Genomic DNA, 72,089 nt, shown 5'->3' with positions numbered 1-72,089 from the left:
AACGGTAATGTTAGCTTCGTGACATTGTTTGTCACTTGATGATTGTTTCATTCAGCGTATTAGGTTCTCAGTACTCTGGAATGAGACGTATGCTTCTCCACGTTTTGAATGATTCAAATGGCTCTGAGCGCTATGGGACTTAATTTCTGAGGTCATCAGTCCCCTAGAATTTAGAACTACTTAAACCTACCTAACCTAAGGACATCACACACATCCATGCCCGAGGCAGGATTCGAACCTGCGACCGTATCGGTCGCGCAGTTCCGGACTGTAGCGCCTAGAACCGCTCGGCCACCCCGGCCGGCCCACGTTTAGAAGCACAAGTGGAATAAGCAGTATTAATTTCTTATCCATGTGGCAGCTAATGTCTCAGTGAGCACAGTCACACCTACCTTCGTTTCTCGAATCATGTTTGTTGATTAATACAGCTTCTGAATGCAGTATTGTGGTTCAGAGGTTATAACACGGAGAGGAGGACGAGAAATAGGGAATATCTTCCGAAAGGTTTTGCTGTGACATGAATTTCCAAGCGCCGAGGATAATTGAATCCATCATTATAGAACGAGCTTTATTCCAAAATTGGCGAAAATGAGATCTCACCCTAGAAATTGTTCTGTTTTATATTTGCATGCTTCTGTATAGAGTGGACTCCATTAAAGCCATCTTAATGGACACTGTGGCCACATTGTTTCATACGCTATTTCAGAAAGGTCTCCACTCCTGAGATAAAGGCTTTCCTATAATTACGCTCCTAGTGTTAGTTCGTTTAACTACAGTTTGTCAAAATGGAGAGATTGTCAATAAAAGTAATGCATACGTTCCTGTAGAAGCAAACAGAATTAAGAATTACCTACAAATATTACGCTAAATACTTCACTGAAAACTTCAGTCTTGCCTCTGGCCATCCCCAGGCGGACGCTTGTGTAAAATTTGAAGGGTTGAAAGTGAAGACAAAGAGTTCTTCTCTTGATGAAACTGGAAAACGAGTGGCAGAAAGACAACAGTGTCTTACGCCTGTGTTTTGATCTGATGCAGAATTTGCCATTACCACAAATTTCTGTCCAGGATATTTTATCTCAGGCTTGTAAGGTGTGTATGGCATGAGAGAACAGCAAGAAAGGAGGCAAATGTGTTATGTTCACTCTTGTTAAGCTATATAGAAGCAAATGCACCCAAAAATATTATTAAGGAGTTGAGATTGTTGTCAGATGGAAGTATGGGACAAAACATGAAGCGTTGGAGGATTAGCGCGTGTGCTGCACTAGTGGATACAGGGAAATTTCAGAGGGTGAAACAGTTCCTTTCTATCAGGGGCCACCCTTTTAATGCTTGTGATGGAGATTTTTCTCTTACAAAATGTGCAGTACCAAGCATTAATCGTATGTATTCTGTGAAGGAATAGTGTGAATTGATTGTACACGCAGCAAAAAGCTGTCACTTCACAGAGGAACTCGTTAAAATTGATGATGTCTCTCGTTTTTTTTTTTTTTTTCAAATGGTGACCAAATACTATATGAAAGGAGAATTGTCTCTTCACTTACGTAGTAGAAGTGTTCCGCCAAAAGATAAAGCATCCTTTCACCAACAGCTTTCACGTATTTTGAGCACTGTTCTACAAGGCATCAGCTTACAGCATTTCCTTTCATTGGAGAAGTTGTAAGGCATACTTTTGATTTGCGATTCCCTCCATCTCTAGTTCTGTTCTCATCAAGTAGGGCATATCATGACGGGGTTCCTATCGATATGTTGGAAATTAATTACATGCCTGGCCTAATTAGAAACACCCCTGAAGAATATGAAGCTTTGTATGATACAGTACTCTACTGGCCAGCTTCTGAAAAAGGAATTTATAATGAATTATAAATTTCGTTTAAATTTCGCAAATATGTGAATAACTTTACACTCTAAATCGTAATATTTTTTGTGGTGTCACCGCTAGACACCACACTTGCTAGGTGGTAACTTAAATCGGCCGCGGTCCTGTAGTACATTCGGACCCGCGTGTCGCCACTGTGGGATCGCAAACCTAGCGCCACCACAAGGCAGGTCTCGAGAGACTGAGGAGACCTCGCCCCCAGTTGTACGGACAACATAGCTAGCGATTGGACGTGCTAAGCCTTGCTCTCATTTGCCGAGAGATAGACAGTAGAATAGCCCTCTGCTAAGTTAAATGGCGACCACCTAGCAAGGCGCCATTTGTATCAGTGCCAATAGCTTACGAGTATGCAGGAGAGATGTATTCCAACAAGAGAATAAAGTTAAGTATTAAAAAGGCTCCGTATTTTTCTTTAGTGCATTTATAAGTCTCATGTTCCAGACTTCACGCCCGTCTGCGTTAGCCTTGCGTGCCCTATCGGCTACAGCATTGTGTCTGGGCTGTATGGTCTAGACACAACATTTTTTCACTATCTGTGTAGATAAGTGTTCCCCTTGTAAATTCAACAAAAGACAAACAACCGTGTATACTGGAAGCAAAGCGTCTCACATTTTAGTTATACAGGGTGAGTCACCTAACGTTACCGCTGGATGTATTTCTTAAACCACATCAAATACTGACGAATCGATTCCACAGACCGAACCTGAGGAGAGGGGCTAGTGTAGTTGGTTAATACAAACCATACAAAAATGCACGGAAGTATGTTTTTTAACACAAACCTACGTTTTTTAAATGGAACCCCGTTAGTTTTGTTAGCACATCTGAACATGTAAACAAATACGTAATCAGTGCCGTTTGTTGCATTGTAAAATGTTAATTACATCCGGAGATATTGTAACCAAAAAGTTGACGCTTGAGTACCACTCCTCCGCTGTTCGATCGTGTGTATCGGAGAGCACCGAATTACGTAGGGATCCAAAGGGAACTGTGATGGACCTTAGGTACAGAAGAGACTGGAACAGCACATTATGTCCACATGCTAACGCTTTTTTATTGGTCTTTTTCACGGACGCACATGTACATTACCATGAGGGGTGAGGTAAACGTCCACACGTGGTTTCCGTTTTCAATTACGAAGTGGAATTGAGTGTGTCCCACTGGAAACGCGTCGACGTATGTGGTACCAGCATGATGGTGCACCTGCACATTCCGCAATTAACACTAGGCTGACCCTTGACAGGATGTTCGACGGGCGTTTCATAGGACGTGGAGGACGCATAAATTGGCCAGCCCGTTCTGCTGATCTTACACCTCTGGACTTCTTTCTGTGGGGTACGTTAAAGGAGAATGTGTACCGTGATGTGCCTACAGCCCCAGAGGATATGAAACAACGTATTGTGGCAGCCTGCGGCGACATTACACCAGATCTACTGCGGCGTGTACGACATTCATAACGCCAGAGATCGCAATTCTGTGCAGCAAATGATGGCCACCACATTGAACATCTATTGGCATGACATGTCGGGACACACTCTATTCCACTCCGTAATTGAAAACGGAAACCACGTGTGTACGTGTACCTCACCCCTCATGGTAATGTACATGTGCGTCAGTGAAAAAGACCAATGAAAAGGTGTTAGCATGTGGACGTAATGTGCTGTTCCAGTCTCTTCTGTACATAAGGTCCATCACCGTTCCCTTTGGATCCCTACGTAATTCGGTGCTCTCCGATACACACGATCGAACAGCGGAGGAGTGGTACTCAAGCGTCAACATTTTGGTTACAATATCTCCGGATGTAATTAACGTTTTACAATGCAACAAACGGCACTGATTACGTATTTGTTTATATGTTCAGATGTGCTAACAAAACTAACGGGGTTCCATTTAAAAAAAACGTATGTTTGTGTTAAAAAACATACTTCCGTGCATTTTTGTATGGTTTGTATTAAGCAATTACACTAGCCCCTCTCCTCACGTTCGGTCTGTGGAATCGGTTCGTCAGTATTTGATGTGGTTTACGAAATATATCCAGCGGTAATGTTAGGTGACTCACCCTGTATTATTCATTTCACTGAAGGAAGGGCTTTATCCCAAGTTTCGAATGACCAATTTTAAGTAGGAATGCATATGGGCAAAGGTTAATGTATTCTCTAACACTTTCCTTACTATCAACTTCTTTTTGGTAGTACTGAAAACTGTTCAAATTATTACACATATAAGATGAAATGTTTCTTTCGATTTCTGAAAAATGATAATTTCTGAGCAAGGTCCCGTGTAAAATGACTGATTCAATTTTTTGTATCAGTCCCTTTCGAAAACAATGCTCATATTATTGCGGAAGAGGTGCGCGTAGCTTGGAAGACAATGGTTTTCATACTGACCTTGGCGTACGGGCAACACGGTACGTCCTTCCTTCCGTAGTTGATAAACAGAGAATAGGTTTCTTTGATAATAGAAAAAATTATTAATGCCTTTGGTAGTCGCAAAACATGGAATTTGTCCTACCGGAAATTGGTACTTTAGATCAATGCTAGCTTTCTCCCTCTCTCTCTCTCTCTCTCTCTCTCTCTCTCTCTCTCTTTCTCTCTCTTTCACACACACACACACACACACACACACACACCCGCATACACACACACACATTTTAAGGAATACACAAAAAGAGAACATTGCTTGCAACAGCTAGGACATAAGACATAAAGAGAATTCAGAGAATGGAGTTTCACTAAGAAAGCTATGGGAAGATGATCTCATCTCATGAGGAAAATCTGTTCACACTGCGAACTTCCAGTGGCGACGATCGAAGTGGGCCGAGAACTGAGCAGCTGGCGGTTTTGTGGTTTCGCCGTTCAAATTTGTCTGCCGAGCGTATTTCTCACCACCTGCCTCTGCCTGTCAACCCCAGCAAGGGTGTCCCGAAGGAACACTCCCGACTGTTAGGCCGCACAAGCCAAGGCTATGCTCCTGTCACAACTGGCAAGACGTGGCCACGTGCTACAAAAATCCGCACACGTGCCCTGGATTGCGTTCCAATGGCGTCAGACTGTCCGTACGCTCAATATTCTTCCACCTAACGGCCCAAATTGCAGCACTTTTTCTCGCACCAAACTTACAATGTAGCTATCCTGTACTAACTTATAAAATTAATATTTACTTGAATGTGCAATCACTGTCACACTTAACGGGGGAAATTTAGATAACTGACTAACTGGTCTGGCAATTTACATTTATCGTGCCAAATTGTTGGATTAATCAAAAATGGTTCAAATGGCTCTGAGCACTATGGGACTCAACTGCTGAGGTCATTAGTCCCCTAGAACTTAGAACTAGTTAAACCTAACTAACCTAAGGACATCACAAACATCCATGCCCGAGGCAGGATTCGAACCTGTGACCGTAGCGGTCTTGCGGTTCCAGACTGCAGCGCCTTTAACCGCACGGCCACTTCGGCCGGCTTGGATTAATCACTTGAAAAGATTACTCATACATCACCAGTCCATTTCTCCAAGTGGCAATTTCCTACTAATTTGAATATTTTAGTTAATTTTAAAGAAAGCAGAGCAACTGAAATCCCTCTTCTTCCGCCTTACAAGCAAGGCGCTACAAATGCACTGGGTTAATTTCCAAATCCGGTACCTCTCCCGAGTGTCTCGTGGAGTGCGGGCATGTGACACTGAATAATGGCAAACAATACGTGAGATGTGAAACTTAAGTTTCTCCTGCCGTATAGCCGGCTGCTGTGAAGAGCGGTTCTAGGTTCTTTAGTCCGGAACCGCGCTGCTGCTACGGTTACAGGTTCAAGTCCTGCCTCGGGCATGGATGTGCGTGATGTCCTTAGATTAGTTAGGGTAAATAGTTCTAAGTCTAGGGGACTGATGACCTCGGATGTTAAGTCCCATAGTGGTTAGAGCCATTTGACCATTTGAACCATCTGCCGTATAAAATGTCCAAGTAACTTACGAGAATACCGCCAGGTGACACCTTCGACAACTGCCGATATTTCTGGAGCTGTACATCCCGTCAGTTTCAAGTCACACACATACACACACACACACACACACACACACACATACACACACACACTGTAATCGATGAAAAACATCACGGGTTATTGATAGTGAATATTGAGAGAGAAGAAGGTTTTTGCTTAAATTCTGCAAATTCTGCATGGAATCCGTGGAGGGACAGAAATAATGCACCTCTCCAGTGGGTTATGGACATGGAGGTATAGTAAGGGGAGATGAGGCCACAGACTTATGCTGTATACCGTTTTGAAGCTAGCGACACCATGTTAGTACCCCCTAAATTGTAGCAGGCTACCGTTTACAATTGATTCTTGTTTTTAATTTACGCCGCGTGCACTCAACTGTTGTTTTATATAACAAATATTACAGTACTGTCGTCAATAACACAGTGTCAGCAAGGCATTTTCGAACGTTTTTCTGGTCTCAAAGCTTACTGGATCCAGTAATACGACGCATTTATCCTTGTTAATGTAACTTTCTTTTTGTTACACGTTTCGACAAACCGAGAAGCGAAGCACTCGACATGAAAAGGCTGTTGCCGTAATTCAGAATTTTCCTTACACGAAATGACGAAACTGATATTCCACGTAACTCATCTTCCCGCAAATGCTGAGAACATATTTTGCTACGAATGGTTTGCAATATTTCCCTCTCACAGCATTCGCGCTGAATTCGTAGGAAATCTAAGGTCAACCTGTAGAAATAGATCCACTACAGTAAAAGTAACCAATGCACCTACAACTCATGTATATAAAGGAGAATATTGATTGAACTAGTCCACTTACGAATGAAATGTGATTGGTTTACACTTCGGACTATAATCGGAACGGCTAGTACACCAGTAAGTTACGCAAGCTGGGATGTTTCATCAAAACATATCCACCAAAATCTAATGTTTGTGGCTACTAATATGGTGGACGTCGGCTTCAAGTTTGCGACGTCATGACAACTCATCGTATTGTACCTCTCTGGTTATGAATATCCAATATCGGTAACTTCCGGTGTTGGTCAGCTTTTTATGTGTGGTGGCAGCTAGTATTAACAGTGTGTGTGTATGTGTGTGTGTGTTGTGTGTGTGTGTGTGTGTGTGTGTGTGGTCTGTAAATGTGTGTTGTCTTTCGGCATGTTCCCCGCATACCGAGGTCTTAAATTTCCTTGCACAGTGCTCTGTCGCTGCAATTGTGTCTTGAAAATGACAGGGTGTTTACCTGTCGAAATATCGGCGGTTTCGAAAACACCACCCGGCTGCATTTCCGTAAGTTATTGGAACAATAGTCAGATGATAGCCTTTTTCTCGGCGGCTATGTTGTTATCATTCAAGAGAGATAGGAACTGTAATAACATCTAGTTTTACTCTATATGTTTGCTGCTCAGAACAGAATTGCAACGATATACTGAAATTAGACACATGTAAGATACAGTTGATGGTGTTGGGACAGCAACCAGCCAAAAATTTACTTTCAATTCCTTTATTCAAAGTTTACCGTTACCGGTTTCGAATCGTTGTGATTCATCTTCAGACGGTTTACACGCTTTCCTTATGACATGTGGTGTGTTTTTTACAGATTAACTGTCGTGAAATGTCAGTTTGGAGTGTTTGTTTTCATAACATTCGTCCAATAGATGTGAATACATTCCCACTCATTCTTATTGTTGCACACGTAAATTTTTCTCACTGAACACTTTAGATTTCTATGTATTAAAACATGTGGTGCGTGGTAGAAATCTTCTCAGTGACAAATCTGTGTTCAGTGAGAAAAGTTTGCGTGTGCAACAATAAGAATGCAGTGGGAATGTATTCACATCTGTTGGACGAATGTTATGAAAACAAACACTCCAAACCGACATTTCACGACAGTTAATCTGTAAAAAACCACCACATGTCATAAGGAAAGCGTGTAAACCGTCTGTAGATGAATCACAACGATTCGAAACGGATAACGGTAAACTTTGAATAAAGGAACTGAAAGTAAATTAGTGGCTGGTTGCTGTCCCAACACCATCAACATATGTCTTCAAATAACAGCCACGGCCTCCATCATGTCATCATATGACAAAATTGCATTAAGATACAGTTGTTTTACCTTGCGAAGAGACGGCTCCGTTGTACGCAAAGGATGCAGTCGTTTCCTATTAGGATGTGCAATTTTAAGTGGTAAACACGTTGAGCAAAATCGGCCGTATCTCATATTTATTTCTGGACATAAAATTCTTGTTTTGTTTTGAACAATAATGAGTCCTGTTGGAATTATTTTTAAAAACCCTGTGATCTTCATTATTATCATCAGCGTTGTGTGTGTGTGAAATCTTATGGGACTTAACTGCTCAGGTCATCAGTCCCTAAGCTTACACACTACTTAACCTAAATTATCCTGAGGACAAACACACACACCCATGCCCGAGGGAGGACTCGAACCTCCGCCTGGACTCATCAGCGTTGTGCTATGTTAGGTTGTCCATTGCGTCTCCATTTCTCGCAGTCCATCGCTTCCTTCTTAATGTTACTGAATGTGCTGTCATCAATCGCATCATGCAGAATTTGAAATTTTGTTAATTTGTGGCAAGTACCTATGGGACCAATCTGCTGAGGTCATCGGTCCGTAGGCTTACACACTACTTAATGTAACATAGACTAGCTTACGCTAAAGACAACACACACACCCATGCCCGAGGGAGGACTCGAACATCCGACGGGGGCAACCGCGCGAACCGTGGTAAGGCCCCCGAGACCGCGCGGCTACCCCGCGCGGCAAATCTGAAATCTGTTCCTCCCCCGCGCCTTCTTAATTTCCATATACGCTTCCAAGACATTTATAAATCCCTCCTTCTTTCTTGATATGCGTCCTATCCAGTTTCTTCTTTTGGTTTTTATTAGATTAAGTAATTCCCTCTGCTCTGACACTCTCACAGAAAACCCCTCATTTTTCACTATATCCGTCCAACTGTTTTTTAATCCTCAGTCTTGCTCACATCTCAAAATTTCCTAGCTTTCACCCTATCTTCCTTCCTCGTTGTCCGCATTTCAGTACCACTCAGGACGATATTCCAAATCTCTGTGCATACTGTTGCAGAAAACGTTCTGTATATTTGTCCAGCTGTCCTTCTGGAAAGATTAAAGAGCGACTAACATGTATAGCCAAATGCCAATGCTAAAAGATATCTGCAATGAACTTGACGTGACATTAAATGTCAATGAAACGGGGAAAGAACAAGGGGCCTCACCCAGTTTCCGGGTCACTGGTAGCGGCAGCCTCGCTAGTGAATGACGTCGTCCTCAGGGCGACCAGAGGAGTCACGGCCAGGGATGCGAAGCGCGCGTGCGGCCTTGGCCATGAACGATCCGCGATAAGTTGCATGGCCCGGCTGTGCTAACGTTAGCCGCGACCTGCTGCCAATACAAGCTCGCAGCTTATTGCCAACTCTGCGCTTACGCAATGTTCCGCACAACAGCACTGTGGAAAGCGTTGTGGCAGCAACAGCCTTCATAAGTCTCCGCAGAGCTTAATCCTTGCCGCCATAATTTCTTCAGCGTACGAATACGCGCGTGCAATTACAAGAATGCACATTTCGTCATTAAAAACACCACGAAAGGTAGAAAATAAGGAAAAGTCATGGGGTACCTCCTAATATCGTGTCGGACCTCCGTTTGCCTGGTGTAGTGCAGTAACCCAACGCGGCACGGACTCAAAAAGTCATTAGAAGTCCCTTGCAGAAATAATGTGCCATTCTGCTCTGTAGCCGTCCATAAAAGCGAAAGTGTTGCCGCTGCAGGATTTTGTGCCTGAACTGACCTCTCGATTGTTGTTGTTGTTGTTGTTGTGGTGGTGGTGGTGGTATACTGGTTTGATGCAGCTCTCCATCCTACTCTTTCCTGTGCAAGCTTCTTCATCTCCCAGTACCTACTGCAACCTACATCCTTCTGAATCTGCTTAGCGTGTTCATCTCTTGGTCTCCCTCTACGATTTTTACCCTCCACGCTGCCCTCCAATACTAAATTGGTGGTCCCTTGATGCCTCAGAACATGTCTTACGAACCGATCCCTTCTTCTAGTCAAACTTCTCTTCTCCCCAATCCTATTCAATACCTCCTCATTAGTTATGTGATCTACCCATCTAATCTTCAACATTCTTCTGTAGCACCACATTTCGAAAGCTTCTATTTGTCCAAACTATTTATCGTCCATGTTTCACTTCCATACATGGCTACACTCCATACAAATACTTTCAGAAACTTCCTGACACTTAAATCTATACTCGATGTTAACAAATTTCTCTTCTTCAGAAACGATTTCCTTGCCATTGCCAGTCTACATTTTATATCCTCTCTACTTCGACCATCATCAGTTATTTTACTCCCTAAATAGCAAAACTCCTTTACTACTTTAAGTGTCTCATTTCCTAATCTAATTCCCTCAGCATCACCCGACTTAATTCGACTACATTCCATTATCCTCGTTTTGCTTTTGTTGATGTTCATCTTATATCCTCCTTTCAAGACACTATCCATTCCGTTCAACTGCTCTTCCAAGTCCTTTGCTGTCTCTGACAGAATTACAATGTCATCGGCGAACCTCTCCATGGATTTTAATTACTCCGAATTGTTCGACCTCTCAATTATTTGCCATAAATGTTCGAAGGGATTAAGGTCGGCCGATCTGGGTGGCAATATCATTCGCACGAACAGTCCAGAATGTTCATCGAACCGATCACAAACAACTGTGACCCGGTGACATGACGCATGCGTGGCAACATCTAGCCGGACATAACGATTTTCAGTCAATGTTCGGTTCAGTTGGACCATAGTACCCAGCCCATTTTTGTAAACACAGCCCACACCATTATGGAACCACCACCAACTTGCACAGTGCCTTGTTGGCAACTTGGGTCCGTGGCTTTGTCGAGTCTGCGCCACACTGGAACCCTACCATCCGCTCTTACCATCTGAAATCGGGACTGATCTGACCAAGCTATGGTTTTCGAGTCGTCTAGGGTCCAACCAATATGGCCACGAGCCGACGACAGGCGCTGCGGGTGATGTCGTGCTGTTAGCAAAGACGCTAACGTCGGTAGTATGCTACCACAGCCTATTAATGCCAAATTTCACCGCTCTGTCCTAACGGATACGTTCGTCGTACGCCCCACATTCATTTCTGCTGTTTTTTCACGCAGTGTTGCTTGTCTGTTATCACTGACAACTCTAAGCAAACGCCGCTGCTCTTTGTATTTAAAAAAATCTTTATTCGAATCATTATAATTATACAAATTAACCTGCTACATAAGTATATTAGTAGGTCCTATTTCTAACTATTACAATTGACAATATTCAGCTTTTACTTTCTAACACTACAGGTTAATACTATAATGCCTTCACCACTATGGGGACTATTCTGCTGTTATTTACTACGCATGTTGTTATGATGGATTGAATTTTCTACTACTGTTAGACATAGATACTACTTTTAACAAGTTACTATGACTACTCTGCCTGCAGCGTCACAGGTGTGCCAGAAGATACAAACCTAATTTTGCTGGCCTTTCCCAGTGGGAGTTCCCCTGGCACTGGGCTGGCCGATGACTTTGTCGCTGCAGTTCTATGCTAATCTAATTATCCTAGTTCTGAGCCTATAACTAATCTATATCTATATCTACTGCCATGATCGGTGCGTTGTCAAGTCAGGTGATGATGTACTACCCCCCCCCCCCCCCAACCTAGTCCTAAACATGGCGGTTTCCAGCCGTGAGGCGGCTGGCCAAGTCCATGTCCTGGCGGAACAGGGAGGGTGTACGGAGTCTAAGTCTGGTGTTTATTCACTAGTTGTTTCTCAGGTATTCTTTGAGGACTTTGCTTGAGATCGCATCTGCTAGTTTATTCAGGACATTAAATGCGTCCTCTTGTCTGAGCAGGTGGTGCATGTCGTTGTTTGGTAGTTGTTCCCTAAATTGTTGTGCAACATCGTCGAAGAGGGTGCACTCGTACACCACATGGACTGGGGTGCCCTGCACTGCTCCACAGTCACACGCTGGTGTGGCCCTCTTCCCAAACCGACACAGATATGTCGGCTAGGGTCCATGTCCAGTAAGAAAGTGCAGCAAGCCTCTAGTTGGTTTGATATATGTAAGTTTTAAGCGTTCCTCTATGTTTGGAAGCAGCTCATGTGTTCTTCGTCCTGTCTCATCGTTATTCCAAAGATCCTGCCATAATTCAGTCCCCCTTATTTTAATGCTTGGTTTATCTCCTACGTATACCCCCGTAATTTCTTCAATTTTTTCTCTTCTGTCCTTATTTATCCAGTACCAGGTGGCCTGTTCCCTGCAGAGCGCGCGCGTCGTAGGTAAATAGCCATCCGCCAAAGATGCGAAGAAGACAAGCAGACGTCGAAAGTCGACTCAGCGATCGGGATGACAATCGATGGAGACTGGTGCCAGCAGCCCACTAGCTCAGAGGGGTTGAACGTTCCACAGAGAATGTTGGAGGACGGAGGACTGTCCGCACTAAAGCGGGGTAGACGATCTGTGTCTGATATGATGGCAGAGTACAGTTCTGGTGCCGGAGCAGGTGTATCGGAGCACACCAATTAGCACAAATTGCTGAACACGTGCTTCCTCTGGAGGCGACCCCTACGTGTTCCCTCCCATGTTGACATAACGACATGGTCAACTACGATTGTCGTGGACACAGGAACGTCGAGATTGGACCGTGGATGAATGGAATCGTGTCGCCTGGCCTAATGAATCACGATTCTTATTACAACAGGTCGATGAACGTCTCCTGATACGCCGTCAGCGAGGTAAACGGCGGCTGCAGACACGCACTTTGCCACGGAAGGTCGATGGAGCCAGGTATTATGCTATGGGAGACATGCACCGCGGCTTCCGTGGGACCTTCGGTAGCTATCGAAGGCATCATGGTTCAAATGGCTCTGAGCACTATGGGACTTAACATCTTAGGTCATCAGTCCCCTAGAACTTAGAACTACTTAAACTTAACTAACCTAAGGACATCACACACATCCATGCCCGAGGCAGGATTCGAACCTGCGACCGTTGCGGTCGCGTGGTTCCAAACTGAAGCGCCTAGAACCACTCGGCCACACTGGCCGGCGAAGGCATCATAACTGCTGTGGACTTCGTGAACGTTATTGCTGCCGACCTGGTTCCATTCAGGTTTGATGTCTTCCCCGGCGACGGTTACATCTTCCGTCAGGCCAGCTGCCCGCGCCGCAACGCAGATTGGTGCTACAGTGGTCTGAGGAGCATGATGGTGATGAATTTTTTTATTTATTTACTCTTCATAATTACAGGGCATTATCTGAAAAGCTAAAATAGGCCATACAAATCTCATTTCCTTGGCTAGCAATAAATTATGTATTAATTATTTCTGATAATTATATGTACACACACACAGAACTATTGCAAAACAACATTAACCCTTAACCAATTACGCGACTACTAATCTATTACAAACGCTACAGAATTTGCTCTGTGTCTGTCCATTTTTTTTTTTTTTTGGTGCATTTAGATCATGGGTTCCCAAACTGGGGGGCGCGCCCCCCTGGGGGGGTGTGATGATGTTGCAAGGGGGGCGCGGGTGGAGTCAGCGGTATAAACCTAATATTTCTTTTTAATATCGATATTTTAATGAAAATGAATGTGCAGGTATTAATGATAGATTATGGTGCTAAATGCAATCGTTTGGCGTCCCACTTCCCGCAATCCTATCTCCTAGAACATACAGCTTTTGAAGATCACGTTTAGAATGTCACGTTTAGAATGTCACACACGGAAACTCTCAAAATTACGAAGGCGATATGCGTTAATTCTAATTTATTAGATTTGTAAACAACTTACTTCTGACAATTGGAAAACAGAAAAGTCAGGTATCAACTATTCTGTACATTTGTACACATGAACTGAACGTAATCATGTTATAACTTTTAGTCGTAGTAGGCTATGTTCATCAGAGTAATAATCACTTATACTGCGTAACTGCAAAAAGGCCGTTTTATCACCCCGTCAACCCGAGGATCCACATGTGATGCGATTACAGTGACTTTAATAGACTGTATACACTTCAAACGAACTGGCGGGTTCGTAATTTGGACGCCAGGGTTATGCCCTTTGTCACCAGAAAAATGTGCACGACGTGAATGCGAAACTAGTACAAGTGTTCGTTCTGAGCAGAGTACTTCACGCTGTTCTGGAAACATTGTCGTGAGTACTAACAATGAAACATAACCCAGCTAGGTAGACAGTGAAGTCCATTGGTGAGGCTATTTTTTTTTTTTTCGAACGGTCAGTACTACAGCTCTTTCATTCGGATTACTTATCTGACAAAACAGTTATTTTTCTTCTGCCTTTTTGAAATACTGCATAATTTTGTTTGAAATTAGTGTACGTTCTTTGCTGCGACAATGGCTTCTTTTGGTACGAGTACAGAGATAACTGCTTGGCACTGTGCACATTTTCCAACGATGTATGAGGTGTATCCATGACCTTACTTAATTACTGTGCAATTTGGCAACCAATTCATTGATGTTATCTCAAAACTTATAACGTTTCGTTTATAACGAAAGATAGGGGCACGAAAAAGATTTTCGCATAAAACCCCAGGCTGCACTGCTCAGAACAGCACCGCAGAACAGGTAGCAAATTCTTAGGGTGCCTGTAGGCTGTTTCCGCCCTAATCCGGGAAAAGCGCGTTTCTCCCAGCAAGGGCCCTGCTCGGCCACCAGGTCGCAGACAGACAGTGCACTGACTACCTGCGCTGCGACTGGGCTTCCCCGTTCTTCGCCCCACTCCTCACAGGCAGTCACCTGAGGTGCCGACAGACGACAGTAGCTTTCCTTTATTTCAGTTGGTTGCTTGCAGTTGTCGACACATCTGATGTATTGGATTTTGCTGAAATCGCGTTGAATCTTTCACAATTGTGCCTCAGTAAAATCAGTGTTAGTGCGAAATTATACTGTTAACTACTTGTTTTCTTTTTACTTCACCATGAGTGTCGTGAAAAAAAACTAAATATAATGATGAGTATATCAAATACGGTTTTGCTTCTATACAAAAAATGGTGTTGACCAGCCGCAATGTGTTATTTGCTATGAGGTATTGAGCAATGATTCCATGAGACCATTTGTGTGCAAAGCATGGTGCATTGAAAGAGAAGCCGAAGGAATTTTTTGCTGCAAAATGTGATAATTTGAAACGAATGAAGTTGGACGCTGCTGGATCCTTCGCTCAGACATCAGAAAAGGTACTGGAAGCCTCGTATGAGTTATCGCTACTTATTTCAAGGACCAAGAAAAGTCATATTATCGGAGAGACACTAGTCAAACCCTGTTTGTTGAAAGCTGCTGATATTGTTCTTGGGTCAGAAAGTAAACAAAAACTTTCACAAATACCGCTTTCTGACAATACTGTGAAACGTCGGATTGATGATATGGGCGAAGACATACAAAATCAATTAGTTATGGCCGTCAAACAATCGCAGTTTTTCGCAATACAATTAGGCGAGAGTACCGATGTTGCGAATTGTTGCTAATTGTTGCCAACTACTAGCTTTCGTTCGCTATATAGAAAATGAAGCAATTAAAGAAGAGTTCCAGTTTTCTACAGAGTTAAAGTCAACTTTAAAAGCAATTCATATAATGGAAGCTGTCTGTGAATTCTTTTGTAAAAATGAGTTATGATGGCAGAAACTGATAGGCGTATGAACAGACGGCGCCCCATCAATGCTTGGATGTCGCTCAGGATTCGTGCAGATGGTCAGAGAAAAAAAACCCTAGTGTTACTGCTGTCCACTGTGTAACACACCGTCAAGCATTGGCAGCTAAGACACTTCCAAAGGAACTCAATGATGTCTTGAAATTGTGCATCAAAATCGTGAATCATATTAAAAAGAGTGCGTTAAATTCCAGGTTATTTACGGCTCTTTGTGAAAACTTGGGAGCAGAGTATAAAACACTTTTATTTCATACAGAAGTACGCTGGCTCGGCAGCGAAGTATGACTTTGAGAAGATGGAGAAGCCTTTATTTTGGGTGAAATATCTCACAGTGTATCCCAGCACAGCAGAACAAGCACTGAAACTGTGTTTATCACTTTCAAGCACTTATTTGTGCGAAAGAGCATTTTCAGCGGTAGTGGCGATAAAAAATAAGCTTAGAAGAAAACTCAGTATTGCCAATGATTTACGTTGCGCAGTTACTACTATTCAGCCAAGGATTCAAAATCTTGTAAAAAATATGCAAGCTCATCCTTCACATTGATTTATTTGATTGTTTCTTGCCATATGTGTGTGGAAATAATATTTTTATAATAAATACGTCACATTATAAGAGAACTTGTTATTTTCCTCCTAACTATCCTTACATATAGGTAATACTGTAAAATTACAAAAAACTATTTCGAAGAAACAATATAAAATAAACATAGTGAATCTGATTTAAATATAAATACTGCGTGTGATCCTTATGGATTCTGATGTTACGTGTGGTATGTTATTTCAACTAATAGTAGTATTTCTTCTGGATGAAGACACAGCGAAAGTTTATCGTAGATACGTCAAGCGAAGAGTAGTCCTAAAATCGTATACTGGTGAAGAAATGGTGTGCAGCAAGGGAATGTAATCAAGGTAAGGAAGTTGTTTTAGTCATATTTTTTTAAAGTTCTGTGTAGTCTGCAAAATTATTTCGTAAAACTTATTTTTTTATTTTTTGTCTGGTTCTACGAACTGGGTCTTTGTCGCCGTTCGGTAACTGTCGTCGTTGACATAAATGCCAACCTATGCGCAATGAGAATGGGGAGCGCTGTAGGCGTACAAATCAGTGATGTTCGTTAACACCGTGACTGAGTGACTATTTTTGATAATGAGTGAAAGTAATAAGCTACACTCAACTTAAAATAATGGCCTGTATCCACTAATCTGCAAAGGTCGCAACTATTTATCCTTGTTTACCAAGGACTTTCTTTACTTTAGGAGTGACTTATAATCACTAGACTAGACTGATGACGTAATAACTGCGACTCGATACATTAATAGCCCACCATGTTACATGACGTCACCATCAAAAATTTTTCAATAGTTTCTTGATAATTAATAAAAATCTCTATATTTTTTAGGGGGCTGGGGGGGGGGGGGGGCACGGAAGTTTTCTTTTCGGCAGAAGGGGGGCGTGACAAACAAGTTTGGCAACCTCTGATTTAGATGGTTGTTTCGCTACTGGATCCTCCCTCATACTTCCCTGGTCAACAGACAAAGTCTGCTGGATTCCTTGGGCGTCGGGCAGCACGTGAGCAGCGTTTCCACTACAGCAAATACTTCCACTCATCACTGTTACCTTTGAAGTCCACACTTCCATGATCACTTGCAGTGACGCAGTTAGATTCTTGGGACAACCTCGCCAACTTCAGTCATCTTCTCTCCATCTGCAAAGTATGTTGTCCAGCCTGGATGGCAGCATGATGACTTATGCCTGAATGCCTCGTGAAGTCGTCCTTGCTCTTCCTTGATACTGCGGCTGCAGTATCTTCCGAGATGCGCCAGGTTGATTCACTCCTTACTGCTACTTTGGGATCCAACATCCTCAATACCTGGCGTCCATTTTGCGCTGCATAATCATAGAGCGTGCGGCCCTTCAATTCGTCTTCTGGTGTGCCCACACTGCCGAGGGCGCAGCTGTCGTTCATCTGTTCTGATTTTGTGTAGAAAAGTGACATAAGGGCCATGGCCACTCGATGGGTTAAGAAATCTCGTTTCAAATCCCTCCCTGATTTTAGGGAGAAATTCGTATGTTTTCCTATCTGTGCCATTCATTTTGCCACAGTTGTAACACTCGATATTTTATTGCCTTGACCTCAGTTCCAACTACCCTTCGTACTTCCACTTGATCGCCTTTTTTAACGAATAAAAGGCTTCCCTTTTCCTGATTTCCTATTCCAGTGGGCATATGTCTAGAATTACTGAAAACGTGATCACAGTCTGATATCGTGGCCATCAAATTCGCCTGATCTGAACGCAACACTTCTGGATTGCTATTGGGCGCTAGTTATCTGGCCACAAAGCAGGAGCACGTAATTTGCGGGTATTTTTTGACCTGTGCCTAGACATTTGGTGCAGCACATTTCCGGAAACCTAACAAGTTCAAATGGCTCTGAGCACTATGGGACTTAACATCTGAGGTCATCAGTCCTCAAGAACTTAGAACTACTTAAACCTAACAAACCCAAGGACATCACACACATCCATGCCCGAGGCAGGATTCGAACCTGCGACCGTAGCAGTCGCGTGGTTCCGGACTGAAGCGCCTAGAACCGCTCGGCCACCGCGACCGGCTACCTAACAAGTACCTGTATCCATACCAAATAGAATCGATGGTGTATTGCCTTTCAAAGGTGGACCAAAATGCTACAAAGCAGGTGGTTATAATGTTTTCGCTCATCAGTATATACTGGGTGGTCAGAAACAGACTTTTAAGCTAGTAAGAGTGTTGCAGGGGAGGCTGTGCTGAGAAATAAATGTTAAGAAAAAAATTCAATTCGTTGCGTACTTTCCGAGTCATTTAGCACTGAAGTTATCAGCTTAGGTCGTCACGCGCGCTCATTCAATCAGCCTGATAGAATCGGTGTCGACAAACGTGTTTGGTTTCCTCAATCCGGACAAACGTAGCTTTTGCTCACCTAACTTACATGCATCACTTCCAAAAAACACACATTTTAACTGACGATGAGTATTTCAGTAAGTGGTAACTCACGTACCCACAGTTGCCAGTGCATTACCGCATTTTAGCGTGTGCAAATGCTTCAGTTTCCGCACGCAATGACCTTATTGGCTAATTTAAATGCTAAATAAATCGTAATCTGTGCAAGTTATCGATTTTCTTCTTAACATTTGTTTCTCAGCACAACCTCCCCTGCAACACTCTTACAAGCTTCTGAGACTGTTTCAGACGATCCTGTACACAGCCTCTACGATGTGGCCACTGAGTTGTGATGGCCGCGTTGCAGAGCTGCTCTTCCAGAGAGAAGCGCCCTGTAGCCAGTACCCATTGATATCAGGCGGGCCGTATATCCGTGCTGGCTCAGCCTGCTGCTCCACGGACAGGGGCGGCAACAGCCTGCGAGCAACAGGTAGGCCTGCCGTCACATCCATTCAGGCCGCGAGTGCCGGCACGTCTGCGATGTGCGAGTCAGCGGGCTTTGTAGCTGGCAGCTCGCTCCCTCCCTCTTGCTGGCGAGTGCATCGACTACCAATATCGCAGTTGTGGAATACTTCCCATCAACGTAACTTCTAATTTGGACCAGTCGCGGATCGTGATTTCGATACTGGTAAAGACTTCAGATTCTGCTACCATTTCGATCAATTTCTCAAGTTAATAATTGTTGAAGTCATGTTGGGAACAGCAGCAATCCATGTAATTCTAATCAATAATTACTCGTGATCGCACATGATGTTTTGTTTCATTACTGGTGACCGGTTTCACTCTTATTAGACTATCTTCAGACCAGTGGGAGTCAGTGAAATTTTGTAAAATTTTTGCGACAGAGGTCGGGAATTATACATTTTCTCATCTTATACAGCAATCAGATGTAGAGAGATAAAGGGACGGGGATTCTAAAAAGAAGGTTCTAACACATTGTCATTTTTTTTTCTTTTTAATCAGCAGAACGTGAACATTATGTAGCAGTTAGTACGACTTCCTTAGACTAAGCTAGATGAGGCTTCTACAAGCCTATAAGAGCTGTACTCCACGGAAGTCACACCCCCAAGCCTCTGTTACATAGAGCTAACTAGGATTTCAAGGCGCAGCCTTAAGGTTAGCTAATATCTCTCTCTTTTCTTTTTTTTTTTTAAAAAAAAAGAAGAAGAAGAAAAAGAAACACCAATGAGTCTCAACAGTTCTAAATAAGTTGGTTGTCATTATTTAATCCCATATGAAAAATTTTCAAAATATTCCTGACATTTAAATTCCTTAATACGTTATTGAAATATAGGCTGGCAATTATTGAACTATATGAAAAAAACGTATTTCAGTTACGAACTACGGCGTACATACACTTTATTCAACATATAAGGAAGACTACAGATATTCGGATTTAGGTTATGACATGTTCGATGTGTCTGCTAACATTGGGGATGATGCGGCGCTGACGAACAGCGGAATTCTGCATGACTCGCTGAAGTGTCCGAACATCGACGCTGTCAATGACATCCTGAATGGCTGTTTTCAGCTCAGCAATTGTTTTGGGGTTATTGTTGTTCACCTTGTCTTCAATTTAGCCCCACAAAAGGAGTGGCTGACAATCGAGGCCAATGCCAGTAGCCTCTGGGTACCCCAGAGCCAGAATACGGTCCCCAAAGTGCTCCTCCGTGACTGGACGTTGCACAGCATACAGTCACCCGTTGAGGGTGAAGAGATTTCTCGATCGCGAAATGCAGATTCTCAGCCCCCCAAATGCGTCAATTTTGTTTATTGACGAACCCATCCAAATGAAAATGGGCTTCGTCGCTCAACCGAACCACATCCACGTCGATGTCCTGTTCTTCAATTCTGTGTTGCCGAAACATAATCTGTTTTCCTTGGCGTGAGACACAATGGCTGATGGGTTTGAATTTTGTGTGGGAAGAGATGCAGGTCTTCAACAACAATTTCAAGCAGTGTCTCCCGGTTGACTCTCACCGGTTGTGCAGCTCGTCTGATCGATTTTCTGGGGCTGTTTGAAACACAGCGCGTATCTTCTCGGTGTTTTCAGACGATTTCACCCATTTTGGACGAGCGACATTGCCAACACTGCCATCACGAACACTACCCCTTCTCTCAAACTTTCGAATCAAATTCTTGATTGTTAGCACACTTGGACCGGTTGTTTTCAGCTTGAACTCAGTCGCAAACTTCCTTTGACCCTCAGCTGGGCTGTTATTGCTCCCATAGTAGGCCTTCTCTAGCGCTATACGCTCAGGCACGCTGCACCGTGACATTTTCACGTGCAAGTGTCCGACAACAACAGGACGCGTGCTCATACACATACTAATTTTCATAATGCCCCGCGGCCAACCGTGCAGTTCGAATATCCTAACGCAAAGAGTTCAGAAGTTATGACGATTTTATTTCATATAGTTCAATGATCGTCACCGTGTACATGTTTCTTTAACCCCGCCTGGTTTTGAATCATATCAACAGTGAGTGACTTTCAGTTAAGATTGTTCAAACGAGGAAAAGCGACAGGAGGTGATGTTATGCCCTTACGGTTGACTTTAGGAAAAGATGGCTTCTTTCCTGGCAGCAGTCCACCGCAAGTCGCTGTAGGACGAAGCGTTCCAAGTAACGGTCAGATTATTCCTGTTTTCAAGAAGGATCATCGAACATATGCATACGACTGTAGGCCTATATAGATGACGTCAGTCTATTACAGAATTTAGAAACATTTATACTAGCGTATTATCAGCACTCTGGGGACCGAAAATCTTCTCAGTAGGAATCGACATGGATTTCTCAAAACCCAGCTCTCTCTGTTCCTGCACGAGAGACAGAAGGTAGTAGACACCGACGCCCAGGTTCACATCGTGCCTCGTGACCTCCGGAAGGTGTTCTGTACAGTTCTGTACTATCGCCCAACGAACCAAGTAGGAGCGTACGGAATATCGGACCATCTTTGTGGTTGGATTAAAGAGTTTTTGACCAATAGAATACAGTGTTCCTAAGTCAGTGGAGTTTCGTGACTGATGGCACTCAAAGTAAAATCTCGGTTGTTAGGCCACGTAATAATTAAATGAAACAACAACTTTACTGTTACCAGTCACCGTTTTATTAAATAAATGTCATTTAATGTCAATAACAGCCACGGTAAAGCCTAACCTAAAATGTCCACGTAATAATCCTATTCAAATTTCTGCTTCACATTCTGCGTTTCGAGCCCTCTGCTGGGATCTTATTCAGGATCTTCTGGCGTAGCGGTTAGCTAAACACTGTCCACCCACTGTCCACTGTCGACAGTATTCATCTAACCAGAGACTCCAGAAGATAATGAAGAAATACAAGCAGAGGGGTCGAAACATAAAATCTGAAGTAGAAATTTGAGCAGGATCAGCCCCTGTCTAATATCTTAGATATTACCTGCTTTTCTAAGCGGGGAGACATCTTCAGTGAAATCAATGAGGTCGTCGGTGAAACTAAAAGCAAGTGTATCAACATTAAGAGTGCAATGGGAATCCCACTGTTAAGCGCAGAGGAGAGAGCGCATAGGTGGAAAAAGTAAATTGAAGGCCTCTACGACTAATTGGGCGAGAAGAGGTAAGGGGGTAACGGGAGGGGAGTGGGACTTGTTTGATGACGTGATTTAAGAATAAATGAGAATCAGTATGGAAAGACAAGGAGAAATAGGTGATCCGGTATTAGAGTCAGAGGTTAATAGATATTTGAAAGACTTGCGAACACACAAGGCAGAAGGCACAGATAACATTCTTTCGGAATATCTGAAGTCGTTGGGGGAAATGGAGCTGGAGACATACCATCAGATTTTCGACTTATTAACATTTCCAGTGATGGAAAAGCTTGTTTCATCAGACATCAGCATTTGTTGTGGAAGCAGTGTTTCTCGGTTGATGATTTCATTGTGCTAGTGCAATTGGCGAGGATGTTTTGCCTATTAATACTTCTCCACTCTCTAAGCTTCTGCGGTTTATACGGATGATGCTTCAAATCAGCCAGCAAGAGCCCGAATGAACGTCGCAACAGCTGTAATGTTTGTTCATGTTGCCCAACTGAAAATACTGGGCCTCTCGTTTAGTACAGCCAAATAGAGGTCATTACTGTTCCGTCACAACGACCACTGAGACTCCGTGACAGAACCGTCTGGGATGAAAGCTTATACCGCCGCACGGCTCCATAGCACATTACTTGCCTGGTTTCCACTGTACGCATGCGCAGTATTCAACGTGTATTTGTTGAGGTCTGTCAAGTGCTGTTTGTGGATACAATACGCGCCACGCTGCTCTATATCCTCCGCAAGAAATGGCGAAATTTCAAGCGTAAAGATTCTCATGTAAATGCTTTGTAGAGAGAAATCGAGTTTAGCACTGATTTTACTGCCCCGTCATTCATGGAGAAATACGTGTCACTGTTTTGCATTTGCAGCACTTTATGAAGGCGTGAGAAAACAACCAGAACAGTCTTACACTCCCGTTTCATTCCGAATCCACCTTACCGAGCAAACTGATCCAACTGTAAAACTCTGGACTCATATTCAGGAGGAAAGATTTATATCTCATCAAGATATACAGTTTCTGTCGCTTCCGTAAATTGCTTAAGATAAAAGTCTGTATGGTTGTTTTGAATAGAGCGGGGCAGAAATCCTTCCTCATCCTTCTCCTCTCTGAGGCTGTGCTCCATCCCTAACGATCTTGAGATCGACGGTGTTTTCAACCCCATCTTTCCTTTCTTCAGAATCCTGCTGCATCCATATCAGTGCAACGAAATAGGTTTGCGGCAAACTGTATACCACACGCATTACATTGCTTTCTGACCGGTTGTCGCTATGTCAGGGGCAAACACGCATAAATGACAAATGTTAACAGGCCTGTCGGTAAACTGTTCCGGCATAATTAAGCATAATTGTACAAACATAAAGCGAAAATGTGAACTATTAAGAGAACGTTAAAAGCGTATCAAAATTATAGAACCTGTACAGAGAAAGAAGTAAATTTTTGATATAAAAACATTTAAAAGCTGATTTTGAAAGCAATGCAAAACATTTTTCACTTGTAGCTAGTTTCGATTATAGAACCACCTCCTAACGAAAGTATCCATAGTTCGGTGGCATCACTGGCTCCAGTGATGAAGTAATACCTTATACTAGATGTCAGTCAACTGTATAAAGTAAACAACTTTGACAAGTAGATTAACGGTACTTTAACCCGGTTAATTGGTACCTTCATCAATGCTGTCAATGTAGTTACCTCAGCATGAACATCTTGTACTGAAGAAGCTGACTTCCGCCATTGAGTCTCTCCACACTTCACAGGAGCCCTCCTGCACACCTACCTATCCTAGCAAACCTGAAAGAAAGGATATTCCTGGGAAACAGCTTAGCGCCAGGGCCACAGACTAGGGGAGCGTGCGAAGATTGGAAAGTAAAAAAGAGATATTCGCAGATGTAAAGCAGTGAAGACGAGTCAAGGATCATGACTGGATAGATCAGTGAGTAAGAGCAGCATGGGCTTGAGTCCTGGTCCATCACACAGTTTCAGCCTGTGAGGATGTTTCACAACAGTGAACTCTTAGATGCAGAGAAAATCGAAGCCAAAGTAGATCACGAAAAGACCTGGTCTTGGCTGGTCAATCCTAAAGAAGGAAACTGAAGATCTGATTTTTGATGCTCAGAAATAAGTTGCCAGAATTAACCCCATCAAAGCTAGAACTGAGATCGTCAGCGGAAGACTCAAAATTTAGACACTGCAAAGCAGCTGAGGAAATAATCAGTTACTCAGACTGATTACAAGCAGAAACGCAATGCAGTGGTACACAAGATCCACTGTAACGGAGGCCACAATTATCATCCGCCGGTGGCGAAGAACGTGGGGAATCGCTGAAAGTGGCAAGTGCCACTGTGGACACCAGCAAGAAACAATCACCACATAGTCACAGAATGTGCTCTTCAGAAATATCCGGGAACTCTATCCAACATACGTGTGGCCTCATAAGATGCAATCTTCTGGTTGGAAATTTTAGATATCCACCTACAACCAACTGTTTGAACATATTTAAAGAACTTTCGTATCTATTACAGTCTTAAACTAAGAACATCTATTCTGTTTATGAAAACTGCCTTTTTTATGTATAATTTATCCAAGTATTTTATTTTTAATTTACACTATTCATATGGGTAATATTGACTTATCCACTTAATCTAAGACTTTTCTGATCACGAATGCATGTCATTTACTTCGTGTGTACGTTTTGTATAGTGTGTTACCATTGCTGTTTAATCTAACTAATACAGGGCTTCACAACATACGTGCTCGCGGAGCAAGCTGTGAGCAACAAGGCGCGAGCACCGAGCAGCGCGAGCACGCTACCCCCACTACCGGACCAGAGCGGAGAGTGGGGAGAGTCGCGTGGGGCACACAACAGCTGCCGCCAGTCAATGTAAATCCGCGGCCACCTGCAGGGATATCGCTCACGAATTATTACTGCGACAAATGAAACAAATAAAGGAGAATGTACACGTGCCACATAATTTTATTAGCTTAGTGTATGCCTCTACATTCGCATTAATTTGTGAACTGTTACACAATAAAAGGTGTCACTGAAGTGTGGGATTCTCGGTTATCTTGTACTTTTTGTCCTTTACAATTGCGTCTATGTTCGGAGTAATTGTTCTTGTGCATTTTAGGCGCAGCGTGCAGTTTAAATTTCGATCAGACAGTGCGTTTCTCAGGCGCGTCTTGTTACACTTCATTGCAGAGAACAGTTGTTCACAAACATACGTGGAACCGAACATTGATATTATTGTAGCCGCCAGTTTGTGCAAACGAGGAAATCTATCCTGAGGGAAGTGTCTGTAGAATTCCAAAATGTTTTTCTTGTTCTGAAATTTGTCTCTGTATTCTCTGTCACACTGCAGGTCAATAATTTCTTGCTGCAGCTCAGGACGAATCTATTAAATATTCGCTGAATGTGGAGAGAACAGATCAAAATCATTGTCTAGTGCTGTCAGATCTTGAAAGCGCTGATCAACTAAACTATGTGAATAACGTTCACAGTCTTTGTGAACATCTTGCATGAACGATAATTTAGGAAAATGAACTAGGTTTCCTGTTTCCAGCTGACTCACCCAAAGTGTCAATTTTATTTTAAAAGCTCGTATTCGATCTATGAAATGAGTAATTAGCAGATCTTTACCTTGTAGTAAAATGTTCAAAGCATTCAGATGGCTAGTTAAATATGCTAAGAACGCGAGATCACATTCAAACGTGCGCGCGCATTTCCCCTCCCTCCCCTCCCTCCCTACTGCGCGACCTTGCACTTGCTCGCGAGCACGTGCCTGAGCAGACGCGAGTACTCGCGCTCAAAACCGGCCAGTTGTTAAGCCCTGAACTAATATATCCTTGATGTCAAAAGAAATAAGAATAAAACAATGCTGATAATGAATAGATTATGACAGCGTTTAAAATATTTGAGTTTGGTTAATAACCGAGGGAAATAATGAAAAACAAATTTTTCTCGGACTACATTCATTCACAATATTAGTGTCCTGCTTGTAAGTTTGTGCCAGTGTTCCCTGGAGTGGGGTGAGGGCGAGGCAGAGTTGGCAGAATCTCTCCGCATTCTGTGTCGCGCCGATGCGACCCCTTCACGTGAACGCGGGCTGCCTGGCGGCAGCTGCAGGCGCAGCGCAGTGTTCCGGGCGCGTGCGGAGGTCAAGGTCACGGCGGTATCGACCCCTGGCGGCGAGGCGCGGTGGCCAGCCAGGGTAGGGCACGGAGCATGCGCAGTGCAGCGGTCACGGCCAAGGCCGGCGCCGCCGCAGCCGTGCAGAGCGCGGCCCGTCTGGGGCTGCCGGAACGGCTCGCCGCGGGGGCGGTTTTACTTTCTGGCGTGGGCGGCTGCCGCACAGGGGTCACCGCGCCCGTCCACGCCCCTGGCCGGGGGTAGCGAAGCGGGAGCCCGGTTTCACTGCCGCCTCTCTCATGTGGCTGACGCATGAAGTGACTACTTACTGTGCACGTGCCATACCAGAATCACTCTCTACCTTCCCTACTCTTCGAGATACATTTGCACGTGGTGGGTAACTATCTGGTCCGCAGCTGTAGAAACACTCCTGCGATTGCAGTTGCTGCAGTTGTATCATTCAATACAGTCGCAGCAAGAACTCTACTATCTCAACCTGGTCATTCGATACACTTCTCATCTATGGTTATTGGCCTAATGTTTGACCGGCTTTAAGGGGCTCCGGAAAGGCTCAAAATCATGAAAAGTTCAATTTTTACTCTTTTGCGTTTTCTGAATCTGCAGACTATTACCTTTTAATAGATACATAATTTATTCAATTCCGAAGACTACAACTATTTTTAAATTTTTTTTGAAATGTGTTCTACATGGGCGTGACCCACTGTGGCGCTGTTAAACTGCTGTCAAATGGTGTTATTATTAACGTCCGTGTTCATTAGGTACATTTTTGTGATGTGAGATAAAGTATAAAACCTATTTTCAGAGACTTAGCAGCACCTGAACTGTTGAAAAAGTGTATTCACGGAAAAACTCAAAACCCCAATGAAAGTGTAAATAGTGTTATATGGTCGAGAATCCCCAAGACTGTATTTGTTGGAATAGAAACACTTCACTTTGGTGTGTATGATGCTGTTGCGACTTTCAATGATGGCAACATTGTAAGGTGCAAGGTATTTAGAAATATGGGAATGAAGATAGGTTCTAACATGGTACGAGCGATGCTTGCTTTAGACAAGGAACGCCTTCGGGCTGCAGACAGGGCTGTAAAGAGTCTAGAAATACAAGCAAGAGTAAATAGGAGGAGGAACAAGAGGAAGCTGGAGGAGGAGTTTGCAGAGGATGAAGATAATCCATCCTATGGACCTGGAATGCACTAAAAAGTTAATCCAATCTGTGTCGCTCGATTCCAAAAACTTTTATTTTCTCATACTAATTACATGTTTTCTAAGGATCTTCCAAACATATTTGTTTCAAACTTTCAGTAAATGTTACACAGTACCTTCTGCATAATTTAACACAGCCTTTTTCCAAAAAACTGTATATTTTTGAATATATAAATAAAAAATTGCAAAAAAATGTGAATTTTCATTACAATTGAAAAAAAATCATCTTTAATAACTGAACTAAAATTTTGTAAAATCCCTGTGTTAAGGTGTAGCCCATATTCCAATAAATAATCTGTAAAAAGTTCAACTTCCTACCTCAAATACTTTGTGAGGAAAGATGTAATTTATAAGCGTTATTTTAACATTGCAAGTATAGGGCGTTCCGGAGCCCCTTAACTAACTAAATTTCTCTCCATTTGAACACGGGAAAGAGTGGTTTATTAATTTCACTTGTTGAGCTACGCGGCTGTGGATTACACACGGAGGTGACAAAAGCCATGACGTACCTCTTGTGTCGGACCTTCTTTTGCCCGGCATATTGCAGCAAGTCGCCGTGACTTGGACTCAACGAATCGTTGGAAGCCCTCTGCAGAAATATTGACACATGGTGCCTCTACAGCTGTCCGTACTTGCAAAAGTGTTGCCGGTGCAGGACTATGTGCACGAACTGACCTCTCGATTATGTCCCATAAATGTTCGATGGGATTCGTGTCGGGCGATCTGGGTGGGCAAATCATTCGCTCGAACTGTCCAGAATCTTCTTCAAACCAATCGCCAACAACTGTGGCCCGCTGACTTCGTGCATTGTGATCCATAAAAATTAAGACGTTGTTCGGGAACATCAAGTCCATGAGTTGCTAAAAATGACTCCAAGTAGCCAAACATAGCGATTTCCAGGCAATGATCGGTACAGTCGGACCAGAGGACGCCGTCCATTCCACCTAAACACAGACCACGCCATTATGGAGCCTCCACCAGCACGCACAGTTCGTTGTTGACAACTTGGGTCCATGGCTTCTTGGGGTCTGCGCCACACTCGAACCCAGCTCGGGACTCATCTGACAATATCACGGGATTCCAGTCGTCTAGCGTCTAACCGATATTGCCACGATCCCAGGTGAGGCGCCTTAGGCGATGTTGTGCTGTTAAAGGCACTCGCGTCGATCGTCTGTTACCATAGCCTTACATCACCAAATTTCGCCGTACTGACCTAACGGACAAGTTCGTCGTAATTCCCACGCTGATTTCACGCATTGTTGCTTATTTGTCGCCGACGGCAGTGGCCGAGCGGTTCTAGGCGCTTCAGTCGGGAACCGCGCTGCTGCTACGGTCACAGGTTCGAATCCTGCCTCGGGCATGGATGTGTGTGATGTCCTTACGTTACTTAGGTTTAAGTAGTTCTATGTCGAGGCGACTGATGACCTCAGATGCTAAGTCACATAGTGCTTACAGCCATTTGAGCTTGTTTGTTAGCACGGACAAATCTATCCAAACGCCACTGCTCTCGATCGTTAAGTAAAGGCCATCGTAAGAGGTAATGCTTGTAATTTGTTATTCTCGGCACACTCATGGCACTGTGGATCTCGGAATACTGGATTCCCTAACGATTTCCGAAATGGAATTTCCCTTGCGTCTGTCTCCAGCTACCACTCCGCATTCAAAGTCAATTAGACCTCCACGTCGGAAACTTTCTCACATGAATCACATGAGCAAAAATGACTACTCTGTCAATGCACTGCCGTTCCGTGCCTTGTGTACGTGAAAGTACCGCCATTCGTATATGTGCATATCGCTGTCCTCTGAGTCTCCACATTGTATATTACTTGAAGAAATACTGCAACCAGTCACTTTGTTATGTGTTTTTATTTATATCGATACGGGTTTTGGACTTTCGCCCATCTTACGTAATACATATTAAAATCTCCAAGTAGCACATCGATAAAAACGTAAATTGTAATCTGGATGCTGTAGCTGCCTTTATATTCTACTTGTTGCTGCTCCAATATTCCGCATTCATAAGGGTGGGGCGAAAAAGTATTTGTGTCACGGCAAGTAGTCCGCTTTTATCTGCAACATACAAATAAAACGGCCGTCCTGTGTGGCCGAGCGGTTCTAGGCGCTTCAGTCTGGAACCGCGCGACTGCTACGGTCGCAGGTTCGAATCCTGTCTCGGGCATGGATGTGTTTGATGTCTTTAGGTTAGTTAGGTTTACATAGTTCTAAGTTCTAGGGGGCCGATGACGTAGATGTTAAGTCCCATAGTGCTCAGAGCCATTTGAACCATTTGAACAAAGAAAATGCGTTTGTGCTACGTTTATAATTGCGGAACAGACAGCCATACGGTTCAGATGGCTCTAAGCACCATGAGACTAAACATCTGAGGTCATCAGTCCCCTAGACTTAGAACTACTTAAACCTAACTAACCTAACGACATCACATACAGCCATGGCCGTGGCAGGATGCGAATCTGCGACCGTAGCAGCAGCTCGGTTCCGGACTGAAGGGCCTAGAATCGCTCGGCGACAGCGACTGCCATATGCAGCGTCAAAATTACTGTCAATCTTCTAACGATGTGCTAATTGAAGATTTAAATATGTATTATGCCAGCTGTAGCTGGACGAAACACAGAAACGCGCACTGGTACAAATAAAAATACATACATGGGTGGCTGGTTGCTGTACTTCTTCAACAACAAAAGAAAAAAAAATCGATCCAGAATTTCTAGAAATATGCTGCTGGAGAAAAAATTAGTACACCCGGAACGGCGACGTCTATTTTGAGCCGATGACGGCATATGCCTCTTCCAGGATAGTAGATGTTCTGATAATGGTTTCAACGTCGTCCGCCAACAGATGGAGTAGCGGCACAGCTACTAGAGCGCCATCTGTGTCTGCCCTTAAATACGGAACGCTCACGACCAAAAGGCTCAGTGTGGCGTAAACGTGTGAAGCGAGGAGGCAACCATGTCACGGAGACGCACTCGTGCGGGTTTGAAAGGGATCAAATTGTGACCTTCCGAGTGGTGGGATGGTCCTTTCGAAGAACTGCCACACAAGTTGGACGAGTTGCGTCAGTCATGCAACGATGCTGGTACCAGTGGTCACGTGATCGTTCTCACACCTGTAAACGAGGTTCTGGAGTCCACGTAGCACAAACGCTCGCCAAGATCGTCGAACTGAAACGGCAACAGTGGCAGATAGTGCAGCCCAGACGTGTCAATACGAACTGTTGCAGACTACTTATTAGCAATGGTACTGCGTGCACACACACCTCTGGCCCTTTTCCACTGACGCCACAGCATCGACGTGCACAGCTCGCCTGGTGACATCGCAGGTTTAGTTGGACGATGGAAGAGCGCGCCGTGGTGTTCGGCGATGAAAACAGATTCTGCCTGCGCGCATGTGATGGTCGTTTGCGCATACGACGTAGACCTGGTGAGCACTGGCCTGTAGAGTGCATTAATCCAAGACACCTCAGGTCTTATGGTCTACAACTGTCGTTCACCTTTGGTGTTTCTAGAGGGGACGCAAATCAGCGCTCGGTACGTGCAGAATGTTGTTAGATCCGTTCTTTGGCCGTTCTTGCAACAGGAAGGTGATGTGTTGTTCCAACAGGATAATGCTCGCCCACACACTGCCCGTGAAACTCAACGTGCTTTGTAAGACGTGCAGCAACTTGCCTGGACAGCACGATACTAACTGATCTAATCTAATGGATAGAATGCGTGGCAACAGGAGATTCCAAGTATTTCTTGGAAAAACAGTGGCGTGGAAGATGGGCTACCTCAGGGCTCTGGATTATCACGGCCACTGGGTGATTACTTTAAGAAGTGTAAATTGAAGCGAAAGCCATCTAAAACAAAGGTAAATGCTTACCATCTTCCCACCTGCATAACCGTGAGTCGAACTGATAATTAAATGCGGTCCAGGAAAATGTTCCTCTGGAACATGTTGTTGTTGTTGTGGTCTTCAGTCCTGAGACTGGTTTGATGCAGCTCTCCATGCTACTCTATCCTGTGCAAGCTTCTTCATGTCCCAGTACTTACTGCAACCTACATCCTTCGGAATCTGCTTAGTGTATTCATCTCTTGGTCTCCCTCTACGATTTTTACCCTCCACGCTGCTCTCCAATGCTAAATTTGTGATCCCTTGATGCTTCAAAACATGTCCTACCAACCGATCCCTTCTTCTGGTCAAGTTGTGCCACAAACTTCTCTTCTCCCCACTCCGATTCAATACCTCCTCATTAGTTACGTGATCTACCCACCTTATCTTCAGCATTCTTCTGTAGCACCACATTTCGAAAGCTTCTATTCTCTTCTTGTCCAAACTGGTTATCGTCCATGTTTCACTTCCATACATGGCTACACTCCATACAAATACTTTCAGAAACGACTTCCTGACACTTAAATCTATACTCGATGTTAACAAATTTCTCTTCTTCAGAAACGCTTTCCTTGCCATTGCCAGTCTACATTTTATATCCTCTCTACTTCGACCATCATCAGTTATTTTACTCCCTAAATAGCAAAACTCTGGAACATAACCCGTACGAAAAGTATAGTAAAAAAAAGACCGAGACACTGCGAAGGAATTACCCAAATGGGACGGAAATCGGTAGATGTGCTGTACTTGTACAGACAAACAGATGATTACAATTCCAGAAAAATTTGATGATTTATTCAAGAGAAAGAGTGATCCCCGGCGACCTTGCTGTTCAAGGTGGGGTTTGGCAAGCATGAAGAAATTGGTAGAAACTCCCGACGTGTGCAGGAGGACATTATCTTGCTGAAATGTAAGTCCAGGATGGCTTGTCATGAAGGGGAACGAAACGCTGTTAGAATATCGCCGTCGTTCCGCTGTGTTGTAAGGGTGCTTCGTATGAGAACAAAAGGGGTCCTGCTACGAAGTGAAATGGCACCCCAGACCATCTCTGAACGTCACAGTGAGCTTGGTATCCCACCGTTGTCCGAGGCGCCTCCAGACACGTCCGCTGATCATCGGTCCTTAGTTTAAGTGGGACTCGCCACTGTAGACAGTTCTGCTGTGGTCAAAACATGGCTCTGAGCACTATGGGACTTAACATCTGAGGTCATCAGTCCCCTAGACGTAGAACTACTTAAACCTAACTAACCTAAGGATATCACACACATCCATGGCCGGGGCAGGATTCGAACCTGCAACCGTAGCAGCAGCGCGGTTCCAGACTGAAGCGCCTAGAACCGCTCGGCCACAGCAGCCGGCAACTGTTGGGTAGCTACGCAATGTTCTGGAAGACTCAGTGACCTGCATTTAGTATTTTTGGACTGGTTATAAATGGAAGAGTAGTCGCTGGCACATCCATTTCTGAACTAGCACAATTTTTTTGCATGTAATTACTTACCACAATATCACTGAAAGTGTTCATAGCCATGTCAGCCAATGTGATTACGCTTGCTAAGTGTCTTTTACGCATGACATTAGAAACAAAAAATTAATTTAGGCTGTTTCGGAGCGACTGAGTGTAAAAAAGTATGCAATTTATGCGAAATTTAAAACTTTCCCGGCTTACAGTATGTACCATCAAATCTTTGGCGAACTGCCGGATGTCTGTAACTTGCTGCCACTATAGTTCGGCCGAGAGTTTTCTGGCCATCTTCCGAAGAATATTGACGATAATGTAAAACGTACATTTTACTATAGAGTTGGAGAAAGAACGTTCTTTACTGTTCGCAGACGTCTTGGAGTGACGTAAGAGCGATGACACTTGCATATTCGGTGTTTGGAAAGCCCACCCATACAGACCTTAATTTATACAAGGAAGCCTTTCACGACCGGATGTTTCAGCTGTTGAGAATTCTTCCGGGTTGTGTGGCCGTGGTCCATGGAACTCTTCTATCCCAGACCTTTCGTCCGTGGCTGCGTTGGACATCTTCAGAAGTACTCCTGGTTGTGCTGAGTCAGCCGTGGCGGAACATGCTCTTCAGTCAGGTGATCACGTAGTGAAATTTTCGGAAACTGAAGTTTTATGTACTATGACGAACTATTTTCCACGGCAATAGGGAGAAGCCATCGAAATATATAAACATGGGTATAATTTTAACAGAAAATAAGAAGCCATGAAACTCAGCGATATATGGACACTGGAGCTACAGAATCGATGAGAAGTTTTTATCTTTAACGTACTATGATCGATACTTATATTTTATCTTTGACAAGGTTTATCTCTGCTATCAGGTGAAATCGAGACCATGCCCACTTTCCACCGTATTTAGGCCGCTCTTCGACGTCCGACTCATCAGTCGCCAAGACTCACCACAACCAACGCAGCCTTCGACGAAACGTCAGGGATATGGACCACGGCCATACAACGCCGAAGAATTCTCAGCAGCTGAGACCTTTATTTACAGGCTGTTGGTTACCACCATCTTGCATAAACGATGGGGTTTCTGAAGATCTTAATCCACAGAGCCCATATCATCTCACATACCAATAATTAGCAAACCGAACTGGAACATCTATATACTGTGAGCCTGAAGAATGGGTATTCGTCTCAGAAAGTACAGAGAGCGCTACAGACTTACAAGAGACAGAACAAGGATGTGAATGCTTATCTACCGTACAGTGCAAATTTTTCCACAAAAATAAGCAGAATATTAAGAAGATATAACTTTAAAGTAATCTTTCGTCCTCCTTTCAAAACCTCGGCGTTTTTAGGATCTGTTAAATAGGAATTGCTCAAGGCAGGTGTTTACAGGATTCCATGCGAAAGGGCGACGGCGCGTATTGTTCAGGGTCACATTGTGGAACATCAGCGGTATACCCGCCTCCTCCAAACCACGTAGTCCGCTATCACCGAACACTGCATTTCCACTGGTCGTTTGATGAAATACAAAGAAACAAACATGTGGTCGATATATGAAACTTCTGGGGCTTCATCATCAATGAATCAATGGAAATAGCACTAAGTCTCCTATCAGTCGTGACGGTGGCTTTCGGTTAAACTCTCCATGAAATCCTTTCATAGAAAAACTTCGCGCTATGCGTAGTCGGCGTCTTTCTACGATTTTACCGTGCGAAGACAATCGATTTGATGTTATATTGCAGTTTATTCGACTTACAATGTAATGTTCTTCATTTTTGAAGGACACTGTATCGTACATCGAATCGATACAGGCGCTGCAGTATACACTAATCAGCTAGAACATTATGACATCCGAACTAGTATCAATATACACACGTCCAGGCGATACCAGCGTCACCTGGCGAAGAATGACTGCTAGTCATGCACAAGCACGGTGCGCATAGTATGAATGAGCTGTAACATGTGTAGAATGGGGAAGGCGCACGATCTACACTCCTGGAAATGGAAAAAAGAACACATTGACACCGGTGTGTCAGACCCACCATACTTGCTCCGGACACTGCGAGAGGGCTGTACAAGCAATGATCACACGCACGGCACAGCGGACACACCAGGAACCGCGGTGTTGGCCGTCGAATGGCGCTAGCTGCGCAGCATTTGTGCACCGCCGCCGTCAGTGTCAGCCAGTTTGCCGTGGCATACGGAGCTCCATCGCAGTCTTTAACACTGGTAGCATGCCGCGACAGCATGGACGTGAACCGTATGTGCAGTTGACGGACTTTGAGCGAGGGCGTATAGTGGGCATGCGGGAGGCCGGGTGGACGTACCGCCGAATTGCTCAACACGTGGGGCGTGAGGTCTCCACAGTACATCGATGTTGTTGCCAGTGGTCGGCGGAAGGTGCACGTGCCCGTCGACCTGGGACCGGACCGCAGCGACGCACGGATGCACGCCAAGACCGTAGGATCCTACGCAGTACCGTAGGGGACCGCACCGCCACTTCCCAGCAAATTAGGGACACTGTTGCTCCTGGGGTATCGGCGAGGACCATTCGCAACCGTCTCCATGAAGCTGGGCTACGGTCCCGCACACCGTTAGGCCGTCTTCCGCTCACGCCCCAACATCGTGCAGCCCGCCTCCAGTGGTGTCGCGACAGGCGTGAATGGAGGGACGAATGGAGACGTGTCGTCTTCAGCGATGAGAGTCGCTTCTGCCTTGGTGCCAATGATGGTCGTATGCGTGTTTGGCGCCGTGCAGGTGAGCGCAACAATCAGGACTGCATACGACCGAGGCACACAGGGCCAACACCCGGCATCATGGTGTGGGGAGCGATCTCCTACACTGGCCGTACACCGTACACCACTGAATAGTGCACGGTACATCCAAACCGTCATCGAACCCATCGTTCTACCATTGCTAGACCGGCAAGGGAACTTGCTGTTCCAACAGGACAATGCACGTCCGCATGTATCCCGTGCCACCCAACGTGCTCTAGAAGGTGTAAGTCAACTACCCTGGCCAGCAAGATCTCCGGATCTGTCCCCCATTGAGCATGTTTGGGACTGGATGAAGCGTCGTCTCACGCGGTCTGCACGTCCAGCACGAACGATGGTCCAACTGAGGCGCCAGGTGGAAATGGCATGGCAAGCCGTTCCACAGGACTACATCCAGCATCTCTACGATCGTCTCCATGGGAGAATAGCAGCCTGCATTGCTGCGAAAGGTGGATATACACTGTACTAGTGCCGACATTGTGCATGCTCTGTTGCCTGTGTCTATGTGCCTGTGGTTCTGTCAGTGTGATCATGTGATGTATCTGACCCCAGGAATGTGTCAATAAAGTTTCCCCTTCCTGGGACAATGAATTCACGGTGTTCTTATTTCAATTTCCAGGAGTGTATCTGAGCTTTACTGAGGGCAGATTGTGATGGCCCGGAGGCTCGGCACGAGCATTTCGGAAACTGCTCGACTTGTCGGGTGTTCGAGGAGTGCTGTGGCGAGTGTTTTCAGTACGTGGCGACACTCAGGCTTGGGATTGGGCGGCTACCCCTCATTGCTGATGTCGGACGTCGTAGGCTGCGCAGATTCGTAAAACGGGACAGGTGGTGAACTTTGGCGGAACTTGGACTTTAATGCTGAGCAGAGTACAAGTCTGTATGAACACACATTGCACCGAAGATTACTAACGATGGGCCTTCGCCTTTTCATACTACTTCTCTACCATTCCACTCTCGAATGGCGCGCGGGAAAAAGGAACACCTAAATCTTTCCGTTCGAGCTCTGATTTCTCTTATTTTATTATGATGATCATTTCTCCCTACGTAGGAGGGTGTCGCATTCGGAAGAGAAAGTTGGTGATTCAAATTTCGTAAATAGATATCTCCGCAAAGAAAACTGCCTTTGTTTCAGTGACTGCCACCCAAACTTGCGTATCATATCAGTGACTCACCCATATTGCGCGATAACATGAAACGAGCTGCCCCTCTTTGCACTTTTTCGATGTTCTCCGTCAATCCTACCTGGCAAGGATCCCATACCGCGCAGTAATATTCCAGCAGAGGACGGACAAGAGTAAGGTAGGCTGTCTCTTCAGTGGGTTTGTCGCATCTTCTAAGTGTTCTGCCAACAAAACGCAGTGTTTCTTTCGCCTTCCCCACAATATTATCTATGTGGTCTTTCCAATTTAAGTTGCTCGTAATTGTAATTCGTAAGTATTTAGTCGAATTGACAGCCCTTAGATTTGTGCGATTTATCGTATACCCAAAATTTATTTGATTTGTTTTATTACCTATGTGGATGACCTCGCACTTTTCTTTGTTTAGAGCCAATTGCCACTTTTCGCACCATACAGAAATTCTCTCGAGATCATTTTGTAAGAGGAATTGATCGTTTGATGATTTTACTAGACGGTAAATTACAGCATCATCTGAAAACAATATAAGGGGGCTGCTCAGATGACCACCTAGATCATTTATGCAAATCAGGAACAGCAGAGGGGCTATGACACTACCTTGCGGAACGCCAGATATCACTTCTGTTCTACTCGATGATTTACCGTCTGTCACTACGAACTGTGACTTTTCTGAGAGGAAATCACGAATCCAGTCACACAACTGAGACTTTCCATATGCATGCAATTTGATCAATAGCCGCTTGTGAGGAACGGTATCAAAAGCCTTCTGGAAATCTAAGAATATGGAATCGAACTGAGATCCCTTATCGACAGCACTCATAACTTCATGCGAATAAAGAGAACGATATTTTCTGAATCCGTGTTGGTTATGTATCAATAAGTCATTTTCTTCAAGGTGATTCGTAATGTTCGAGTACAGTATATGCTCCAAAATTGTGTATCAATAAGTCATTTTCTTCGAGGTGATTCGTAATGTTCGAGTACAGTATATGCTCCAAAATTGTGTATCAATAAGTCATTTTCTTCAAGGTGATTCGTAATGTTCGAGTACAGTATATGCTCCAAAATTGTGTATCAATAAGTCATTTTCTTCAAGGTGATTCGTAATGTTCGAGTACAGTATATGCTCCAAAACTGTGTATCAATAAGTCATTTTCTTCAAGGTGATTCGTAATGTTCGAGTACAGTATATGCTCCAAAATTGTGTATCAATAAGTCATTTTCTTCAAGGTGATTCGTAATGTTCGAGTACAGTATATGCTCCAAAATTGTGATCAATAAGTCATTTTCTTCAAGGTGATTCGTAATGTTCGAGTACAGTATATGCTCCAAAATTCTACTGCAAATTGCGATCAGTGATATGGGTCTGTAATTCAATGGGTTACTCCTATTTCCTTTCTTGAATCTTGGTGTGACCTATGCTACTTTCCAGTCTATAGGAACAGACCTTTGGTCAAGTGAGCGGTTGTATATGATTGCTAAGGAAGGCGCTATTGTGTCTGCATACTCTGAAAGGAACCTGATTGGTATACCATCTGGACCAGAAGATTTGCCTTTCTGAAGTGATTTGAGTTGTTTCGCAACACCTAAGATATCTACTTTTATGTCAATCATGTTAACAGCTGTTCTGGTTTCGAATTCTGGAATATTCACTTCGTCTTCTTTCGTGAAAGAATTACGGGAAACTGTATTTAGTAACTCCGCTTTAGTGACACCATCATAGGTAACATTTCAATCGCTATCGCGCAGTGACGGTATTGACTGTTTTTTCGCCACTGGTGTACTTTATATGCGACCAGAATCTCTTTGAGTTTTCTACCATATTTTGAGACAATATTTCATTGTGGAAACTATTAAAAGTATCTCGCATTAACGTCCGCACTGAATTTCGAGTTTCCGTGAAACTTAGCCAGACTTAGGGATTTTGCGTTCTTCTGAATTTGGCATTATTTTTTCGTTGCTTCGGCAACAGTGTTCTGACGTGTTTTGTGTACCACGATGGACCAGTCCCGTCTCTTATTAACTTATGCGGTATGACTCTGACTACTGCTGTCGATGCTGTATCTTTGAATTTGAGCCATATCTGGTCTACACATACATAATTAGCGTGGAAAGAATGGAGACTCTTTCATAGGAAGGCATCAAGCGAATTTTTATCTGCTGTTTTAAATAGATATACACTCCTGGAAATGGAAAAAAGAACACATTGACACCGGTGTGTCAGACCCACCATACTTGCTCCGGACACTGCGAGAGGGCTGTACAAGCAATGATCACACGCACGGCACAGCGGACACACCAGGAACCGCGGTGTTGGCCGTCGAATGGCGCTAGCTGCGCAGCATTTGTGCACCGCCCCCGTCAGTGTCAGCCAGTTTGCCGTGGCATACGGAGCTCCATCGCAGTCTTTAACACTGGTAGCATGCCGCGACAGCGTGGACGTGAACCGTATGTGCAGTTGACGGACTTTGAGCGAGGGCGTATAGTGGGCATGCGGGAGGCCGGGTGGACGTACCGCCGAATTGTTCAACACGTGGAGCGTGAGGTCTCCACAGTACATCGATGTTGTCGCCAATGGTCGGCGGAAGGTGCACGTGCCCGTCGACCTGGGACCGGACCGCAGCGACGCACGGATGCACGCCAAGACCGTAGGATCCTACGCAGTGCCGTAGGGGACCGCACCGCCACTTCCCAGCAAATTAGGGACACTGTTGCTCCTGGGGTATCGGCGAGGACCATTCGCAACCGTCTCCATGAAGCTGGGCTACGGTCCCGCACACCGTTAGGCCGTCTTCCGCTCACGCCCCAACATCGTGCAGCCCGCCTCCAGTGGTGTCGCGACAGGCGTGAATGGAGGGACGAATGGAGACGTGTCGTCTTCAGCGATGAGAGTCGCTTCGGCCTTGGTGCCAATGATGGTCGTATGCGTGTTTGGCACCGTGCAGGTGAGCGCCACAATCAGGACTGCATACGAACGAGGCACACAGGGCCAACACCCGGCATCATGGTGTGGGGAGCGATCTCCTACACTGGCCGTACACCACTGGTGATCGTCGAGGGGACACTGAATAGTGCACGGTACATCCAAACCGTCATCGAACCCATCGTTCTACCATTCCTAGACCGGCAAGGGAACTTGCTGTTCCAACAGGACAATGCACGTCCGCATGTATCCCGTGCCACCCAACGTGCTCTAGAAGGTGTAAGTCAACTACCCTGGCCAGCAAGATCTCCGGATCTGTCCCCCATTGAGCATGTTTGGGACTGGATGAAGCGTCGTCTCACGCGGTCTGCACGTCCAGCACGAACGCTGGTCCAACTGAGGCGCCAGGTGGAAATGGCATGGCAAGCCGTTCCACAGGACTACATCCAGCATCTCTACGATCGTCTCCATGGGAGAATAGCAGCCTGCATTGCTGCGAAAGGTGGATATACATTGTACTAGTGCCGACATTGTGCATGCTCTGTTGCCTCTGTCTATGTGCCTGTGGTTCTGTCAGTGTGATCATGTGATGTACCTGACCCCAGGAATGTGTCAATAAAGTTTCCCCTTCCTGGGACAATGAATTCACGGTGTTCTTATTTCAATTTCCAGGAGTGTATTTTGCGTTTATTTTTAGTGATTCTACGTGGTGCCAGAGCCTATTGCCCCGCTTCTCGGAGTTTACGGGAATTAGGTGACTTGTGTATGCAGATGTGGTGGCAGCTCTCTCCAGCCTCATTGCCTCCATGCCACGACACGTCGCCACTGTTATCTGCGCCAAAAGTGGACATACCAGCTGTCAGGCAAGTGGTCATCATGTTCGAGCTGCTTATTGTAGTATTTGATGCCTAAAACGAATGTTGCGCTGTAGCAATTTAATTCCCTCCCTGGGCGGGAATCACAGAATTGGTGTGACGAGCACAGGACGTACAAACACAGCGATATTTGGAAGTTTGGATCGATCCTGGATGCGTGCTCGTATCGGCAAGGAGGTTAACGCTCCCGCTCGCGTAAAGCGGGAAATCGCGGTTCGAGTCTCGGTCCGGTACAAATTTTCATTTTCACCAATACAGTGTACAGGTGGACTTTTACCGTCATCACAGCCGGCCGGAGTGGGCGTGCGGTTCTGGGCGCTACAGTCTGGAGCCGAGCGACCGCTACGGTCGCAGGTTCGAATCCTGCCTCGGGCATGGATGTGTGTGATGTCCTTAGGTTAGTTAGGTTTAAGTAGTTCTAAGTTCTAGGCGACTGATGACCTCAGAAGTTGAGTCGCATAGTGCTCAGAGCCATTTGAACCGTCATCACAACTTCGAATACATTTCTTGTACGATCTGATATCGATGAGGTGAGCTCTCACCGCGGAGGGCGCGAAGTACAGGTGACAGGTTTGCAGCAGAAGCGCATGCGCTCGAGGAATGCACGCGAACGACAACTGATTGCACCGCGCATGTGTCGGCCGAGTCTAAAGACGGGGGCTCAGTACGTTTTCATTAGGATTCATCCGAAGCTGGGCAGATGACTCTGCTCCGAAACATCGTGCCAGAAAATTGCAGACATCTGACAGTTCGCCCTAAATTTCATGGAACTATTGAAATTTATTTTGTCTTTGGAATGGGTAGTGCTGGCTTCATTGCGTTGTTTTTCAACATTTAGTTTGGTAACAAATCAACAGTTGGCTTGGGAAGTCTTAGAAGGGGTAAAATTTTGATTTGTTTCTCAGGTGACATCCTGACGGACCCTTTCTCCTTTTCTGTTTCTCCGTACTGACAACACACTACTGCCCGCCTCCTTTTATGCTGGCCGTTCCGCCTCGCGTGACATCTAGGTAATTTCACTTTGCGCAGGTGTGTGTGTGGATGCTCTTCATCGGATGTTATATATCATTTATTTTACAATTACCTTGTCTTTTGAAGTAAACAGTTTTTTTGAAAACAAGGTAGCCATTTTGTTTCTTTTAGTGCAATCGTAATTTCCAATCTTATACAATAGTTTCGTAGTTTCGAATGCAGAGGTCAATAAATCTACAGCATACAACACAACACAGTGGGTGGACATTAACTAATTATATCGGAATGTTTTCAAATCAATGATACGAGGGGTGTTCAATAAGTAATGCAACACTCTTTTCTCCTCCGTCCACTTCGGTTGAAAAAATTCGGAATTCGTTGTGAGAAATTGTGAAATATTCCTCCTTTAGCGCCTATGGTTTTCATAAGTTCGGATAGGTGTCGGCGCTATACGTTGCCTTAAAAAAAATGGTTCAAATGGCTCTAAGCACTACGTGACTTAACATCTGAGGTCATCAGTCCCCTACACTTAGAACTACTTAAACCTAACTAACCTAAGGACATTACCTACATCCATGCCCGAGGCAGGATTCGAACCTGCGACCGTAGCAGCAGCGCGGTTCCGGACTGAAGCGCCTAGAACTGCTCGGCCACAACGGCCGGCTACGTTGCCTTCAAAGTGGCCTTGTAACAGAGGTGCTTTCCAAGCAGAGAGCTGATCATTGAGTTTCTTTTGGCGGAAAAGCAGAGCGTCGCAGTTATTCATAGGCGCTTGTAGAATGTCTGTGGAGACTGGCAGTGGACAAAAGCACGGTAAATCGTTGGGTGAGGCTTCTGCCATGATTGCAACAAGGCCGCGCAATCCTTTCGGATCTCCCATGTGCCGATCGGCCGCACACAGCTGTGATTCCTGCAGAGTCGTAACGTGCAGGCACTCTCATTCGCGGTGATCGACAGATCACAATCAAACACCTCGATCCTCAAGTGGACGTCTCTGTTGATAGTTCTGACACATTCGTTCACCATTTGGCGGTACTCAAAGGTGTGTGTCGGCTGGGTTCGCCGCCGCTTAATGGCAGACGGTAAGGGACGACGAAGAATCACATATGCGGAATTGCTTGCGCGTTACGAGGGTGTTCGTTACAATCTTTAGTGGCACATCATCACAGGCGATGGAACATCGGTTCATAATTTCGAACTGGAACAAAACGACAATCCTTGGAGAGGAGCACACACAGCCGATAAAGTCATGGCGACTGTCTTCTGGGGCTCTGAATGTGTTATTCTGTTTCATAGAGACCCACACGGTGCAACGATCAACTCTGAAGTGTATTGTGCTACCCTAACTGTGAAACGATTTCAGCTTGTTCGTAGCCACAAGGTTCAGGCCACAAGGTCTCACGCAAGACTGCGCACAAAACTTCATTGTAATATTCTTCTTCGTTGACCCTACAGCCCAGATCTCGCAACTTTCCACATCCGTCTGTTTGGACCAATGAAGGATGCACTCCGTGGGAAGCAGAACGTGAATGGTGGGGATGTAGCAAGACATTGGACATTGGCTCCAACGTCGACCAGTGCAGTGGTATCATGCGGGCATGCGGGCACTCCCAATAAGGTGCCGTAAGGGCGTCGCACTGGGCGGAGATTATGTTGGAAAATTGGGTTTTGTAGGGAATAATACGGTTTTGTGGGGAATATCACGTTGTATTGGAATCCTGAATAAAACTGACCTACTTTCAAAAAAAAAAAAAAATGTTACATTTCTTGTTGAGCCCCCCTCCTATTGTATGAGAGTGATATACAGGGTGATTCAAAAAAAGAATACCACAACTTTAGGAATTTAAAACACTGCAACGACAAAAGGCAGAGCTAAGCACTATCTGTCGGCGAATTAAGGGAGCTATAAAGTTTCATTTAGTTGTACATTTGTTCGCTTGAGGCGCTGTTGACTAGGCGTCAGCGTCAGTTGATGCTAAGATGGCGACCGCTCAACAGAAAGCTCTTTGTGTTATTGAGTACGGCAGAAGTGAATCGACGACAGTTGTTCAGCGTGCATTTCGAACGAAGTATGGTGTTAAACCTCCTGATAGGTGGTGTATTAAACGTTGGTATAAACAGTTTACAGAGAATGGGTGTTTGTGCAAAGGGAAAAGTTCTGGACGGCCGAGAACGAGTGATGAAAAAGTAGCACACATCCAGCAAGCATTTGTTCGCAGCCCAGGAAAATCGACTCGCAGAGCTAGCAGAGAGCTGCAAATTCCACAATCAACTGTATGGAGAGTCCTACGAAAAAGGTTAGTTACGAAACCTTATCGTCTGAAATTGGTTCAAGCACTGTCTGCAGCTGATAAGATTAAAAGAATCGATTTCTGTGATTTTATCCTTGCTCAAATGGAAACAGATGAATCTTTCGTTTCAAAGATTGTGTTTAGTGATGAAGCAACTTTCCACACTAACGGGAAAGTCAACCGTCACAATGTCTGTATATGGGGCACTGAGAATCCGCGGGAAACAACTCAGTATGAACGTGACTCGCCTAAGGTGAACGTTTTCTGTGCCATTTCAGTCAATAAAGTTTTTGGTCCCTTTTTCTTCGAAGGTGCTACTGTAACTGGACTACAGTATCTGGAGATGTTTGAGAATTGGCTGTTCCCTCAGCTCGAAGAAGAAGCACAACAATTCATATTTCAGCAGGATGGAGCGCCACCACATTGGCACTTATCTGTCCGTAACTACCTGAACGTCAACTACCCGAGGCGATGGATCGGCCGCCAGGCAGCCCGTGACAGAGCACTTCATCACTGGCCTCCAAGAAGCCCTGATCTCACCCCCTGCGATTTTTTCTTATGGGGGTATGTTAAGGATATGGTGTTTCGGCCACCTCTCCCAGCCACCATTGATGATTTGGAACGAGAAATAACAGCAGCTATCCAAACTGTTACGCCTGATATGCTACAGAGAGTGTGGAACGAGTTGGAGTATCGGGTTGATATTGCTCGTGTGTCTGGAGGGGGCCATATGGAACATCTCTGAACTTGTTTTTGAGTGAAAAAAAAACCTTTTTAAATACTCTTTGTAATGATGTATAACAGAAGGTTATATTACGTTTCTTTCATTAAATACACATTTTTAAAGTTGTGGTATTCTTTTTGAATCACCCTGTATTTACGTTGATTATTATTTGATGACAAGGGATGCGTGAGCACTCACCAGAAAGCTAAATGACTTTTAACCATTTTAAAGTGGGTCTGAACCCGACAAGATTTCATTAAAGTGTATCTGATTCCACCACCACGAAGATAATACCGTGTTAGTCCCGTAACGTACCGGTCATCATTTTTCACCCTGAGGAAAGAGTTTTCGCAGTTCTGATGCTCTTTTGCATTCAACAACCAACTGTTTGGACTGCTGTTTTGAAACTGGATTACTACGAGGAGGCGTAGTAAAACCGAAGTTACGGGTTTAATTTTTTATTAGTTTAGAGGTCCAAGTCTGTGGTTCTGGTATATACTGAAATCCATGCGCCACAGTAACCTAGCATGTTGCTAGAGGAAGCAAAAGATGGCGCTGGCCATAGATGAAGTAGACTAAAGTGCGATAATTTGTTTCTTGAATTCGAAGAAAAGCGAACCTCTACTAACAAATGCCGAATTGGTGCAAATGCACGGCTACAGTATATCATTCTGTGACACATCGGTTTCGGGGAGAAGGCGCTTCAAGGGTGGTGAAGTACATCTGAATGAGGAAAAATTAAGTAGACCATCTTTCACTGAAGATCCGGGAATCACTAGAAAAGTGGAGGCCGTTGTGATCTAAGAACGGAGTATTGCGATCGGAGCGGCAGTTGAAAAAGTAACAGCCGTGAAACAGTTTTAAATGTGACAAAGGTAGCTGTTTGTTGTGTTGTGCTCACACCATTACAAAAAGCCTTGCAAATAGAAGCTGCAGCGGAAATCTAGCAGCTGTGTCAGACCAACCCAGAAGAGTTCCTTAGCTGCGTAATCACCATGAACGGGTGCTACAAGTATCACTGTGATCTCGACCAGTGGAGCAAAACAACCTGTGGAAACTTGTGGATTGACCACCGCCGAAACGGGCGATGACTCAACCATCATGGGGCGTTGTGACGATGATTGTCATTGGGACTGCCATGGAGAGACATTAATAGGTTACACCCGTAAATGACAGACTGTTAGAAGAGCATACTACCGAAATCTCCTCTCTACGTTACGGTAGACTCTTAAGACGAAACGTCACGGAAACCTGTTAGAACATTCTCCCTGCCTTAACAAGTACATGTCCTGATCTCTGGTTGTAACCGAGAAACCGTACACGCAGGGGTCGTTGTTTGAAAGTGCAAATCCGTGACATCTCACGACTGCTCTCTGAAAGTCACTTCGTTGCAGTGGAGGCACTCGGTCTTGGCCTCGTATAGATGTGCCGCTGTAATTGCGATAATTGGAGGAAATCCATAACTATCTTGCAGTAAGTAGCACAAAGGTTATCTTCGTCCTAGCAATGCGCATTCTTCGATTAGAGGTAAACGGAGGTGTAAAGTTTTGTGCGTTCATGGAATTGCCACAACCGATATTTCAGTCGTTCAATAATAAATTAGTGGAAATGTTTTTGACTGCAACAGCACGACAGGCCAGTCCTGGGATACCAGATCAATGGTAAGAGTTTTGTAAAAGCAGAATTTTTTCATTCGTTCATGTCTATAACACGTTTCAAATCTTCAGACGCGTTTTTCTCGGAACATGATTTTTCAAAACGTCACGCAGCATAACTCCGACAAATTTCAATCCTAACTACAACTTTGAAGTAACATTAGGAAGTTTTCGATTAGTTAATTTGAACAATATTTATTAAAAATGACTGTCCTTTTTTGGTGAAAATTGAACGACGTAATTCAAACACTCGTCAATTACACAGAAATCAATATTTCTAAAATTCCCAACGTGGTTCATTAGCTACACTCATGTAGATTAGACTGATTTTTTTTCTTTTTCCCAGATTCAAAATTTCGCCAGCTACTGTGCGTGCCGCAGATGACCTCAAATTCAACATGGTCGGGAGAATTGCTGCAGTACCGTCATTCTGTAATATTTTGCGGAAAAGATTTTTGTAATGTTCTTAAATATATCCTTGAAAACCATTCCAGGTATTATTTCTCTATTAATTTTCTTTCCTTCCAAAAGAAGTCAATAAAACACTTTTGTTACCCGTTAACAAACAATATTTTCCATGACATTTCTCAACATTTGACGAGAGCCACCACCGATCTGACAATCTACCGTGGCCCTCCCTCCCATCCTCTTTTATACCTGAATAATTAACATAACGATCGAGAGCCACCACCGATGCGACTGTCCACTGTAACCCCCACTACGAGAGTGCCGCTACCAGCACTAACCTTCAAGTTCCTGCCGAGACAAGGGAACTTCTTCTTGAGCCTTTGAGCCAATCACAGCAAAGCGAATTTAGTGCTTCTTAATGCAGTGGAGCCTTACTTTACCGATAGCAAGTCAGGGCGTTTTTCCCAAGAGGGGAGAGGGGGGAGGGCGGGAGGGTGACGCCATGGCACATCAGCAAGGTGTCACGCTGGAATCTCCACGTCTTTCTGTCCAGACTGAGGCCTTATGACATATTGCACCATATTACAGATACTTGATACCTGGAGCCTCACTTCACCAATAGCAAGTCAGGACGTTGTTCCCACGAGGTGTGTGTGTGTGTGTGGAGGGGGGGGGGGGTTACGCCATACCACATCAGCAAGGTGTCACTCTGGAATCTCCACGTCTTTCTGTCCAGACTGAAGCCTTATGACATATTGCACCATATTACGGATACTTGATATCAATTTTAACAGAAATTTTGTACTGTGCTAGAGATTATACGAGGGCAGTTCAATAAGTAATGCAACACATTTTTTTTTCTCGGCCAATTTTGGTTGAAAAAACCGGAAATTTCTTGTGGAATATTTTCAAACATTCCCGCTTCGTCTCGTATAGTTTCATTGACTTCCGACAGGTGGCAGCGCTGTACGGAGCTGTTAAAATGGCGTCTGTAACGGATGTGCGTTGCAAACAACGGGCAGTGATCGAGTTTCTTTTGGCGGAAAACCAGGGCATCTCAGATATTCATAGGCGCTTGCAGAATGTCTACGGTGATTGGCAGTGGACAAAAGCACGGTGAGTCGTTGGGCAAAGTGTGTGTCATCATCGCCTCAAGGTCAAGCAAGACTGACTGATCTCCCGCGTGCGGGCCGGCCGTGCACAGCTGTGACTCCTGCAATGGCGGAGCGTGCGAACACACTCGTTCGAGATGATCGACGGATCACCATCAAACAACTCAGTGCTCAACTTGACATCTCTGTTGGTAGTGCTGTCACAACTGTTCACCAGTTGGGATATTCAAAGGTTTGTTCCCGCTGGGTCCCTCGTTGTCTAACCGAACACCATAAAAAGCAAAGGAGAACCATCTGTGCGGAATTGCTTGTTCGTCATGTGGCTGAGGGTGACAATTGCTTGTCAAAGATTGTTACAGGCGATGAAACATAGGTTCATCACTTCGAACCTGAAACAAAACGGCAATCAATGGAGTGGCGCCACACCCACTCCCCTACCAAGAAAAAGTTTAAAGCCATACCCTCAGCCGGTAAAGTCATGGTTACAGTCTTCTGGGACGCTGAAGGGGTTATTCTGTTCGATGTCCTTCCCCATGGTCAAACGATCAACTCTGAAGTGTATTGTGCTACTCTTAAGAAATTGAAGAAACGACTTCAGCGTGTTCGTAGGCACAAAAATCTGAATGAACTTCTCCTTCTTCATGACAACGCAAGACCTCACACAAGTCTTCGCACCCGAGAGGAGCTCACAAAACTTCAGTGGACTGTTCTTCCTCATGCACCCTACAGCCCCGATCTCGCACCGTCGGATTTCCATATGTTTGGCCCAATGAAGGGCGCAATCCGTGGGAGGCACTACGCGGATGATGAAGAAGTTATTGATGCAGTACGACGTTGGCTCCGACATCGACCAGTGGAATGGTACCGTGCAGGCATACAGGCCCTCATTTCAAGGTGGCGTAAGGCCGTAGCATTGAATGGAGATTACGTTGAAAAATAGTGTTGTGTAGCTAAAAGATTGGGGAATAACCTGGTGTATTTCAATGCTGAATAAAACAACCCCTGTTTCAGAAAAAAAATGTGTTGCATTACTTATTGAACTGCCCTCGTATTTGTTCTATGACGATACCCCAGCTCATTCTCCACAGGACAGTCACACATGTTGCTTCTTTGGGTTATCAAATTACGTATCAACCCCTCTATTCTCCTGACATAGCAGCCACTGACTTCTTCCTCTATCCTCTGATGAGGAAACCATCGCCTAGTAAGCTTTTTAGAATGACAACAAAGTAAAAAAGATTGTAAATGTCTTTTGGCGTGGTCGACTGGGATATCCCAGGGACTGGGTTCATCCGCCTTTCAGAAGGTATGTCCTTCCTGCACGTACGTTGTCGCCTTTTCTTGTGGATATGTGTGACCTGTGTCGTATATATGTTTTTGGAGTGTAGGTGAGTGTAATGGAGGCGTGTGTAGAGTAGTGTTGTGTTTGTATTGTATGAAGGGAGTGGGTGACTGCCGGTGCCCACACACAGCCTACTACTCCCGAGTAACACCAAGAGGGCTGCCAAGCTTAACATTCCCAGTCAGCTGACGAATCACCATCAACAGTGTCACACGCCCTCACTCCACGAGGCACTGCGGAGAGGTCTGGAATTTAATCCAAGACACTGACGGAAAGACAGGAACTTTACGACACCACCTCTCCTCCCCTTGCCGATCAAATACTGGCAGTGAAAATTTCAGCCACCACGAGGACTCGAGCCGTCTTACCTTCAAGTCAAGCACCACGACACAGGAGTGCGTTAGACTTCGGCTACGGATGCGGGTTAAGAATGGAGTTACCGCTGAAACAACAGGTTCTCGGTTATATCGGTTATACCGAGTTTTTCCGTCTCCAGTTCAAAATGACTTTTATTCCACTGCCCTCCAGAGAAACATCAATATATGTGTTACGTCGCTGCCATTTGTTACGTTATATATATTCAGGGTGAGTCACCTAACATTACCGCTGGATATATTTCGTAAACCACATCAAATACTGACGAATCGATTCCACAGACCGAACGTGAGGAGAGGGGCTAGTGTAATTGGTTTATACAAACCATAAAAAAATGCACGGAAGTATGTTTTTTAACACAAACATACGTTTTTTTAAATGGAACCACGTTAGTTTTGTTAGCACATCTGAACATATAAACAAATACGTAATCAGTGCCGTTTGTTGCATTGTAAAATGTTAATTACATCCGGAGATATTGTAACCTAAAGTTGACGCTTGAGTACCACTCCTCCGCTGTTCGATCGTGTGTATCGGAGAGCACCGAATTACGTAGGGATCCAAAGGGAACGGTGATGGACCTTAGGTACAGGCGAGACTGGAACAGTACATTACGTCCACATGCTAACACCTTTTTATTGGTATTTTTCACTGACGCACATGTACATTACCAGATGTACTGCGGCGTGTACGACATTCATTACGCCAGAGATTGCAATTGTGTGCAGCAAATGATGGCCACCACATTGAACATCTATTGGCCTGACATGTCGGGACACACTCTATTCCACTCTGTAATTGAAAACGGGAACCACCTGTGTACGTGTACCTCACCCCTCATGGTGAGCTCAGTGCTCCAGAACTGAATTTGGCATTCGAAGAGGCTACAGAGTACCATATACTGCATCAAACTGTTAGGAGACGATTGCGTTATGCGATTCTCCATTCCCGAAGACCATGGCGAGCACTACGTCGTACATACTGTACCATGGACTGCATTACACATGGACCAGATACCACGCAGAATTGGCACCGAAGGACTGGTGTCGGGTGTTTGTACCCTGATAATCGCGGACAACGTGTTTGGAGACAATCTGGTGATATGGAACACCTTCAAATCTGTGTCCCACACGTGCAACAAGGTGATGGAGTGATGCTCTGGGATAGTGTCACATGGGGCCATGGTACACCTCTCGTGGTTGTGAGTGTAATCTTGCTGTTGTACAGTACAGGGCCGAGATTTTGCAACCAGCAGCAGAATCGTATCACCGACATTCTGGTGAAAAGTTCATCTTGATGGATTATAACTAGCGTTCTCAGCATGCTGTTCTCGTAAACATGTTCTTTCAGCATGCTAGAATCACCAGAACGAACTGGTCTGACTGTTCCCCAGACATGAGCCCAAACGAAAATAAGAGGGATCGACTGAAACCAGCTGTTTTCGATGCCGACAACGACCACATATTCTGTGAGGCTTACCCAAAATTGCCATTAAGGAATGGGACAATAAATTTAGACCACATCTGGGTCAATGGTCTCATCCACGACGGATTTAAGCCTACGTCCGACCAACACGACGTTCTGCCATGTGTGACGGTACTTCACATAAACTTTGACATTTTTATCGGTTGTAAACCGTAGTTAACGTATTTTATGAATATAATTAGTGTAAAAGATACAGTTAATGTTCTTGAAACAACTGTATGCAGCGATAATTTAAGAGTAACATCTTTATTTAAAAGATGCCTATGAAAATAAAAAAAAGGATCGTAAAGAGACGCAATTGTACGGCCGAGGAGGAAGGACGTACTTTATGGTACACACACTGTTTTGTTTCGCGATACGGAAGGCAGCCATTGAGCAGCTACACATATTTATGTGAGTTATTCTGCTAAAATAAACTAATTATTGTATCACAAAATGAATTTCTTTGTACTAGTTGCCACCTCAAATGCTCGCAGTGGCTAATTATTTTGAATAAGCATTTTTTCAGTAATTTACGCTGCGAGAAGCTCATCTTCCGATGCAGCCTCTGGTCGACCATTACGTGCCGAAATATTAATTTATTTTTTTAAAGTGTTAACAGTAACTCTAAATGCGAGAGACTTCGTTGTAAGAACCTTTCTAAATTGCAACACATAATTAATTTACGTTAAAGGTCATTTTTTTAAATTATACAGATTCCATGAGTTCAGTAAGTTTTATCTTGGCCGCTCCACGGCAACAATCGAAATTCTCTCGAGCCTTGCTTTGCAATCAATAAATAGAAATTAACAAAATTACATTCAATTCAGCTAACGGCATCTATATTTTAGTCATCACGTTCAAAATCTATAGTTGGTACATGAATAACAGCGGCTCTTCAAGAACCCGTTTCATATTTACTTATGCACGTAAGTAAAAGTGATAAGAAAAGATAATATCCCTGAGAGAAAGAATCATGCTCTAAGAAAAGAAAAATTCATGCTGATAAAAGTCATAGCTATCGAGCGTCCTGTGCACCTGTCGAAAGTAGACGACCTGTGTTGTGTAAATTTTTAAGACCACCTCTCAACTGGAACGATTCCATGTTCGCATCACATGACTTTCACTCCGGTGCACTCGTTGAGCAACTTCCCTTGTTGATAAGCGTCTGTGGGTAATGTGATGACGCAGACCCGATCATTCGTGGCATGGCGGATGTTCGCTCTACTGCTCAACACACATCTATAATGCGTGCCTACAATCCATTCGAGTGCAGCGTACCAGTCGAACGTAGCGTTCTTGGTAACTGTAGGTGTATTTACAGATAACGTCAGCGGTTACCTTTCGATCCGTACAAGAACAGTCACAATAGCAACACAAAGCACGACACATTCGGATGATGAAAAACTTCTGTTGATGTCAGCATGTATTTAAAACATTACATCTCATATTACATCTCAAAGTTCGCCGTCCAGCATAACGTACTCCTATAAGTTAGTCAAATAATCCTCCATCCCATTACATACTTGCAAAGATTGTCCATATCATCGTATTTTAGATAGCAGTCCATGATATGGTACCTTGTCGAACGCTTTATGGAAATCTAGGAAGGTACAATTTCACTGTTCGGTTGCATCTATTGTTTACAAGATGACGTGTAAGAATAAGGCCAGCTGTGTTTCACATGGGTTCGCTCTGTTCGTCCACAAGACCAAACAAGGTGGTAGATACTGGCACACAGGTTGAGGCCATGTTCCTTGACTTTTCAGTCCCACAATGTCGCCTAGCGAATAAAATAGAAATTGTACAACACTTTAACGAATGTAAGGCACTGCGAAGCAATTTTATGACTACAAGATCACTGGAAACAGGCTTATTCATTAAATATATGAATTTTTGTATACACAGGGGTTTAAAGTGGAACGGCCACATGAATCTAATCACAGGAAAAGGAGGTGCCAGACAGATTCATTACAACAATTATCTGGACATTAAGATCAGCCACGATGGAAGGAGCTTACAAAAGCTTCGTTCGACTGATGCTTGGATACTGCTGACCAGGCTGTATTTAAAAATAGAGAGGAACCAAAGAAGAGCAGCTCGTTTCGTCGCATGTTCGTTTCGTAAGCGCTAAAGTGCCACGGAGGTGCTCATTGAACTCCAGTGGCAGGGCATGCAAAAGAATATTGAGCATCAGAATGTTGATTTGCTCTCAAAATTCCCTGAGTGTACGGTCCCTGAAAAGTCAAGAGATATTTTTCATCCTAAATGACAATGTTGGGACTCATAATTCGCTAGTTTTAAATACTTTTAACCATTACTTTTAAGTGCAGCAGCAGAAGTAGAATTAAACGGTCAATCAAGTAGCAACTTGAAGTAACATCAACATCCTTCACTGAAATTAATGTAGTTGCGAAGATCTAGAAAACAAAAGCTGATATGGTGTTGATGGAATTTGAGATAGAATTCTCGAAAGTTGTTCTAACTTCCTTCAGTAACATATGAAATGCGTCACTGGCACAGGTACTTTTCCCAGACGCGATAAAATATGCATTTGTCGACCGTTTCTAAATACAAGAAAGATTTAAATAATTATTGTTCAGTTTACTTACTGACAGCATTTTTCAAAATATTCAGTAGAAGCAATTTACTCAGCAGGCACAGTTGGGATTCTAAAAGATTAATTCAACTGAAAACGCAATTTACACATTCACTCACCAAACATTACAAGCTTCAAATTATAAAACATCTCCAGTTGGTATTCTTTAATCTTTCCAAGGCGTTTGGTTGTTTATGTTGTACACTTGGAAAAACTTTAGTTTAATGGAATTCATGGCTTCACATAACTGGTTTGAATCACACTTAACAAACGGAATGCAAAAGGTTGTGCTGAATAACTCAGATAGTGTTGGAAAAGCAGAAAGTGTTAGTGACTGAGGACAGATCACAAAGGGAGTCTCACATGACTGACCTTCTGCTTAGCATTCAACAAGGAACTGGTACTTTCTTCAGACGATCGCAGTGTTATAATCAATCGCATTAGAGAGAAAGCAACAGAAGAGGCAGATGATGTTTTTCAAAAAATTGTTAAGTGGTTTTTGACAATCTGCTAGTCCTAAATTTTGAGAAAACACACTATATTCAGTTCAGTACAACAGAGTCATACTATCAATAAATTTAGAATACGAACATTAGTTAATAAGTAGTTGTTCCAAATTTTTGAGTGCATATATTCGCGAAAACTAGAATCGGAAGAAGCATATTACTGAGCTTCTCAGACAATTAATTTCAGCTACATTTGCTCTTCATATAATTTCTAGACTTGGAAACAAATAAATCAACGTTCTGACATATTTTGCTTACCTATTTCTAATCATTGTCTTATGGAATAATTTTCTGGGGTAAATCATCACTTGGAAAGAAAGTACTCCACAAAAGCGGGCAGTAAGAACAACATGTGTTCGTCCGCTCTCTTCATGTAGGTACCTCTTCAAGGAGTTGGGCATTTTAACTACACCATCAGAATACATATATCCGCTAATGAAATTCGGGAAAAATTATTCATAACAGTTAGAGAGGAAAAATAATAACCTTACCTACAACACTAGAAGAAAAAATGACTTTCATTATAAATTATTGAAGGCGCAAGCGGCTCAGAAAGGGGTTCAATACGCAACAACAAAATATTTTGATCATTTGGTCAATACTATAAAGCGTCTGACAGGTAGAAAAGCAAGTTTTGAAAGTAACCTATAATTATTTCTCCTGGACAGCTCCTTCTATTCCATGGACAAATTTCTGTTTAAAAAATGGTAGCCTACAAGGAAAAAATTAATTAAGTAAAACGAACTAGTTTTTAAGTGTCGTGGTATGAGTATAAGAAAAAAATATGTTCATTAATGTTAACACTAATCGTATATCATGTATACGTGTAAATTGACTCGTTTCATATAATTTCGTTTACAGAAACGTTCAAATGATCATGGAACATGAAACTAATTTAGTAACACCTACATACAGGTCTAGGATTATTTCAGAAAAAGATAACAAAGTTAAAATTAGTGAGATTGGAGCTCATACAGAGGCTTATCAATCCTCTGCTTGTGGATTATACACGTAGGTGATGATGTTGAAGAACATCAGTACGAAAATGACGCGGGTCATAATGGCGTTCATGTGGCACGTATATCTATTGCGGTATGAAATATGGTTGAAAAAAGAGGAGATGACTAGACGCGCTAGAGATCTAGATATCTTGGGATGTTCAAGATCAGATCGAAATACGAAGATATTGAAGAAGAGGTTTGAGAGGAATACGAAACCATTTCTCTCTGGAAGCACAGCAGGAGAGAGTGATCGATGGAATTGCCGGGGATGACCAAGGATTTCACACGTACAGCAGGTTGTGGATGATGTGCGATATGTTAATTATACGGAAATTACAAGGTAGTGGAATGGCTAACTGCTGCGAACTAACCACAAACACACGCGCGCGCGCACGCACACACACACACACACACACACACACACACACACACACACAGAGAGAGAGAGAGAGAGAGAGAGAGACAGAGAGAGAGAGACACACACACACACACATACACTCACGCACACACACACACACACACACACACACACACACACACACACACAATCGTACATACATACAGAGAGGAAAAGAGGGGGGGGAGGGGAGGGAGAGAGAGAGACAGAGGGAGAGGCTTTACAAAATTTTCCGCTGTTTCGCAGGTGCTTATTCTAGTCATCGACTCACTGTCGAGGCGAAATTAATTTTAAAATACGATAATGGCTCTTTTTGTTAATCTTATTTCGGGTGGAACATTTCTGTACCAATTAATTTCTTATGCCATTTAGCGATTTAGGAAACCAATTATCATATGTTAGCTTGGTTTGTTTCACAAAACAGACACCACTCATACAGATATATACACTACTGACCATTAAAATTGCTACACCAAGAAGAAATGCAGATGATAAACGAGTATTCATTGGACAAATATACTCGTATTATACTAGAACTGACATGTGATTACATTTTCACGCAACTTCGGTGCATAGATCCTGAGAAATCACTACCCAGAACAACCACCTCTGGCCGTAATAACGGCACTGATACGCCTCGGCATTGAGTCAAACAGAGCTTGGATGGCGTGTACAAGTACAGCTGCCCATGCAGCTTCAACACGATACCACAGTTCATCAAGAGTAGTGACTGGCGTATTGTGACGAGCCAGTTGCTCGGCCATCATTGACCAGATGTTTTCAATTGGTGAGAGATCTGGAGAATGTGCTGGCCAGGGCAGCAGTCGAACATTTTCTGTATCCAGAAAGGCCGGTACAGGACCTGCAACATGCGGTCGTGCATTATCCTGCTGAAATGTAGGGGTTTCGCAGGGATCGAATGAAGGGTAGAGCCACGGGTCGTAATTCATCCGAAATGTAACGTCCACTGTTCAAAGTGCCGTCAATGCGAACAAGAGGTGACCGAGACGTGTAACCAATGGCACCCCATACCATTACGCCGGGTGATACGCCAGTATGGCGAGGACGAATACACGCTGCCAATGTGCGTTCACCGCGATGTCGCCAAACACGGACGCGACCATCATGATGCTGTAAACAGAACCTGGATTCATCCGAAAAAAATGACATTTTGCCACTCGTGCACCCAGGTTCGTCGTTGAGCACACCATTCGCTGTGATGCAGCGTCAAGGGTAACCGCAGTCATGGTCTCCGGGCTGATAGTCCGTGCTGCTGAAAACGTCGTCGAACTGTTCGTGCAGATGGTTGTTGTCTTACAAACGTCACCATCTGTTGACTCAGGGATCGAAACGTGACTGCACTATCCGTTACAGCTATGCGGATAAGATGCCTGTCATCTCGACTGCTAGTGATACGAGGCAGTTGGGATCCAGCACGGCGTTCCATATTGCCCTCCTGAATCCACCGATTCCATATTCTGGTAACAATCATTGGATCTCAACCAACGTGAGCAGCAATGTCGCAATACGATAAACCGCAATCGCGATAGGCTACAATCTGCACCAGGCAACGCCGATCAACTGCTGTTTGTGTATGAGAAATCGGTTGGAAACTTTCCTCATGTCAGCACGTTGTAGGTATCGCCACCGGCGCCAACCTGGTGTGAATGCACTGAAAAGCTAATGATTTGCATATCACAGCATTTTCTTCCTGTCGGTTAAATTTCTCGTCGTGGTGTAGCTATTTTAATGGCCAGTAGTGTAAATGCGCCGTGAATGATAATGTGATTATTCAGTGCAGAGCACACTTCGCCCGACCTCGTGTAGTACTTAGCGTGATGCGACGAGCGGAATGAGGAAAAAGGTCTAGTGGGCGCTACTTTGGTAGTGTGTGGCAAACAGGAATTCGGATTGTGGAGGGAGGCGTGCTTGGGTAGTTCGTGCAGTTGTATGTAACCATTGTGCCCAGATGGCTTAGATGGTTAACGCATCTGCCTAGTCGAATCCTGACCTTAGTACAAATTTTCATTTGTCAAAAAATGGCTCTGAGCACTATGGGACTTAACTTCTGAGGTCATCAGTCCCCTAGAACTTAGAACTACTTAAACCTAACTATTCTAAGGACATCACACACATCAATGCCCGAGGCAGGATTCGAACCTGCGACCGTAGCGGCCGCGCGGTTCCAGACTGCAGCGCCGAGAACCGCTCGGCCATCCCGGCCGGCTTTCATTTGTCGCCAATGAATTCTTTCATTCTCCCAATGCGGCAGAGATCGGAATTTCTCCTTTCTGAACATAACTAAAATAATGCGTCTGAGTTGCTAATTTACGACTAATAATGCCGTGAAGAGAATAGCGCTGTTAGATAAATTAGTTTTTTAGAAAGAATATTATCTTTAACTGTATCTCAAATAATTTTATCGTGTTTACACTGATGCACGTGTTCGCTGTGGCGTATTATAGTGTACATGATAATGTCGAAATACACTGCTGGCCACCGTAAATGCAACACCAAGAAAGACAAGAGGTAGCACAACAAGATTTATTTTGTGAATAACATGTTGACCAAGTATCAAATGATTACGTTTACAGACGTCTGTGACATGTGGTTCCTGCCAGAATCAGTAGCCAGAGTAGCCGCCATTGTTGGAGATCACCGCTGCCACACGTCTCGGCATTGAGTCAAAGAGACGTTGGATGTGTTCCTGGGGTACAGCAGCCCAAGCAGCTTCCACACGTTGCCAAAGATCATCTGGTGTGGCAGCTGGGGATGTAATCTGGGTCACTCGTTGAGCAATCATGGACCACATGTTTTCTATCGGCGAAAGATCCGGAGAGCGAGCCGGCCAGGGAAGCAATTCAATCTGGTTATTGACGAAGAACCTTTGGACAACGCGTGCCACGTGTGGTCGCGCATTATCCTGTTGAAATATGGCTGTGGCCGAGCCCTGAATGTAAGGAAGGACAACTGGCTCCAGCACCTCGGATATGTTGCGCCGGCTATTTAAAGTAACGGCAATGCATACTAGAGGCGTGCGAGAGTAATATCCAATGCCACCCCATACCATAATACCCGGTGCAAGACCAGTGTGGCGGTGCATAATGCAGCTGTCCAGCATCCTCTCTCCGCGGTGTCACCACACTCGAATCCGACCATCGTGGTGCTGCAGACAGAAGCGTGCCTCATCAGTAAAGACAACGTCATTCCATTCTGCCGTCCACATCCGTCTGTCATCACACCATTGGGGACGGAGACGTCTGTGGTTCTGCGTCAATGGTAGACGAAGCAATAGACGTCTTGCGGACAGACCACTCTGCTGTAAACGGCGTCGAATGGTACGCGCAGACACTGGATGATGCGTTACAGACGCAATGTGCTGTGCTATGGTTCGGGATGTCACTGAGCGATCCGTCACTGTCATGCGCACAATTTGCCTATCAGCACGTGCAGTGGTGCACCGAGGTGAATGCGATCGACCACGTCGGTCCGTCGTACCCTCCTGCATCCAACGGTCACATATCCGCGTTACAGTTGTTTGGTTTCGTCCAACACGACTAGCGATTTCTCTGCATGATAATCCACAATCTCGGTAAGCCACTATCCTTCCTCTGTCGAACTCGGATACTTGATCAAAAGATGTTCGCTGTTGTCTACGAGGCATAACTGATCGTCTTGTGAAACAACCACAAGGTAAACACACGTGCCGAACGTACACTCGTCGAAATCGCCAAGCCTTAAATGGCGCTATGAGGTGGCGCCACAGGCGCGCGTGATCTGCGTCTGCGCTGAAGTTCTAATCAGTTGCATATCTCATCGCTGCAAACCCATGGTGTAAATTTCACTTGATTCGGATGCTTCCTTCAGGGTGTTGCATTTACGGTGGCCAGCAGTGTAGTTACTATAAGAAAACAATGATATTTATAACAGATGATTATTGTAACTACTGGGGGGTGACCCAGAGATGATCTTATGAGTGAGTTGTTGCTTATTCTTGTAGATTCTTGTCTGCCATGTCTGGATTAGTAATAAAACAGTTGTGATAAATAATGCATAAATTAATCATTCATTATCTACTCTTCCCAGAACACAGTTTCTGTTATTAACTGACATCTTTCTATCCGAAACCACAATTGAGCCGGCCGATGTGGCCGATCTGTACTAGGCGCTTCAGTCCGGAACCGCGCTGCTGCTACGGTCGCAGGTTCGAATCCTGCCTCGGGCACGGATGTGTGTAATGTCCTTAGGTTAGTTAGGTTTAAGTAGTTCTAAGCCTAGGAGACTGATGACCTCAGATGTTAAGTCCCATAGTGCTTAGAGCCATTTTTGAACCACAAATGATGTCAAATTTACACACTGTTTATCAATAATAATGTCTGAGACATTCTGCTGAGTGTTAGTTATTTATTACCTTCTGATACGTCAAAAATTGGCAAGTTGACTTTTACTTCTGTGCATTAGTGCCCTTTTTTTTTGGGAGGGCGGGTGGCAGTGGCGGTGGTCATCAGACCTCTGGTGGTTTGATGAGAATTGTTCTCCTCTGTCGGCCTCCTCTTCCCCAGATTAGCGCTTGTACCGAACACCCTCAGTTATTTGTTGAAGCGTATGGAAGAGGGGCCAAGGAAAAGAACGATTGGTTTGTGGGACGCTCAATGACACGGTTATCAACCCCCATACAAATTCCTAATGTTTCCACAGTCCAGTCCCACAGTTTTCCCGAATGATGATGAAATGATGAGGACACCACAAACATCCAATTCCCAGGCGGAGAAAATCCCCGACCCTGCCAAGAATAGAACCAGGGACCCTGTTATCAAGAGACAGCGTTGCTAACCACTAGACCACGAGCGCCGGACGAATCAAAAGGACAGGTGAGGTTTGGGAAATGGGGAGAATTCGGAAAAGCTGCTCAAAATCCCGGGTCAGGGTAGACTTACCGGACGGGATGAGAAGGAAAGACTGATTGTTGGGGCCTGCACTGGACGTTATTTGAAAACCTGGAAGCTTAAAAGTCGAAGATAGGATAATATGCGAGACAGAGATTACTGCTAAATCATCCAGCACGAGTAAATGAGAGCGGGAATCTGAGTGCTTTGTATGAGATAGAGGTGAGCGGGGAGGGGGGGGGGGGGGCAGAGAGGCACGGAGATAAACTGATAGGTCGTCAGAAAAAGGAAGATATAGGAAATTAAAAGTAAGTGAAGACAGGAATAGTTACTGTGAAGAAGTGCTGACACCGAAGAAATTAACGTAAATTAAGGTGCGTGGCGAGAACCAAGGATGTGTTGCAACGCCACTTGCCACCGGCGGAGTTCTGAGAAACTGGTGTCTGGGGGAAGAACCCAGATGGTGCATGTGGTGAAACAGGCACCATGGTCAAGACTAACATGTTGTAGAGCATTCTGTGCAACAGGATATTGTGTTGCCACTGTACACCCTCTATCTATATCCGTTTATCCTAACTCACAACTTGGTGGTAGTCATGCCGATGTAAAATGTCGAACAGAGTTTACATAACAGCTGATATACTAGATATGTCGTTTCACGAATGGCTCTTCGTTTTGATAGTGTAAGTTTTGCCAGTTACAGGGCTTGTATAGGTGATGGTAGAAAGGCGCATAGGGTAAGTCTTCCAGCGGGGACGGTCACAGAGGTAGAAACCATAGAGAAGGGTCTGACATTGCGGCGATTGGGACTGCGACGCAAAGCTATTCTAGGTATGGTGGGCAAAATGTCGGACAGAATGGACCTCTTTTCAGGGCGTGGTTTTAGGAAGCCATAGCACTGTCGAAATCTCTGATTAATACATTAAAGACCAGGATAAAGAGTGACAAGAGGAGTAATCCTAAGTTGCTTTTTGGAGGGATTAGCAGTACCATGATTGGGTGAGATGGCCTTGGAAATCTGCTTTTGAACTAGGTTGGTGGTGTAACTACGTCCAGTGAAGGCTGTGGTGAGAATGGTGGTGTATTGCTGTAAAGAGTCTGGATGTGAGGAAATACGTTTGCTTTGAATGCCAGGGCTGTACAAGACGGAAAGTTTGGCATGGAAAGGATGTCAACTGTCAAAATGTAAATACTGTTGTTTGTTAGTAGGTATAATGTGAACAGAAGTGTGTAACTGACCTTCGGTGGGGATGAGATCAACATCAAGGAAAGTCGCATGGGATCCGGAATAGAAACACTTGAAATTTAATTGCGAGAATGTATTTGGAGATCGCCGGCCGCGGTGGTCTAGCGGTTCTAGGCGCTCAGTCCGGAACCGCGCGACTGCTACGGTCGCAGGTTCGAATCCTGCCTCGGGCATGGATGTGTGTCATGTCCTTAGGTTAGTTAGGTTTAAGTAGTTCTAAGTTCTAGGGGACTGATGACCACAGATGTTAAGTCCCACAGTGCTCAGAGACATTTTTTTTTTTTGTATTTGGAGATCCAAGAATTTTAACAGATAATTCACACTTTGAGTCCATATGGCAAAGGCGTCATCGATGTATCTAAACTCCGGTCGTGGCTGCCGAGCGGTTCTACGCGCTTCAGTCCGGAACCGCGCGTCTGCTACGGTCCCAGGTTCGAATCCTGCCTCGGGCAGGGATGTGTGTGAGGTCCTTAGGTTAGTTAAGTTTAAGTAGTTCTAAGTTCTAGGGGACTGATGACCTCAGATGTTAAGTCCCATAGTGCTCAGAGCTATTTGAACCATTTTTGTATCTATACCAAACCAGGGGCTGAAGGCTTATGGATCCCAGGAAAACCCCTCCAAGCTACCCATGAAAAAGTTGGCGTCCTGGTAGCCATAGCTGTGCTTCTGATCTGTTTGTATACCTGCACCTCAAGGGTAAAGCAGTAATTGGTAACTATAAAGGTGATCAGGAAGGATGTCATAGGTTTGGAATCAGGTGGACGCTGGCTGAGGAAAATTTCAGCAACAGACAGACCATATACATGGGGTTGGTTGGTATAGACAAGGTGACAAGTAAGGTGTGTGGTCTGAGTGGAACGGGCACAGATTACAGACGATTTAGGAAATGATTGATGTATTTAATATAGGAGGCAAGTCTTTTTACTGTAGGTTGCATGTGTTGATCAACCAAGGCAGATATATGTTCGGTAGGTGCTTTGAAGCCAGCAACTATGGGACGGCCACGGTGAGTGGATCGTGGTTCCTTGGAAGACGGTAAAAGGTGGGGTGAGTAGTCTGGGTAGGGTAAGAAGTTTTATGAATTGAAGTGTTAGTCCTTGTGAGGGGCCTGAGGCTTTAAGGAGGGACTGCAGATCAGCTTGAATCACAGAAATGTGATATTGATGGCAGATGCTTTGGATAGAAGTGTCAGACAGATGGAATAGATCTACGCTTACACACTCCCGTCTGTAAAGTACCACGGTGGTAGATCTTCCGTCCCCTAGGAAGATAATGATTGAGTCATCAGTTTTTAGGGAACGAAGAGCCTGGAGTTCTGAAGAGGACAGGTGAGGATCATGTTACAGAGACCTGGACAACGTGTCCTTGGTTCTCGTCACCCACCTGGCCTTAATTTACGTTAACGTCTTCGTTCTCAGCATTTCTTCACAGTAACTTTTGTATCCTGCCTGGAAAGCGGCGCATGGGTCAGCTTCTGTAAACTGAATGGTAGGCCGAATGTAGGAAGTGAGTAGGAGCAGGAAAAGGTGAAATGGTACTGCGTGTAAATTGAAAGCACCTTTACTATAGGCAGAATGTGAATACATAAATTGTAACTTTGGCTGAGATGAGCTCGTAGGTGCGAAGCTGTACATCAATCAAATCTAACATCAGATAGAAGTTACAATAAAATGGGCTGAATCTGGAGTGGCGCTCGTAGAGCTGCACAGCGCCGGCTAGAGGGCACTGTTGTTGGTGGTCGTAGTGCCAGCTTAAGAACTTTTGCCTACGCCGTGACATCGTAGCTATCGATACCACAGTAACTGTTGCTTTCTTCACTCCATTTTAGTTTCCTATATCTTTCATTTTCTGATCTGTCAATTTTTCGCCGCCCCCTTCCACCTCTATAACATACAGTACAGTTAGATTTCCGCTATTACTAACGATATTGTAACAGTATTCTCTGTCTTGCGTATTATCCCATCTTCCACAATTAATCTCTTAAATTTTCAAATCTCGTGCGATGCAGTCCCCGACAATAAGTTTTTCTTTTTCATCCCGTCCGCTAAGCTTCCACTGACCCGGGTTCTGGGTGACTTTTATGAACTCTAAACCTCACCAGTCCTTTTCCTACATTCCTCTTCCTTCCCCTTCAATATTCTCCCAGAACAACCCTTACCGAACTTTTAAATAGCAAACCTTTGTATGTGTGTTCTCCTGTCGCCGCTTGGTGAGTAGATTTGTTATCAATCAAATTACATTATATTTTCAAAAACTGATTATTTTCGTTGATCAATTATTTGCTGGATGTATTCCAATCTCGGTATCTTGTATTGCCCTAAAATTTTTAGTTTGTACACTCTACTCCTCACTCAGTTCCACGGAAGTTATTCCTTGATAACATAACACATGTGCTTTCATCCTGTCAGTGTTTTCCTCATGTTCTTGTCCTCACCGACTCTATGGTGAACCTCATTTCTTATCTTATCGGCCCACCTAATTTTCAACATACTTCTGCAAGACCACATTTCAAACGCTTAGATTCTCTTCTTTTTCGGTTTCCCCCACAGGCCATGATTTATTTCCATATAATGCTCTGCTTCCTATGCTCATTTCTAGAAATTTCATCCCCTTAGTAAGCTTTACTAGGAAACCCGTGGTCTAGGGGTAGCGTCTTTGATTCAAAATCAAAACGTCTTTAGTCCCGGGTTCGATCCCCGCCACTGCTTAAATTTTGATACATAATCAGCAATGGCGGCCGAAGACTTCCGGCATAAGAAGTCAGCCTCATTCTGCCAACGGCCTTGTCAAAGAGGGCAGAGGAGCGGATAGAAGTTCAGGGCACTCTCTTGTCCTAGGGCTGGGAAATTGCCCCTAAAGGCGGAAGAATCAGCAATTATCAACGACATGAGGATGCAGAAAGCAATGGAAACCACTGCATTAAAGACACGTAACTTGTATCCACAGGACATGTGGCCTGTAATTGAAGAAGTGTCATGATGATCTCTCCATAGGCAAAAGATTCCGGAATAGTCCTCCATTCGGATCTCCGGGAGGGGACTGCCAAGGGGGAGGTTACCATGAGAAAAAGATTGAATAATCAACGAAAGGATAACGTTCTACGAGTCGGGGCGTGGAATGTCAGAAGCTTGAACGTGGTAGGGAAACTAGAAAATCAGACAAGGGAAATGCAAAAGCTCAATCTAGATATAGTAGGGGTCAGTGAAGTGAAGTGGAAGGAAGACAAGGATTTCTGGTCAGATGAGTATCGGGTAATATCAACAGCAGCAGAAAATGGTATAACAGGTGTAGGATTCGTTATGAATAGGAAGGTAGGGCAGAGGGTGTGTTACTGTGAACAGTTCAGTGACCGGGTTGTTCTAATCAGAATCGACAGCAGACCAACACCAACAACGATAGTTCAGGTATACATGCCGACGTCGCAAGCTGAAGATGAACAGATAGAGAAAGTTTATGAGGATATTGAAAGGGTAATGCAGTATGTAAAGGGGGACGAAAATCTAATAGTCATGGGCGACTGGAATGCAGTTGTAGGGGAAGGAGTAGAAGAAAAGGTTACTGGAGAATATGGGCTTGGGACAAGGAATGAAAGAGGAGAAAGACTAATTGAGTTCTGTAACAAGTTTCAGCTAGTAATAGCGAATACCCTGTTCAAGAATCACAAAAGGAGGTGGTATACTTGGAAAAGGCCGGGAGATACGGGAAGATTCCAATTAGACTACTTCATGGTCAGATAGAGATTCCGAAATCAGACTGGACTGTAAGGCGTACCCAGGAGCAGATATAGACTCAGATCACAATATAGTAGTGATGAAGAGTAGGCTGAAGTTCAAGACATTAGTCAGGAAGAATCAATATGCAAAGAAGTGGGATACGGAAGTACTAAGGAATGACGAGATACGTTTGAAGTTCTCTAATGCTATAGATACAGCAATAAGGAATAGCGCAGTAGGCAGTACAGTGGAAGAGGAATGGACATCTCTAAAAAGGGCCATCACAGAAGTTGGGAAGGAAAACATACGTACAAAGAAGGTAGCTGCGAAGCAACCATGGGTCACAGAAGAAATACTTCAGTTGATTGATGAAAGGAGGAAGTACAAACATGTTCCGGGAAAATCAGGAATACAGAAATACAAGTCGCTGAGGAATGAAATAAATAGGAAGTGCAGGGAAGCTAAGACGAAATGGCTGCAGGAAAAATGTGAAGACATCGAAAAAGATAGGATTGTCAGAAGGATAGACTCAGAATACAGGAAGGTCAAAACAACCTTTGGTGACATTAAAAGCAACGGTGGTAACATTAAGAGTGCAACGGGAATTCCACTGTTAAATGCAGAGGAGAGAGCAGATAGGTGGAAAGAATACATTGAAAGCCTCTATGAGGGTGAAGATTTGTCTGATGTGATAGAAGAAGAAACAGGAGTCGATTTAGAATCGGGATTTAAAAGAGCTTGGGAGGACTTACGGTCAGCCGGCCGCGGTGGTCTAGTGGTTCTAGGCGCTCAGACAGGAACCGCGCGACTGCTACGGTCGCAGGTTCGAATCCTGCCTCGGGCATGGATGTGTGTGATGTCCTTAGGTTTGTTAGGTTTAAGTAGTTCTAAGTTCTAGGGGACTTATGACCACAGATGATGAGTCCCATAGTGCTCCGAGCCATTTGAACCATTTTGAACCACTTACGGTCAAATAAGGCAGAAGGGATAGATAACATTCCATCAGAATTTCTAAAATCGTTGGGGGAAGTGGCAACAAAACGACTATTCACGTTGGTGTGTAGAATATATGAGTCTGGCGACATACCATCTGACTTTCGGAAAAGCACCATCCACACAATTCCGAAGACGGCAAGAGCTGACAGGTGTGAGAATTATCGCACAATCAGCTTAACAGGTCATGCATCGAAGCTGCTTACAATAATAATATACAGAAGAATGGAAAAGAAAATTGAGAATGCGCTAGGTGACGATCAGTTTGGCTTTAGGAAAAGTAAAGAGACGAGAGAGGCAATTCTGACGTTAAGGCTAATAATGGAAGCAAGGCTAAAGAAAAATCAAGACACTTTCATAGGATTTGTCGACCTGGAAAAAGCGTTCGACAATATAAAATGGTGCAAGCTGTTCGAGATTCTGAAAAAAGTAGCGGTAAGCTATAGGGAGAGACGGGTCATATACAATATGTACAACAACCAAGAGGGAATAATAAGTGTGGACGATCAGGAACGAAGTGCTCGTATTAAGAAGGGTGTAACACAAGGCTGTAGCCTTTCGCCCCTACTCTTCAATCTGTACATCGAGGAAGCAATGATGGAAATAAAAGAAAGGTTCAGGAGTGGAATTAAAATACAAGGTGAAAGGATATCAATGATACGATTCGCTGATGACATTGCTATCCTGAGTGAAAGTGAAGAAGAATTACATGATCTGCTGAACGGAATGAACAGTCTAATGAGTACACAGTATGGTTTGAGAGTAAATCGGAGAAAGACGAAGGTAATGAGAAGTAGTAGAAATGAGAACAGCGAGTAAATTAACATCAGGATTGATGGTCACGAAGTCAATGAAGTTAAGGAATTCTGCTACCTAGGCAGTAAAATAACCAGCAAGGAGGACATCAAAAGCAGACTCGCTATGGCAAAAAGGCATTTCTGGCCAAGAGAAGTCTACTAATATCATATACCGGCCTTAATTTGAGGAAGAAATTTCTGAGGATGTACGTCTGGAGTACAGCATTGTATGGTAGTGAAACATGGACTGTGGGAAAACCGGAACAGAAGAGAATCGAAGCATTTGAGATGTGGTGCTATAGACGAATGTTGAAAATTAGGTGGACTGATAAGGTAAAGAATGAGGAGGTTCTATGCCGAATCGGAGAGGAAAGGAATATGTGGAAAACACTGATAAGGAGAAGGGGCAGGATGATAGGACATCTGCTAAGACATGAGGGAATGACTTCCATGGTACTAGAGGGAGCTGTAGAGGGCAAAAACTGTAGAGGAAGACAGAGATTGGAATACGTCAAGCAAATAATTGAGGACGTAAGTTGCAAGTGCTACTCTGAGATGAAGAGGTTAGCACAGGAAAGGAATTCGTGGCGGGCCCCATCAAACCAGTCAGTAGACTGATGACAAAAAAAAAAAAAGGTAAGTCTTACGTGTGATACAGGTGGGCTTATTTTTGCGAGGAATGTCCTCTTTGAATGTAATAGTCTGCTTCTTGTATCCTCCTTGCTTCGTCGTCCATGCGGAATTTTGTTTCTACGGCAGCAGAATTTCTTGACTTCGATGATTCCAATTTTCGACATCAAGTGTATTGCTAATTTTATTTCTGCTGTTCCACATTACTTTCATCTTTCTTCGGTTTACTCTCTGTTCATAGTGTGTGCTCGTTAGACTGTTCATTCCATTCAGTTTGTCCTGTAATTCTTCCTCACTTTCAGTGAGGATAGCAATGTCATCAGAGAATCTTGTCATTGATGTCGATTCATCTTGAATTTTAATCCCACTTTTGAACTTTTCTTTTATTTATGTCATTGCTACTTCGATGTATAGACTGTACAGCTCAGGCGAAAGACTGCATCTCTGCCTTACACCCTTTATAATCCGAGGACTTCTTTTTTGGTCGTCAGTATTATGCCTAACTATGTTGTACAGTATATTGTTTATTATTCGTCTTTCAGTATAGGTTACTCATATTTTCCTGAGAATTTTTCTAGGTCGACAAATCCTATGTACGTTTTATGATTTTACTTCATATTTGTTTCCATTATCAAGCGCAACATCACAAATGCCTCTCTCATGCATGCACCTTCGCTAAAGCCAAATTGGTCGTCATGCAGTAAATCCTCAGTTTTGTTTTCCATTGTTCAGTATATTATTCGTGTCAGCAAATTCAACTCATGAGCTGTTAACGTGTTTGTCCGACAGTTCTCGAATTATCCTCCCTTGCTTTTTGCGCCACTAAGGCGATGATACTTTTCCGAAAGTCTGATAGTATATTTCCATACTGACAGATTCTGCAAACCAACCTAAATAGTCGTTTCGTAGCCACTTCCGCCAATGTTTTCATAAATTTCGAAGGAATGTTATCTTTGCATACCGAACTGTTTGATCGTAAGTCGTCCAAAGATCTGTCATCTACTACAGTATCTTCTTCTATTACAACATGAGATTGTTCCTTCCCGTCTTAGAGACCTCAGCTTTTCTTTACCGTACAACTATTGGTGAGCTGTTATGCTGAGCGCGGACGACAGCACCATTTGCTGCAGTGGTGCTGGATACTGCTGAAGCAGCTTAGAGTATTCATCCACTAGACCTCGTAGTATGTTTGCGTAAAGCAGGGCTGAAGAAAGGCACGGGCTTGAAAATCAGCGAATAACTTATTAGCTAGCAGCAGGGAAGCAAAGGGTTTAGCGTCCTTCTAATGAAGAACCCATTAGAGTCGGAGCAGAAGCTCCAATAACTGAAGAAAAAGGAAGTAAATGTGTCGTGTGCCTTGAAAGGTACCGTCCTGGCCTTTTTAATCGTTTTTTTATACAATTTAAATCAGTTTGCTCGAAAGGGCATTTGAACTCAGTTTGTGGAGAATGCAAGTCCAGTGGTGACAACTCACTTGTTGACTGCATTAGGAAGCATGCGAGAGTTTAGCTTTGCTGCTCTGGGGAGTTCTGGTGTTGGCGGGCTGCCAATAACTTCCTTTAATAGGCTTGAAAGGAATCAAGGGTGTACATGTAATGACTATGATGAATGCTTATGAAAAGCAGTGTTACGTTTGTGTCACTATGTTGCGCCATATATTCATCGTTCCGGTGGTTTCAATTCACGCGTACGTCCGCCCGACGATGAACTTCGGTGACACTGACCTGCAACTCGCCTCTACGTTGTCAGCGAGGCGACCCCTAGGAGAAGCGTGAATTGCTTGGGGCAACCAAACAGCGGCAGCTGGCTCTGGCAACTACTTCCCCTGTTTGTGAGTCGCCGATGTGGTGTACGGTAGTACGGCGCCGTTTTATGGAGTGTTAAATGTTTTTCTTTTGGGTACTGATAAAGCAAAAGCGCACATTACGTGTTGAGAGAAGTTATGGTACCGCTTTCCTAGAGAGGCGTGCAAACCAAAACATACAACCTTCAATGGTAACTAACAACTCATCAGGAACCAGCAGTTATAGTAAATTGATGTAACTATACTGACATTCAAGTTGTTTGTTTTAACGATGGCAAGTACTAAAGTTAGAAGAAAAAATAGTTTAAGTTAAAACATTGAAACAAATCCATACTACGAACAGGAACTAGATAACCGTTTCCTGTTGATCGGAGTCACCTTTACATTCAGGACAAGACCGTAGATCAAACTGAAAACGTAAAATCGGGCACCCGCAGAATATCAAAACAACAAAATTACAAAGATGGTTCAAATGGCTCTGAGCACTATGGGACTTAACATCTGAGGTCATCAGTCCCCTAGAACTTAGAACTACTTAAACGTAAGGACAGCACACACATCCATGCCTGAGGCAGGATTCGAACCTGCGACCGTAGCGGTCGCACGGTTCCAGACTGAAGTGCCTAGAACCGCTCGGCCACACCGGCCAGCCAACAAAATTGCAGTAACTACAGGAGTTAATACTGAAGCAAAACCTTGGAACTACAATAAGAAGAAATACAAGTGAATAACGTTACATAATGAGGCTGCACTTAACGGTGTGTCCAGAAGCGTTCGTTCAACGGCCAACCAGAGTAGACGATGATTGCACCGTCCGGTACAACCAGTGGACCACTCACACGCGGCGGACAGTCCAACTAGGACCCTCACACAAACGTCGATCCAAAACAGCCATAAACCAAATTACAGTTGAACTCTACAATATACACACGTTAACATTTCTATATGATGATAACAAGGACGATTCACCTCACAAGTGAACGCATAACCAAGTAACACACCGTAACCTGCATATACATAAGGAGTAGCCTACAAGGAATTGCATGCAATAAAGCAGTCTCCAAATATATACATATGTATACACTATGTGATCAAAGGTATCCGGACACCTGGCTGAAAATGACTTACAAGTTCGTGGCTCACTCCATCAGGGCTGTTACTGTCGTGTAACCACTCCGCCCGCCACAGGCCGTGCATTATGAACAGGTGTCGATCGGATTGAAAGATTCAATTGCCCTCCCCGTATTGCTCTTCAACTGTGGGAAGCAAGAAGGTGATTAAATCATCAATGTAGGCCTGTGTTGTGATAGTGCCACGCAAAACAACAAGGGTTCCAAGCCCCCTCCATGACCACTCCCGAACCCCACCACCTCTAAATTTTAATCTTGGCAGCACACGCTGGCATTCGCCATTCCCACACCCTGCCATCGGATCGCCACATTGTGTACCGTGATTCGCCACTTCACACATAGTTTTCCCACTGTTCAATCGTGCAATGTTTACGCTCCTTACACCAAACGAGGCAGCGTTTGGCATTTCCCGGCGTGATGTGTGGCTTATGAGCAGCCGCTTGACCATGAAATCCAAATTTTCTCACCTCCCACCTAACTGTCATAGTACTTGCAGTGGATCTTGATACAGTTTGGAATTACTTTGTGATGGTCTGGATAGATGTGTGCCTATTATACATTACGACTCTCTTCAACTGTCGGCGGTGTCTGTCAGTCAACAGACGAGGTCGGCCTGTACGCTTTTGTGCTGTACGTGTTACTTCACGTATCCACTTCACTATCACATCGGGAACAGTGGACCTAGAGATGTTTATGAGTGTGGAAATCTCGCGTACAGACGTGACGCAAGTGACACCCAATCACCTAACTACGTTCGAAATCCGTGAGTTCCACGGAGCGCCTTATTCTGCTCTCTCACGATGTCTAATGACTACTGAGGTCCTTGATACCGAATACTCTGGCAGCAGGTGGCAGCACAATTCACCTAATATGAAAAACGTATGTTTTTGGGGGTGTCCGGATACTTTCGACCACACAGTGTATGTGTATATCTCCGCAAATAAAGAGAAAACTATTTTGAAGTGCTGTGCTTATAAGTAAATGATAACTTGCTTATACTTATTTTAAAAGTATCAGAGAGAATAAGATTAAATATTCACAAGTCACTTTTAGTCAGTAGAGACAATTTAAAGCTAAGTGAGGAATGACAACTGTGCGGCTCAGTGATTAAAAGAAATTTCTGATCCCAGCTCAACTAAAAATATGCTAGCCTATAAAGTAAAACATTCCGCTTAAATAAGACAACCGATAACAATTTGGAACTCAAACTTTATAAAAGTGACTTGGCATTAACACTGAGAGGTTGAGCCAGAACCAGATAACCTAAGAGACAGGCCTGACGCAAAACAGATGAAAAGCGAGCTTAACTGCTAATTCATTTCAGTCAATCAGAACTGCCAAAGACGGCCGCGAGCAGCAATACAATACCAGCAAGCTGTTGTGGCCGGAAACAGTCATTATTCCGAGTTACAGCTTTACATCCGCGGCTGACAACAGCAGAAGACCACTTCGGGTTGAGTTAGCAATTCCAGCCGAG

Source organism: Schistocerca nitens, chromosome 4 (genome assembly GCF_023898315.1).
Source record: "Schistocerca nitens isolate TAMUIC-IGC-003100 chromosome 4, iqSchNite1.1, whole genome shotgun sequence".
In the NCBI taxonomy this organism is placed as follows: domain Eukaryota; kingdom Metazoa; phylum Arthropoda; class Insecta; order Orthoptera; family Acrididae; genus Schistocerca; species Schistocerca nitens.
The sequence above is the reverse complement of the archived record's forward strand: the minus strand, read 5'-3'. Positions refer to the sequence as shown.